The 72,089-nt window shown below is 35.0% G+C and overlaps 2 protein-coding genes across 2 annotated transcripts; both read left to right on the forward strand.

Annotated features, from left to right (window-relative positions):
* Window positions 1-1,142: 1,142 nt before the first annotated feature.
* Window positions 1,143-35,557, forward strand: LOC122029769 (CCR4-NOT transcription complex subunit 9-like). Its single transcript, XM_042588896.1, has 9 exons — window positions 1,143-1,372; window positions 1,990-2,061; window positions 2,888-2,977; window positions 4,946-4,988; window positions 24,433-24,539; window positions 24,677-24,772; window positions 25,233-25,423; window positions 25,598-25,667; window positions 35,286-35,557. The coding sequence occupies exons 1-9, from the start codon at window positions 1,202-1,204 to the stop codon at window positions 35,391-35,393; spliced, it is 948 nt and encodes a 315-aa protein (XP_042444830.1). The 5' UTR covers window positions 1,143-1,201; the 3' UTR covers window positions 35,394-35,557.
* A 2,812-nt stretch (window positions 35,558-38,369) lies between these two features.
* Window positions 38,370-39,711, forward strand: LOC122029129 (zinc finger BED domain-containing protein RICESLEEPER 2-like). The gene is made up of 3 exons (XM_042588079.1): window positions 38,370-38,563; window positions 38,622-39,610; window positions 39,695-39,711. The coding sequence occupies exons 1-3, from the start codon at window positions 38,370-38,372 to the stop codon at window positions 39,709-39,711; spliced, it is 1,200 nt and encodes a 399-aa protein (XP_042444013.1).
* Window positions 39,712-72,089: the final 32,378 nt, after the last annotated feature.

The following is a 72,089-nucleotide window of genomic DNA, read 5'->3' on the forward strand; positions in this document are numbered from 1 at the left end:
CTTACAAAGAAAGGTATAACTAGTAATTGTTTTCCGCATCATACTAGTTTTCTTTGTATAGTTATTTTTGGAAATACCAAACACAAGAGACATATGATTCTAGAGTTTTCAGATTTGTTTCGAAGTTGTGTTTCTTTTCTTTTATTTTTCGAATTTGTGATTCAATTGTTCTTTTTGGTTAAACCTAGAGTTATTTAAGGAAATTAAATATTAGCTTTTCTTAAAAGGTTTTGTTTAGGCAGTGGTGGTTGCTCTCATATCCAAGAAGACCATGTGCCTAGCCATGTAGTTTTGGAAGCCAATTTTGAAAATTAATATTTAATGAAATTAATAACATAGGTGGATTTGAATCAATAGTGTTAAGTTCCGTTTGCGATTCAAATCTAAACAATTAAGAACTGATAAGTTAAATTTGGAATCAATGATGTTAAGTTCCGTCTGCGATTCCTAATTTAACTACTAAAGAACATAATAGGTTATTTAAGGAAAGGTTCGACACTTATATAAAATTTTTGTATAATAAAATCGATATAATTTTCTAGGATTAACCAACAGAGGCACCACATGATCAGAGTTAATTCAATTTTCTCTCTGACCACTTTAACTTAATTACTATTTTCCTTTATTTATGTGACACTTTTATATTACATCCCATTATGATTATATTATTTTTAATCCTTCTAAGTAAATATAAGTACAATTATATTGTTTTTAATCCGTTTGAAGGAAAGTATATAGATTACTCATTTGAGGTTTTTTTTAGTTGAGTCGTATAATATTGTTATATAAATTTAAAATATAAATATTTATTCTGTATTAAATTCTCCATATCTTAATTAATTTTTTTGTTCCTTATATATATTTTTTTATATTTTCATTTTCAGATTATTTTATAAATATATTTCCTTATATATATTATTTATAAAAATAAATAATGTTTTTATTCTTTAATATTATTTTAAAAATGAGTTTGGACCCACAGATCTGGCCTGTAATCGTTGCCCGTGCCGATGCCGACGGCGGTGTAACGTCACGGGCCACGGCCCATAAGCCGGCCTTGGCACGCCATGTCAGCATCAATTCCTCTCGGTTTTGAACCAACGCTTTAAATGGAGAGAGAGGACGCCGATTCGTTTCTCGCTAAGTTCCTCTCTCCCCACTCGTAATCCCTACGCTTCCGTCCATCTTCGACGCTTCCATCATGAACCACCCATCGCCCGCTTTTGGCGTAGGTTCTGCCGCTCCGCCTCCCCCTCCGCCTGCCGCCCATTGTGGCGCAGCCGGTAGGGATTGGAGGACGTCGGTAGAGCAGTTCTTGTCGGATCTCACAGACCGGAACCTCCGTGAGAATGCGTTGCTGGAGCTGTCCAAGGTTTCACGCTCTTCACTTTTATTCTCTTGGTTGTCGTTTTTGTATTACGTCGATCTTGATTACTGGGAAGCTCCGAATTTTGTTCACAGAAATGTTGGAATGCAAAATGCCTGTCTACTTGTGGATGTATGTAAAAGATCTTGATTGGTATATCACCATAACAATGGGGATTGAGAAATCGGTTTTTAGGTATTGACTGCATATTTAGCATATAAATATCATAAGAAAGGTTGTTATTTTTACGGTTTAACTGGAAGAAGGTTTATATTTTCCGTTTTTTCTTTTACACCAGGAATAGCATTGCTCCTCCTGTTGACTATATCAGTAATCATGGATTTAGATCCCGTAAACTTTTCATCTTTGGTCATGCTTTACCCTTCGTTTCTGGTATAGAGTAAGTTGATTGATATTTTGCACATTAATCGATGAGCATATGATGGTTCCACTTTTTCCTCACGGACGTTTCTTCTTCTTGCAAGCGCTGTGGCATTTTGAATAACAAGTTAGACTTTTCTAATTTAGTCATGACAAATATTTCAAAGCTTTGGTTTTCTTCTTATGACCACTGTTTATTAAGAAGTATTGATGTAGCTATATGTGCAATTTTTGTTTGGCAGAAAAGAGACATATTTCATGATTTGGCACCTTTATTATGGCACTCTTTTGGATCTATTGCAGCACTTCTTCAGGTTAGTTTGTATGATGATATAGTTTTCTTGATATTTTTTCTACATTAGTTAGAGAAGGTGAGTTAAATAGATATGTGATAGCAGCAAGAAGATTTTTGCTACCAAAAACATTTTTGAGTGAAAATAGGTATTAAAAAAATTGAACAAGCTTCTTGAAGCCATTATCAATTTTCATGACTTCACTGAAAGGCCTACACTAATCCATCTAGAATGCAACATATCCGCATCAACTTTACCCACAAATGTAGATCTCTACAATTCCAAGTGAAGAAAAGTCTTTAGACATTGGTTCAACCATACTGAAGAAGCATCATAAATCCATGACTTCATGCCAGAAGTACTTTCTGTAGTGAACTATTGTCTTAGTTTCAAGGTTTCACAAAGATATGGCTATATGATATCAATAATTGATTATTATGCGTGCTAAAGAAAATTCTGACTTTTTTCTAGCACAACAAATTCTTGGAAAATATAATTTGTATGTTCTTATTTTAACAATATATTCTTGTAACGTAATATAATAAGCTTGGAATATTATATAGTGTGTAGTTATTTCACTGAAAAAAGTTGCTCCAATGATCTTTTCCTTCTTAAGATATGCCTCCATGCAGTGTGGATTTACTTTGATGTGATTATTGTACATTTGTCCATTTGACAGACTTGCATGTATCACTTTATCTGCTTTTGTCCTGAGACTTAAATAGCTAATAAGACTCCTTGCCTCTCCAATTACACCAAAAACAAAATAACACTTCTAGCTAGTTGGAAAAGAGTTGGTTAGTAACTTATACATATTATTGACTTTCCCATAACTTATTATTTGCAGGAGATAATTTCTATATACCCTTATCTTTCTCCTCCAACTTTATCATCAGCGGCATCAAATCGAGTTTGCAATGCTCTCGCCCTTCTTCAGGTTATAAGTTGCAACTGACTCTTTGTATTTTGTTGTTGTTCTTCATACTTAACTAAGGTTTTATTCTTCAATTGTATTCTATACCTTTAAAGATAAGAATTAGGGTCATCTTGTCTTTTATCTTTAGCTTTTATTTTATATTTGGCATTAATTGTAGTTTGTTGAAGGGGAGCCTTGGCACAACGGTAAAGTTGTTGCTTTATGACCAAAAGGTCACGAGTTCGAATCATATAAACAACCTTTTGTAAAAAGTAGGGTAAGACTACGTACAATGGATCCTTCCTCAGGACCTGCATAGCGGGAGCTTCGTGCACCGGGCTGCCCTTTTTTATTTCTATAGTTTGTGCTTTTTAGTAGCCATGACTGATCCCCAATCAAAATGAGTCGGCATTGATGGTGCTAGTAGCTTATCAAAGTGTTGTTTGTCCACATTGATTGGAAGGAGGAAAAGATAGAGGCAGAAAAGGAATAAAAGAGGAAGAAGGAGAGGATCAGGAGGAGGAGATGAGAGATTATTTCCCCTTCATTTTGATGAAGAGGTGGTGATGTAGTGCTATTGTTGTGTTTTGAAGAAAGAAGAAGAGTTATTATCCGCTTATTCAATGAAGAAGAACAAAAAGTTGTATATATGCTACTTGAGGCTCAATGAATGAATCAAAAACCTCTGTATCTCAAAGGAAGGAGGAAATATTTTGTTGTGTCTTAAAGACGAAGATGAGCGATGTCGTAGAGGAAGATTATGCCAAATAAGGAATTTTCAACATATTGTTGCTGTGTCGAGCTATGTGCTAGTTTCCCCAGCTAACAAAATGAGTTGCTTTGATTATGCCTACTGAAACAACATGATATTCAAGACCTTTCCTAAATTAAAATTGGTTCCTTATAGTCTAATTCCTAAATGAAAAATTAAGATACTTGTTAATAAATAATTCTACAATTGAGAATATTTTAACTAAGATTCATCCTTGTTAATTTTATTGAATGTGTGACAATTTCATTAATATTTATTTAAAATGTTTTTAATAATTAGTCTTTAGTAATATACTTTATTTATCATTGATGTTCATTATTATTTACTGTTATTCTTTGTCATTATTATTAATTATTATTTAATTAAGATTGTTTTATTTTTTCTTATTTACTAATCATTATTCAGTTATATTCATTTTAAAGGCAACTAAGAGGAGGTTCTAAGGGTAGATTTTGTGGGTAAAACTAGGTTAGCATGACAGATAAATGCCAACTACATCAAGCAGCTGCTCTTTGATGTGAAATAAAAATTGATAACCAAACCAGAATTTCAAACATTGATCCCAATTTAATTCGTCAAAGAGAAGACAATATGCAACTCTTCTTATTACATCTTGGCAATGATATTCTCCTGATGAACTTCAGTAAACTTGCTTTGGGATAGAAAACAACATGTTAGCAAAATAGTATGATAAAACTTTTATTGTTCTTGGTGATGAGTATAATTTCGTGGTTGCTTTGGTAAACTACTGCAATCAACTAGTTTCAACTTCATACTAGCTGACCCTACATAATCAGGATATACAAATTGTTGTATTGAGTTGTAGTGGAAGTTGATTCTATCGAGACTTTTTTAATAAAAGAAATGAAAGTCACCCATTTTTGTTCTTAATTTACTTAAGGTAGAATTCTAGGTACTTATTAAGAAATGTAATTTCTTTCTTACAAATTGTAATGATAATAATTCAGATTCTGATTTTTTGACTGAGCTGTTCATGATTCTGTTGATTTTTTCTGTGAGAAAATTTCAACTTTTTTCTATGAGCTTAAAATGTTCAACAAACACCAAGATTCTTAAAGTGATTAAAATTAATATATGTTGTTTTCTGGTTACTTATCACAGATTGATCCTCATAGATTGAAGAATGCATTTCCTACATTTTGTAATATAACTTGCCTTATCCAATTTTCTCATCCTACGGGTTGTTTTTTCTGCAGTCTGTTGCCTCACATTCTGAAACAAGAGTTCATTTCCTAGAGGGTAATTATCAATTATATTTGTTTCTAATACTCTATTCAAACATTCACTTCTATCTTCATCAAGGATCTACCATCTCTTTTATACCATTGAGACTAATGAAATGTTCAAATTTTACTGTGGTAATGGTAATATATAGTTCTGTTTTTTGTTACTTTTTTTAATATACTATTATGGTGCATCTATTTCAACCTTCAATTTTTTCTAACTTCTATTTAACATAGAATATCACTGGGAAATACTTTTATTTGCAACTTGTATTTCTCTTACATAATGTCTCGTGATTTATTTCTTGCAAAACTTTCAACAGAAGGTTCTAGATCATCATTGGCTCATTTTATTAAGAAGCATGTTTGGGTGTGATGCTGTACACATAAGATTTGTCTTTTGCATTTAGATTCTATCTTATCTGCATCGTCTCATCTAGGGACTGAATGCAAACCCAAATAGCTGGACTCATCACTTGGTGTTATAATGTTATATGAATCCTATTTACTCATTGAATGCATTAGTCATCTTCACAATTTTTGAATGCAAGTCTACTTTTATTTGCTCAAAGGGCTCAAAGGTAAGATGCACAAATGCAAGGAAGTTTCCTTATAATTCCATATGAAATTACTTTCATCTTCATCCAATTGTTTTATTATTTCCTGTGAGAGTTGTCTAATAGAAACATTGGTTCCAAGTGATTTTCTGTGCAAAGCATCCCTGTAGAAGGTATGGCCATTAAGAGCATGATTTTAATTTTTAACATTAAGGACATGTTGAGTGTAGATAATTTCAAAGCTAACATTCTCTTTAAGATTTCACAATGGTGTCATGAGAAAAGAATACAGGAATTCATTTCCTAACCGTAGTGCCAAAGAAGTGGTAGCTTTGGTGGAATACTCTTACTCTGGGATATATGAGATTTATGTCTACCTTTAGAAGACTGAATTGTCAATAGGTTGAGGCTGACTTATTATGAAACCTTATAGATTCAAGTTAAGTGCAGTTTAGTTAGTGAATATTTTTGCATTCCTTGCCTTATTAAAGGTGTTTGCATCAAGGTTTAAAATTTCGACCCGTACAGAGATTTCAGTCCCGGACTGGAACGATACGGTTTCGATATCGTTTCGTGCCGATACAGTTTCGATATCGTATCGTGCCATGCCGATACATTTTTGGTATTTTTTTATTTATATATAGTAATTATTAGATAAATATATTTATTGTGCATAATTTAAAAATAAATTATATATTGATTTTATATAAGTTTTCCATTATTAAACAACTTAATATTGTTATAAAAAATAATTAAATATAGTTTTCTTAAAAAAATAATTGATGTAAAAAAAAACTCGAATTAAAATTGATACATCATAATATCATAATATATTACCTTATTAAAAAGAGTGACGTGAATCAAGTGGAAGTAATGGTTCTTGTAATATTTTACTTAGATAATCTTTATAGTTCTCCAATGTTCAGATTAAATAATTATAATTATATAAATTAATACGAAATACTATTTTATATAGAATAATCATATAAATTAACTATTTGTTTATTTAGTTAATTAATAATTTAAATAATATATATTTAAAATAGTAAAAAAATTAGAATATCAATTAAACATTAAAACAATAAAAAAATAAAATAATTAAAAAATATATATAAGAATATAAATTTGATTTATTAGAATTTTTATAATTTTTTTTTATTTTTTTAGATTTTTTTTAGAATTTTTAAAATAGTAAAAACAATTTCAAAATATTATTTAATAAAATTTATTATTATTTTTTAAAATTTTAAATATATTTTTTATATTTTATTAGGATAATTTAATTAAGGTTTATGAAAGTCTCTTGAAACTATCACATTTAAAATATCACAATTAAGTGGGAGTGGGAATTGTTTGATTTATTTAAATGGTAATATTAATTTTGCACAGTCAGTCCCAGGCTCGACTCCGATGCTCGCGACTCGCCCGCGACGCCGCGACTCCCGCGACTTGCCCATGATGCCGACACCCGCAACTCGCCCTTGACGTTGCGACGCTTGCGACTTGCCTGCGATGTCGCGACGCCTCCGACTCTCTGCGGACGACACCTCTAGCGGCACCGGAGGCGTCCAGCGGCGCTGTCGGAAGCATCCGTGATGCTTTCAGCGCCACCAGAAACGTCACATCGCGATGCCTCCGGCCTCGTGACGCTTTAAGCTCCCCGCGACGCTTCTGGCAGCATCGGAAGCGTCTGGCAACGCTGCCCATGCTGTTGCGCTACGACGAGCTCGCGGACGCGACAAAATCTTCGCTATTTTTGGTGCCGGTTTCGATGAGCGGGTAGAATGGTAAGTTTGACTCGTTCCACTGGCACGGAACGAAATTTTGAATTGTGGTTTACATCAAGAAGAAGCTTTGTTGGTAATAAAAGAGGTGCATGTAGAAATTTATGGTAACCATACCATCACTATTATTTTGACTTCAAAGTCACAGAGTTAGACTAATTTTGTCCTACTTTGCATTCTGAGGTAGCATAATTTATTTATAAGCGTAAATCTTGTCAAAGGTTTGCTAAGGTGTCTTTACAACTGCTGATAGAAGTACCACATTTTGATAGTGTTCAACTTTTTTTATTAATGGTTATGAATATTCTTGGATTATTCCTATAGCAAAAATGGTAGAAGAAATTTTTAATCATAGGGGTTAATCATTTTGCAAGTAGGTAGTTCAGAGTCAACTAAGAAACAAATGAATAATTTCTTAAAGATGAAGGTTATAACTCCCTTTAGGCGATAATGAAACCTAATCAGTAGTGCCAAACTGGAAGTATTATTTAAAATATATTATTGGACTAAGGTATTGAAGAAGAGAGTGACAAACATAGACATGAGTTAGATATAAAAACTTACTAGTGTATTTAGTCACATAGAACCAAATTTTAAAATCTCATGTCATGTTAACACTAGTGTGCTTAGATGAATTCAAATAAATTCTATTCCTGATATTCTCATCTGCTTAGCAATTATTGAACTCATTTTAATTTAAATTTTAGAGCAATAAGCTATAAAATATTACAATCATCTCACTATGTTGCTCCTTCCTAATATCAATGTTAGCATTGTGCATTGGTTGAGAGCAAGGTTTAAAATATAGATTAATGTTTATGTTTTCATCCCTTGCCGAAATAATATGATTTTAGCATTTTTAGTTTGCTTACGTACAACATGTTTTGACACAAATAAATGTGTGTTGAGATGAATTTATATGAGACTTACTCTTTAATACCTTTAACTTAGTTTATTTTCTTCTAAAAGTAAAATTATTGCAAATAGCAAATCAATTGGATTAAAATTCATATTAATAGTTCATATACTTCAAAAGTAAATTTAGATGAGGTTGACTCATTTATTCATCTTTCACTTTGATTTTCTACTTTCAATATAATTTTATCAATTAGATAGTTGAATTAAACATATCTTCTTTTTTTAATACTTTTTTGTTGAGATAGATTTCTAAAAGTTTTACTTAGAATCTTCTTCCATTTAAACTATTTACTTTTAAATATAAAGTAGCTATTAGATAATCAATTGATAGAATTTTAGTGAAATAAGATGCCAAAGAATGACAAATATTGCTTGAATTTATTTTGATGTGTGTGGATGTATGTTGAGTAGGCATTATAAGATACTTATCAACATAATTAACATGGGCAATATAGGAGTTTTCAGATTTTAGGAATTTACTAAAGGCACTTTTTGACTGTTCCATTCGATATGACACAAAATTTCAAACCATGGATAAAAGTACTTCAACTCTATTAACATGAGAATCAAACTTTGAACGTGGATTTTGGGTGGAGGTAGTGAATTCAATATAAATTACCATGTGATCATATAACTAGTGAACTTAAAATGATACTGATCTAAATTTAAGAGGGAATTTAAATCTATTGAACGATATATAAAAGTAATCCGATTTCAACATGAGAATCAACTTTTGACTTGGATTTTGGGTGGAGGCAGTGAATTCAATAGAAATTACCATGTTATCTATATCATATAACTAGTGAACTTTACTTAAAATGAGACCCATCTAAATTTAAGAGGGAATTTAAATCTAATGAAATCAATATTAACACAGCATAATTTAAATAAGCTAGTGCTATTATATATAATCAAAATGTGAAGAGAGACATGAGAATTTAATGATGTGGTATCTAACAAATATTTATATAATTGTATTCTAAGTTCTAATCATTTCATGTTGGAGAGCTGTTTTAACAAGGTTAAACAAGCTAATAAATGGAACAAGGGGCATATGCACTTGTAATTATAGAAGTGAAGGAAATTCTAGCATATGACATAGGAACAATATAAGATGCTTTTCTTTTTAAGTTTATTTTTTATTTTTATTTTTGTATTTTTAAAATTTTTTTTTTTACTTTTTTACTTTTTTACTTTTTACTTTTTACTTTATATTTTTTACTAACAAGTGTAAACTTCATATTTATTTTTTTTTTGGCATTTTTGTGCCATTGACAATAAAATATCTTTTTTCTTTTAAGAATTATAACTTTACTATTTTAGTAGAGTCCATGTAGAAGTGGTAATGCCACTCCAAACAAACTCAATTAGGATAGCTCCTTATCCTAGTTACTAAGAAACAAGCACCTTGAAGTTCAGATGAATTGAGGCAGATTAACTCATAAGAGCTGAAGTATGATAAGAGACTACTTGAAACAAATTGTCAAGTCGTTAAATTTCACAAAGGATTATTAGAGGTGATATGAAAGAAAAATGACATAACTCCACAAATCCCAAGTAGAGTCAAAGGACCATCGAAGGTACTTGAAACAAAATATTATGTCTATATATCCCAAAAAGAGTCAAAGTATTATAAGAGCACAAAAGAACTCAAAGGCATTTGCAATCGGTAAAATTGTTGCAATTCCCAATAAATTTCATCTCAAATAGTTAGTTTCAATGAAAAAAGTCACAAAATTGATGTTATACATATCATTGTGTGATAACATTTTTAAAGCATGGTAAAATTGCAACAAAAATTGCCATTGCATTTTTATCACATATTATTTCATATCCATGTGGGAATGTTTTGATAGAATGCTATGACAAAATGATGTAATGAAATGTTGTGATGGTAATCTTATAGATTTAAGTTAATTTTATTGTCGTAGACATAATTTGCAATGGCTTAATAACAATCATAATATACTTTTAAATACAACATCACCACCAACAATACAATATTAATATTAATATTTATAGCATATCATTCACAATATGATCTATCATAAACATCAAACATCGTAAGTGCAAAAACCGCAAGAGATAAATATATATAAGGATTGTTGGTCCTAGACTCGACCATGGTTTGGAATCAACGGTTTGATAGGTCAGAACCATAATTGTTAAAAGCATTCGCTTGGCTGCGTCTAGGCGTAGCCAGGCGTGCCATTTGCACTTGGGTAGTGACCTTGGCACAATACTTGAACGAAGCACGCTTAAGCGTGAGCCTTTTGGAAGGTTAAGGCACGCTTAAGGTGTGTTTTCCCTCATTTTATTGAAGTTTTATTTTATTTTTTAAAGTCCAACCCATGCCTTTAAATTAATTAGGTATTTTTCTTGCTTAACTCTTCCTCTGTCTTAGAAATTAAATATCAACCTCCCTTAGTCCCTTGCAAACTTATTTCATTGATTTTCTCTTGCATGACTCTTCCCCTCCCCTAAAAAATCAGCATCAATCTCCCTCCCCTCCTTTCTCAAATGTAAACTCTTCTCTCGCCTACAACATCAACCTTGGTCTTTTAGATTTGACTACACTTTCTTGCTTTTCTCCTTTTGTTTCATCATGTCGGTATGTTTTTTTCCTCACCGATTTATGTTCATAAATTTTCTTATCGGTTTTGTTTTTTCTCTCACATAATCAAATTGTAAATTAGTTTAGAATTTACATTCTACTAATTTTTTATCGGCATAGCGCATGCAATAATTCCGTGTTCATCATCGCATGCACAACTGGGGAAAAAGGAAGCAATTTGGGCGACATACCTTTTTTCGTCAAATGAAGACTTAACCTGGAAGCATTGGAGAGACCACCGGGGAGAGATTAGTAGTGGTGAGCAACGATGAGGCGATTGTGCATGGCCCCGAGGTAATTGTGAGGCGAGGCAAATTATGCGGAAGGGGAGGAGGTAGCAGGAATCCCAGAATTTTGAGGAAAAGTAGGGTTTTATAAAAGTTTTAATTAAATTATATATTATATATATAATTTCTAATTAATTATTATATAAATTATAATTACATATTATATAAATTAATAATTAATTAAATAAACTGTTATTTAATTAATATAATTATAATATATAATTTTATTATTTTTATTAAACATATAAAAAAATTGAAGTTAATATATAGATAATTTATATAATATATAGTTATATAATTTAAAATAAATTTAAAATCAAACTTTAAATTATTTTTATAAATTAAAAATAGATTAAAATTTTATAAAATATTTAAAATAATTTTAAAAATTTATAAATAATTCTAAAAAATTTAATTGTTAAAAAAATAAAAAATATATAAATTTTTAAAATAAATTTGATTTTAGAATGCAATATAAACTATATATATATATAAACTATAATATTTAATATATATTATTTAGAATATTTATAAACTATAATTATATAAATAAACAAATAAACAAATAAATAATTTATATAATTATTATATATAAATTAGGATTTTGTGTAAATTTATATAATTCTTATAGATAATAATAAAATCTTATAATCGATTTGAGATTTGAAATCAATATTAACATATTTAGTTTTCTACTTTTAGATTATTACTTTCTAAACATATGAAACATATATTTTTATTGATATGAATATCTAATCTTTGTGTGTAGGAAATATTTTAGATTATTTATCCTTTATTTTGAAAGTTTTGAGAAAAGTATGTTGTCAAGGTATATAAAATTAATATACAATTTATTTTTTAATTATATATAATAAGCGCGCGCGCGCACACACACATAAAGTATCGAAACCGTACCGGCACAGCACGATACAGGACTGAAACTGTATCATTCTAGTATGAGACCGAAGCCTCGAGTCAAAATTTTAAACCTTTATTATAAGCAAATTTAACATGTGATAAACAATCTTCCCAACCTTTTAAATTCTTTTGAATGATAGCTCGCATTAAAGCAGACGAAGTTTGATTTACTATCTTAGTTTGTGCATCTATTTGTGGATGACAAGTTGTAGAGAACAAAAGCTTTATGACAAACTTTCTCCACAATGTCTTCCAAAATTAGCTTAGGAATTTTGCATCATAATATGAAACTATAGTTAGCTTAGGAACTTCATGAAGCCACACGATCTCCTTAAAGAATAAATCAACAATATAATTAGTATCATCTGATTTCTTGCGAGGAATAAAGTGAGTCATTTTAGAAAATCTATCTACAATTAGAAAAATATAATCCATATCAACCTAGGTAATGCTACAACAAAGTCCATGGAAATATCAACTCAAGGTTCATTAGGATTGGTAAAAATGTATACAATCCATGAGATAAATATCTATCTTTTGCTTGCCTATGTATGATACACTTCTCACAAAACTTGACTATATCTTGTTTTATGTGAGGTCAAAAGAAATGCTCAATCAAAATTTCTAGAGTTTTTCTTACTCTAAAATGTCCCATTAGTCCCCCACCATGAGCTTCTTCGATTAATAATTCCTTCAATAAGCAATTAGACACTCACAGCCTATTCACCCTAAAAAGAAATCTCTCATACCTATAAAACTTCCCAAATATAATATGTTCACAAACTTCAAACACATTTCCAAAGTTAGGATCATTAGAATATAAATCTTTAATGTATTTAAACCCTAACAATCTAGTGTTCAAAATAGAAAAGGTATAGGGTTTTAGGGTTTAGGGTCTACAACAATGTCTATACTTTGTTTATATTTGATCACATAAGGAAATGATTCAATGAACTCCATCCATTTTGAATGACATCTATTCGACTTATTTTGGCTCTTCAAATGTTTCAATGATTCATGATCGCTATGAATGACAAAACTTTTTGGGTCACAAGTAATGATGCCAATCTCTAAAGCCCTCACCAATGCATACATCTTCTTGTCATAAGTTGGATAGTTTAAAGCTACTCCGTTGAATTTCTCACTTAAATAAGAAAGGAGTGAATCTTCTTATATTAGCACAACTTCAATATCTGTTCTTTATGCATCACACTCAATTTCAAAAGTTTTAGCAAAGTTATTTAATGCAAGTAATGATGCAAAACTTAGCTTCTCCTTAAGTAAGTTGATAGATGAATCTTGTTCTCTATCCCAACGAAACCTAACATTTTTTTAACAACTTCAGTCAAGGGTGCAGCTAAAGTACTATAGTTCTTAATAAACCTCCTATAGAAACTACTATTCCCTTAGCACTGATAATATAACCAAGAAACTCAATCTGACTGGTGTAAAAAGAATTTTTTTGAAAGTTAGCATGCAACTTTTCATTTCAGAAAACAAGTAGAATTTTTGTAAATGATTAAGATCCTCATCTAAGTTTTTGCCATAAATCAAGATGTCATCAAAATATACTACAACAAAATCCCTAATATAAGCACACAAAATATGATTTATTAATCTCATGAAAGTACTAGGTGCATTAGTTAGATCAAATGACATGATTAACGATTCTTACAAACCATACTTAGTCTTAGAAATAGTTTTCCATTCATCTCTCTCATGTATGCAAATTTGATGATAACTAAACTTTAACTTAATTTTAGAGAAAATGCAAGAACCATGTAGTTCATATATCATATCATTTAATTAAGAATAAAATAATGATATTTTATTGTAATTTTATTGATAGTTTTGCAGTCAATGCACATTCTCCAAATTTCATCCTTCTTAAGCACAAGCAAAATAGGAACTGCAAGTACTCAAACTTTCTGAGACACACATTTTCTCATCAACTCTTCAACTTGCTTTTGAAGATCTTTTACCTATTTTGGTTTATTTTTATAGGCCGGCCAATTATGGATTGTTGCTCTTGGGATGAAATAAATCTGTTGCTCTCTTCCAATTAGTGGTGGCAATCCATTAAGAACTTTATCAGGAAATACATTATCAAATTCGTGCAAAAGAGATTTAACAACACTAAGCAAAATAGGGTTAGATTGCTAGTGTTAAAATAAGCCTCTTTATACAAAAGTACAATCATCCATTGTTGAGAATAAAAAACCCTTTGGTCCTTTTTTTCCTCTCTTGCTCTTGATTTTTTTTCAATCTTTTTTCCACTTTTATCATCCTCACTTTTTCTTTTCTCACACTCATTTTTTTCTTCTTTTGTCATTCTTTTTTTCCTTCTCAATCTTTTTTCTCTTGCATTTATTTCTTTTTCACTCTCATTTTTTATCCTCAATTGTTATTCATATACTTGCCTAGGAGTTAATGGTACAAGAGTTACAAGTTTACCATGCATCATAAAAGAATATTTATTTTTGAACCCATCATTCATGACCTTCCTATCAAATTGTCATGGTCTACCTAAAAATAAATGACCTGCATTCATTGGCATTGACACTACATACCAAAAGTATCTCATCATGATACCTACCAATGGAAAATGAAACCAACACTTGCTTATTAACCTTAACTTCCTTGCATTCATTCAACCATTGTAGTTTAGAAGGTCTAGGATGCTTAGTGGTAGGTAAACTTAATTTCTCAACCAAGACACTACAAGCAACATTAGTGCAACTTCCCTAATCTATAATCATACTACATACTTTGTCTTTAATGTGACAGTGGGTATGAAAGATGTTGTCTGGTTGTTCTTCATCTTCTTCATTAACTTGCAAATTTAGAGCACGCCTAGTGACGGGCTTCACCTTCAACTAGATACTTCTCTCTATCACTTTTATCAATGGTGGCAATGCATTATCATCTGATTCACTCTTAATTTCAATATTACCATTTTCTCTTAAAATCATAACTCTTTTGTTTGGACATTGTGATGCAATATCCCCCTTCCTAATCATTTAAAATATTTAATTTCTCTATTTCTCAAAGATTGGATACGTTCTTTTCCTTTGACCAAAGTACAACTTGCATCCTTATTCTTAGAAAATTCGGTCTTACCGTTAGATGTAACTTTATCATTTCTTTTGCTCCAGTTAGATTTTTAAGTGGATGAACTAGAACTCTATCCATGCTTGGTTGAATCCTTCCTTTTGAGTTGTCTTTTAACCTTCATGGACATATGTTCCAAATTCTCAAGCTCCACATAATGTTGCAACTCTACTACATTTGCAATTTCTAGATTCAAGCCTTATAGAAATCGTGCCATAGTTGCTTCTCAGTCCTCCTCTACATTGGCTCAAATCATGTCAATCTCCATCTCTTTGTGATATTTCTCCACACTCTTGGACCTTGGGTTAGACCTTGTAGCTGCTGTTGCAAATCTCGATAGTAATACGATGGAATGAACTTCTTTCTCATAATAAATTTCATCTCCTCCTAAGTGTCAACTGGTCTCTCTCAATTTTCCCCCTACTTAGAACAATTTGATCCCACCAAATAATAACATAATCAATAAACTTAACAACAAGAAGTTTTATCTTCTCTTCAGAGTAGTTGTGGCAATCAAACTCTAATTCCATTTTCTTTTCCCACTCCAAATATGCTTCTAGATCACTTGTGGCTTGAAATAAAGGAATCTTCATCTTGATATTTCCGAAGTTTCTATCAATATGATCATGTGACCTTCCTCTTTGACCATCAACTGTACCATGACCAAATCTGTCACTTAAAGCATTATCACCATCCACATTATCATTCTCATCATGGCTATGTTGTCCAGCTAGCTTCGACATAAAAACTCTAGTAAGTTGACTCTGTAATCTAGTAATGTCGGCATCTTTGCTCTCTAATCTATCTAAGATCTGAGCAAATTTGATCTTCATGCGTTCCAAGTGTCGTCTCAAGGTACGTTTTTCAAGTAATTCTCTAAGCCTTACTTCTTCTCCATTTTTCGCCATTGAAGCAATCTATTGTTTCTTAATCACTCAACTCATTTAGGTCAGCTCTTTAAGGAACATATAATTGAGGCTAATCCTGCTAAGTGTTCGTTGACTAATTGAAATTTTTAAATGCAAAGAATAATGATTAGAATAAGGATAGGAATTGAAAGAAGAAAATATAATTGATATCTAGGCAGATGCCAGAATTGAATCTAGGCAAAATTTTAGATAAATGCAGAATTGAAAGATAAAGATACTTGAAAGTAGTGCTTAACGAAATCTGTCTAAATTTACTCTAGGCAGGTGTCAGAATTGAATCTAGGCAAATGCCAAAATTGAATCTAGGTTGAACTTTAAAGGAACTATGGGATTGAAAGTTAAAAACATTTGAAATAAATACTGAAAGGAAATTTGTTAGAATTTAATCTAGGCAGGTGTAAAAATTGAATCTAGGCAAATGCCAAAATCGAATCTAGGCTGACCTTTAAAAGGAACTATTGAATTGAAAGTTCAAAATAGTTGAAATAAATATTGAAAGGAAATTTGCTAGGCAGAATATAAAGGAAATACAAAATTGAAAGATAAGATAAAGAATAGTAGAAGGAAATGCAAGTATAGAAATAACAAAATAAGTCTATTTCTACTCCCTCTTTTGTTGCTTTTCTTTTTTCATTTTTTTCTTCTAAATTTTGGCCTCCCCTTCTATTTATTTCCTTTTCTCTCTCTTTTTGCCGAAAATCACTTTTTTTCTCTCTTTTCTTTCTTTCTTTCGTGTTCTTGGATAGCAACATAGCAAATAAGACTTGCTAATTATTGGAATAATAACAAGAAGTATCAAAAGATGAACAAAATGGATAAAGATTAAAGTGCAAAATGAAAAAGTCTCATGAACCCACATTTAATTGAAGGAAAAAACGAAGAAAGTCAAAATCAATAAGATGGATAAAAAGAACCTCGACCAATGCTTAAGAAAACACGAACCTTAGTATAGGAGATGGAAGATGGCACAACCTTAGGATTGAGGTTGATAAGCCTTTGGAACTTCATAAGGGGATGTCTTGATAAGTTTTAGTTCAATAGAACCAACAAGTGAGAGCCCCACTATGCTTTAGATTGAAACAAGCCAAAATTTACATGTGTGGCCGCCACCTCCTTTTATGTATAACTATAGGGTGACCTAAAAAGCCAAAAGGAAGCCAATTTAGAAGAGGCCTATGTAGACTACATATCTAGTTTGGGTTTAAGTCACCATTACAATCCAAATAAAAGGTAGAAATTGAGCCTACAATTTAAAATTCCTACTACATAGGTATGAAATTTAAGAGATTAATTAAGCTCATCTAAGACTTGAATTAGGTTGACTAAGCACTTGCTCTTGGTCAAACCTGCTTCAATTGTAGCTATGCCTTAACATCATCAATTATCACATTAAGTGCTTCCTTTATCTTTTTAGCCTTAAATTTTATAATTGGGCTGATGCATAATGGATCATCAATAACATTTAGAGTGTGATGCTCCTTTTCTTCCATGACTTAGCTTTGATCCCCATCATTAGCTGGTTGAGTCGCAACTTGATCTCCATCTTTAACTCCACACTGTTGGCTGAAATTAAGGAAGACAAGATACTAATGTTGGCTGGAACTATGGTTTAAAGTGCCGTGCCGAGACGGTCGAAACGGGCGAAACATCTCGTTCCGCTTGGCGACCGACACCAGCACGACCCCGACACCAGACTCACGATAGCTGCGACGTGTTGCTGACCCCGTGGCTACAACGGAGGGGTCAGCATGACCCCGACACTAGACCCACGACAATTGCGACGTGTTACGTGACCTCGTGGCCGCAACGGAGGGGTCGGTCGACCTCGCAACGACATCAGAGGGGTCGCATAACCCTTTCGCTACCGCCACAGAGACGTGCGATCCTGTGGCCGCTGCAGAGGGATCACACAACCACCGTGGTCGCACCGGAGGAGTCACGCGAACCCCGCGGCCATGGCTGAGGGGTTGTGCAACCCCGTGGCACCGCTGAAGTAATGCGAGCTCGCGAGTGGTGTAGGATTTCGGATTTTTTTTAATTAAACTTAGGTTAATTATTTTAATCAACTCCTATTTGTGATGGAGATAATCTAAATAGGCTTTATTAAACCCTCATAAATTTTTATTTATTATTATCTATTTTCATATCTTTTCCTTTTTTTAAAGATTAATTTTTATATTGTTTTATTTAAAAAAAGGACAGCCTGGTGCACGAAGTTCTTGCTATGCAGGGTCTCGGGGAAGGATCCATTGTACGCAGCCTTACCTTGTTTTTTTTGCAGGAGACTGTTTTCAGGATTCGAACCCATGACCTTTTGATCACAAAGCAACAACTTTACCATTGCGCTAAAGCTTCCCTTCATTTTTTTATATTGTTTATTTTGTTTATTTTTAAAATATTTATGTTAAATATTTTATTTTTTAATTAATATATTTTTATTTAAAAAATACCGAAACTATATCGGCACAACACGATACGGTACCGAAACTGTATCGTTCCGGTTTAGGAGCGAAATCTCGACACGGGTCGAAATTTTAAACCTTGGCTGGAACTAAGGAAGGGAATAAAAGATTGTTCTTCCTTACTGGAAATAAAAAGGAAATGGTCGATGGAATATGGAAGAGGGGAGAGAGAACTTTTCCCTCTTCGCCGACAGCCTTGGCTAACTCTGGTGGGCTTCGGCTGCTGCTAATATTGGTGGCTGGAATTGGTGGAGGGGAGGAAAGGAAAAATCTTCTACTGCTGCTGCTGCTACTGGAAGAGGGAAAGACAAACTGTTTACTCTTGTTGCTGAAAAACAAAAAGAGAGAAGAGGGTTGTATGTCGAACAATGGAAAGAAGGATGCTAGTAGAAAAGGTAAAAAGGTTGAACTGCTGTTGGAATAGATGAAGGAGTATAAGGAGAGGGAACACATACAATATCTCATTCTTTTGGTTTATTTTCTTCCTCCTTTAACCTCCAATCTATCACTGACGCGATAAATTGGAGTGTGATAGAATAATAGAATCCTATTCCTAGGAAAGAACCAAACGTCCCCTGAGATTTTGATCCTTGGTGCCGAATGGTATCAAGTTTTGATGATTTACCGAAATGATATGTTACCGTTTCGCCATACATGGTACTAGATTTCAAATCATGAACTAAATAGTCTTCAGCATGTTACATTACCAAAAAGTACAAAGAAAGAACAAAAAAACATTTCTACAACATGATACATTTAATTAGAACCACCCTTTTGAGTAGTCATTTATGGTTAGGACTAGAACACCATTCAATGATATAGCATAAAAAACTCTTTATTGCATGCAAATTCAAACATGAAAATTGCCTATTTGGGATGGGGCATGAAAAAAAAAAAAAAGAAATTTGGTATATGATATTATAGGATCAAGGAGAGGGTAGGGATGAATACTTGATCAAACTTTCGACAAGACAAAATTAGTGGTATTGGAAACAACAATAATGAATATGAAATTATTGCAATTAATTCAGAAATAGAGAGTGGTCTCCTTAGTAAGCAACTAAAGCTGGAGAGATCTTTCATACATTTCCCTCTTACAAGACAATTTTGAGCACTAGGGAACCTTATATGGCAACACAATTATAAGAAGAAATATTGGAAGCTTTAAGCACTTAGGGAATCAAGAGAGTAAACTTTTCCTACATGCTTTTCCGAGCTACCTTGACCCCATATATATAAATAAACAAACCAATAGCTTTCTTCTCTCTTTGATATCAGCTTTCTAGGTTAGCAATCGACTAGTCAAGCCTCATCGGTTGAATTTTTGTGAGTAATTTGATGATTAGTTGTAACTTTTCTAGCATCAATAGTAAATTAGGTTAGAAAAAAATGTCCCTCGTAATTTACCTGTCTGTATTTTGTCATGGGATCGACGATACTGGGCCGCTTGCGGTGAGCGATATAACTTTTGCTTCAATATTAAATTAAGTTAGCAATAGTCAATTGATGCCTAGCAATTGATTACCCCCAAAATTAGAATGATTTGAAATATTATGTCTGATTTTGTTTGGTGCCTAGTCGTCCTCCAATTGATTGATATTAACTGTCAATAGAATGGTATGCCATTTCCAGTTGCTTCTAGCTTGAATTCATGCTTACCTTTGTTCTTTTAAAGTACTAGTGTAAGGAACTAGGGTGCTAAACACGCTTAAGCGCAACGGAAAACTTCTAGTTCCTCCAGAAGATCCATGCGAAGGGAAAGACATGTTACAATCTATACTAAGTTTATATCATGATAGTATACCTTTGATGCATGCACACGAACTCCAGACAGCTTGGATCTTAGCACGATCACACGTTCGCGCCTCTATGGTATCCACATGAATAAGCGTTCGTTTGTCTTACAAACTCGCAAAGTGGAGAAGGCAACCACCTAAGGTTGTGCTAGCAACCTTGATAAGAGGTCTCGAACTAGAGGAGAAGAGAAGAGGAAGGAGAATGAAGTACACCAAAATGAGAGAAAAAAATGCTTAAGTATTTTCATCCAATGAAAATACTTAATGAGCATTAATTCAATTAATGAGCATTGATGAATATTTACATTCCATTAAGGGCCACATTTGAACCTCTTCATTTTGAATTCAATTTCGAAAATTGAATGATTCATTGAGTTTCGAAATTCAATAAATTAATCTCCATTAATCCTCTTAGTGAATGAATTTACTTGAGTCTAACTCAAGTCTAATCTACTTGAGTCTAACTCAAGTCCAATTCAATCGAGTCTTACTCAATTGATCTCATGCAATTTCAAATATAATGAATCACTATTTCATTAATTCGTATTGACTCCTTGAGTCTAGTTTGAATTGGACTTAATCTAATAATTAGATCCAATTGAGTCTACCTCAATAAATCCAATTTAGATTAGACTTAATCCAATGATTCACCATATGAACCCATCTCTAAATATACTTGTTCTTTGTGTGTTACCCAATAGGTTCTCGTAACGTTGGCAATGTATCCAAATCAACATTTAGATACATAAGCAATGAGTGACATCTAGCAAGGCATAATTGGTACCCAAGTGACGTGAAAGTCGAGATATGACTTAACCTGTTCGTGGCTATTATCTTGTATGATTTGATCCCTCTATCCTTAATATCTAGATTGATCAATGAGGCATAGACCATGTCATCCTCTTATCAACCTTTTGTGTTTCTTGATCTCTAAGTAGACAGACACATTCAATCAAATAAGCTCAATATCTCATATTGATTCATTTGCGCATGACCATGCTTTCTTATATCCTACTAAGCAAGGGGCCCACAGATATCGCTTCCGTCATATGGAAGGGATAAATCCCATCTACATCACTCACATCCCTCCGTATAATTCATTGCATACCCAATGATCCACTTTATTGTCCACCTTGTTACAGGTGACATTTGCCGATATCAAAGTACACAACTCCTTATGTAGGGAATCATAGTGACTTCAGGTCTAAGGATTATTCATACCAATAGTCACATGAGAATGTTTATGACACTCATATGACGATCCATGAAACATTCTCATGACGGATCATTCAGTAAATATTTCTAATATATACCCATGTGTCAACCTGATATCTCATATCCATGACTTATGAGATCAAGTCATCCGTTGACCTATATGCTAGTCTCAACGCATTAATATTGTCCTTGTATATTAATGCTTGATTAGGAATAGTTAAGTGTACTGTTCCATGTATATCTACAATATCTCACTATCAATTTAACCAATTGATATGCTGTAGATAAGAATCTATTATCAAAGGATATTATTATACTTATTCAATTTGCACTGAACTGAAATAAATATAGTAACCAACTTTGCCTTTTATTAATAATGAAATATGATACAAAATAAGCCCTTTACAATCATCTCATAATTTGTACTGGGGCTAATACTAACAACTAGCACTTCCATGTTGACTTGACCTTGGTGTTAGGAGGTTTTCGAGACCTCCGGGACTTTCTCCTTGCCAAGAAGCTCCTCACTTCTGTGACTTCCTCATGTTTGTTGGCTGGTCCTTGTCGTCAAGACTTCATGCACCTACCTGCCTAGCGTCAGGTCTTAGTGATTCATTGGAACTTTCTTTGCTCCGATCCTCGAGTTTCTGGAACTTCTTTTGCCTAGCATTCGTTCAGGGACTTCCTTGGCATAATGTCCGATCCTAGTGATCCCCATTAGAAACTTTCTACCTTGTCTATACACTAGACATTCATGTGAGACAAATAACATGTCTAATGTAAACATTGGCCAAATATCAACACCATGTGCATGATTGCACCAACAAATATGTGATCTCCAGTTTGGCCGTTGTGATGGTGGAAGGCTTGGGTTTATGGCCTCATTGTTTAGCTTTTGGTAGCTGAAACATGTATGGTTGTAGGAGTTTTAATTGTGTCATCAGGACAAGTATAGAATAACCTAAACAGAGTAGTTCCACCGAGTTAGATTCAAATCTGCCAAATTCAAGATTTAATTTGGTAGTGAAAACAGTTTTGCCAAAGTGAGTGCAGTTCATCCGAAGGTTGTGCATGTGTGGCCATGTGTATAAAGGTGTATTTGGGATCATTGATAAAGGAGTTAATTAGAGATGCAAGATGGAATTAGAAGAAATGGGCATTTACCAAAGTGGCAATAGGAAACTTCAACAGGAATAAAGTGGGAACTATACTGCAACAGAAACTCAAGGTATAGAGCTCTTCCAATATTAAAAGAGTGAAAGTAGATAGAAAAAAAAAAGAGAAAAATCTTTCTTTGTACTTTGAGATAACCAATTGTGGGAACAACATTTTAATCCATCTTGTATATGTTTAGCTAATGAAAAGCTTAACATGTGTCTAAATAGTTTAGCTAATAGTTGAAACCATGAAGGACATGTTAGATCCACTTGGACATCCTGGCAATATGGAGCATTGTTATTGAACAGACTTATTTTAAGGTCTAAAAGGAGAGTTGGGATACATGAAAAGAGACTTTAGAAGCATTCGAGACTTGCGACACTGTTCTACAGTTCTGGGCAACAACAATCATCTCTTCGAACAAATGGTCACCACTTCAAAAAACAATCATCATTCTAGACTAGATTACCCAATTCCCTTTGGCCCCATTTTGCTCAAGCAGCTGCACGAAGTCTTGCAGAGTAGCTTTCCCATAGCCCTCACTACCTGTTAAGCCCAAACAATCAAACTTCCACACAATAAGACTTGTGTACAAAGAGTAAATAACCCTTCTATCTCACCTTATAGATTGAAATATATTCCTAGGTGAAGAAGTGCTACTAGCAGAGCTCAAACCTTTAATTGAGATTTTCTATCTCCTTGATTATTTTTAGCATGTTTTCGCAAGTGGTTATAATGCCCGACGACAACCAAATATCTTTTAAATTATGGTTTGAACGGTCACGAAAAGTAGTCTGCAGAATGAACTTAGTTAACCTAAATAAAGATCAGGCTAACCTACATACAGAATTTGACTGTTATGATCCAACAATTCAATATTAGGCCAATCTGATAAGTGCTTTGGTTGCCACAGCCAACCTTAGGTTGACATACTTTGAAATAAAAAGTTAGCTCTGCAAATTCTACCACTTAGGTTGACCTAACAAAAGGCCTAGGTTGACCTACCTGGTCAATTTCAAAAAAACGATTTGTCTTCTAGGATGTGCTTCTTAGATTGACCTACCTTCAAATATATATGTTAACCTATCAACTAGTTAGGTTAGCCTACCTTCAATCGAGAGGGTAGATATCTAGGATGCCTCTTCTAGATCACCCCAACAAACCTGTAGTTCACCCTAGAACCCTAAGACATAATTCTAAAGCTATCTAAATCCTTCTTGTTCCTCTTTCCATTTAGCATTGCATGTGTTCAACTTGAAAGCTAATGAGACTGATCCAAACACATTACTAAATTACTAAGTATAAATAGACTCAATTAGCTATGCTTTGTAGGTAACAAATCTTTCATAGACTATCATTTATCTGAACATTTGTCTATCCAAAATGATGCCATACATGAGTTATCTACAGCTGATCTTCAAAGTTGATAACTTACATCAAGGTAGAAGTTCCACATAGTCCCGTGTTTGTCCTATGAATGATTTAATCACACATTGAATGTATTTAAGAAAGATAAGTAAAGATGTCTACAAGTCTATGACAATGATATTAGTTCAAACCATCAAACTTATGTTTGTTAAACTCAAAAGTGATGTGAAGTCTATTCATAATTAGTTATACCCCATCAAAAAGCCATCACTCTTTTTCATATTTTAGTTTAACTTTAGTTAGATATTGTCTTATGACTCATGTTTGTCCACTCATTTTGCAGCACATATACCTTTGTACTTGTATCCCTTTTTGAATACAACTAGTAAAACAAGGCCATTCGAGTATCTAAGGTTGACCAGCTTGGGAGTTATCGGTGCTCTTGTGAAGGTACCTTCTATTTTCACTCCACCTATGTTGTCTGTTTCAGACCAAGATTTTATTTGATAGCCTTGAATTTTTTGCATTATATTTACAATTGTATTTACTTGAGAAAGTTATGAACTCATTAATTATCTCAATTGCAGGTAGATGAAACTGAGGTCATTGGATTTCTTCTCCGAACTGAGATAATTCCATTGTGTCTGCGCACAATGGAGATGGGTAGTGAACTCTCAAAAACCGTATGTGATCCAAGTTATAACCTATTCTTATTGAAGAAATGTGACAAATTTCTGTTACCTCTGCATGTTTTTGTTACATTGCTTTTTTTTTTTCTTTTTTAATAAGGGAATGTTATGTTTCCACTTCGTGTACATGAACTATATGAATACTAAAAAAACATTGACATATTGGAACTAAACACTGTACTTATTTGTTATTTTTTAACTTGTATTTTATCAAACAATACCATTCAATTTTATTAATAGTTTTATCTTGTGTACATGTTTCTGTAGAACGCGTGTATTGAACTTATGTGCAGACATGTCCATGGATAAATGTGTTGTTCTATGTCTTCTATTATGAATTTTATTACGAAGATGCAAGATTTTCAGTATTTAGTTGGTAACTTGTAATGTGCTTATCTAAATTGGAAGTATTTGTGAAATCTCATTTCAATTTGGTAACTTGTCCTTTCTGTAGGTTGCAACTTTTATTGTCCAGAAGATATTGTTGGATGATGTGGGGCTTAGCTACATTTGTGCGACTTCAGAACGATTTTACGCTGTAGGCCAAGTCCTTGGATCCATGGTCACATCACTTGCTGAAAGACCATCAGTGAGATTACTGAAGCATATAATTCGTTGTTACCTCAGGCTTTCAGAGCACCAAAGGTATGCTTTGTTAGGCATGCTTTTTAGCTGGTAGAAAGGTGCTATTGGATGTCCAAGATTAAAACCTCTTTTCTTCAATAAGTTTGTGATGCTTATTGATAGTTTTATCCCAGTTGATAATTTGTCTAAAATGTCACACATGCTAATCAAACAACTTAATTTGTTCATTCGCAGGGCATGTGAAAGGTTGATCAATTATCTTCCTGATATTCTAAAAGATGGTTCAATTAACAGTTATCTTCATGTAAGTGTTGTTGCTACTTCTCTTTCTTTTTCTTTATGAAAATAATAAAGATAATTGGTGACCTAAGCTCGCCAAAAATGTATTTATAAGTGATATATTTCCACAAATACAAGATTGACTTTCTAAATCCACAAATTAGAAAAGAAAGGAATTCGAGAAATAGAATACTTATACAAGAAAGTCCTAGCCTCAAAACATGGAATGTCAAGGGAATGGTGGAGACCGCTATCAACCAATAAGTATAAACCACCACCTATCCCTGTATAACCAGATAATTTCTCTTAATAGGATTGCACACTTGTATGTAACCAACCTATGCAAATTATGCAATAAAGCATTATATGAACATTGACAGAGATGCACACTCCACCCAACATTGTATACTGGGCATCCAACATTTGAGCGAGGAACTTGGGTTTGTTATACGTGAACCTTTCTGAACTTTGACAAGAAATCAGTGTCATTTGCAAATTGAAGTATGTTTAGAATTTTCAAAGGGTTTCTAATGGGTGTAATGCCTCCATTGCTCCATTTGCTTTACCATAAATAAGCTTTCTCTGTGAGAAGAATGAACAAACCAGAAAGAGGATAGTTCTGCCCGAGTCCCTTCTGTTTTAAAACCAAGCTTCATGCTTACCATGTACTAGCACAACAATGTGATTTGTTATTGCCTTTTTGCTCTATCCACCTCAGCCCCCCTCTAGTTTAAGCACCAGAATTAGATGTTTACACTGAACCTATATCTTGCTCTTGTGACACTTACCAGAGAATCTCAGAAGCATACGTGGTAATCTTTTGCATCTTTTCCTTACAAGAAGGCAAACTGGAAATTGCTAATTTGCTTTTTTGTTATGTGTTGTAAGCTCTTTGCCAACACTTCAGATGCAATCAATGTTCTAGAGTCATGTGTTTAAAATCTTGCAGTGTGATAGGTCCATCTTTTGGGTGTCGAGGGTAAATATTATTAATTATGTCCATTTTTTTCCAAGAAACAATAGAATGAACTTGGATTTCTTAACACGCAGGATGGTTTTACAAAGAAAATTAATGGCTAGCAGTTCTAGCTTATTAGACATTTATACAATACCTTCAGCAGCAGTAACATGGATATAGTAATCAGCTAAATGATGATTCCAATAGATGGCTAGCAAGAAACTATAAAAGGTGCTACCAATTGAGTTCCCTTCCAATTGGTCTACTAGCTGCATTACAGTATAGTAAAGCTTAGCATGAATTTTCAATCTACCATCGTAGCAATAAAGGCCCCTTGGGTCTGTTTTCATCACCCCCATTACTTCATTAACTGAAAAGTTATTTGTATCTCCTTTTAGCTAGCTCTAGAATTCCATTCCTAAAGCAAATCATCCCACTTCTTAGAACATATCAAATAGAACGGTCATTCATTCTTATTGTTATTTCATACCTAGGGATCCATAAAATGTACAACCATCTTTGAATTAGTGTTCCCAATGTTTGGATATTGTTTGATGCCCACTGAGATCTAACTGACACTGACAGCTGAAAGAGGTGTGACTGATTGTTGAGCCTTCCATGAATAACATTTCAGCCCATCTAGGTGTTGAGTAACCAAAGAATAGATGCTCTATCAAACATAAATGATAATCTGAGAACAGAAGATAAATAACGTAGTGCAATGATCCTCTTTTCTGGTTGAGTTTCACTTTTGTATTCACTTTACTTTGCAAAACTAGTTATGCAAGAATTTGAAATTTCTACTAGCTAAAGAGTGCTGAACAAAACCATTAGATCTTGTCAAATAGCTGTCACAGCCTGTACAAATTTGACAAGCTGTGAACAGATTTCACATATTTCACAGCTTGTATAGCTGTGTCAAACAGCTGTGAATTCACAACTTGTACAGAAATAAAACAACTGTGAGCTCAAAGTAGGAAATCAAGAGATTTAGTTACAAAGATATTAATTTCTTACATACAGAATAATTAGTTTCCTACTCTCTCTTCTATTGTAATGTTATATATAATGGATAATTCCCATTCTAAATGTAATACAATTTTTGAGTAATATCATTTCTATCCACATTTTTCACATGGTATCAGAGTTTTAGTCTTCATTGCTAATTCTCTTTTCTACATTTCATCATGGCTGATTCTCAAACAACCATTTCTAACAACCCTAGCCAAGCTATTGTGTTTGATGATGGTAGTTCAGTCCAAAAAATTAGTGATCTGCAGAAGATTCGGGCCTCCAATCGACTCAATGGGAAGAACTACTTGAAATGGTCTCAAGTTGTTCATACGTACTTCAAAGGCAAAGGGAAACTTAGCCATATCCTTCGGACAAGACCTGCTATCGAATCCAATTTTTGAGGCATGGGATGAAGAAGATTATGATTATGTCTTGGTTATGGGATTCCATGGAACCATCCATCAGTGATACATGTATGTTTTTCTCTACTGCTCATGAAATTTGGGATTGCATTACCCCCACTTACTTAAAAGCTCGTAATGCTGTCCAAGTTTATCAACTCAAAGTCAAAGCAGGTGCTAATAAGCAAGGAGATAAATCAGTCACTGAATATTCCACGGTTTTGTAAAATTTGTGGCAAGAACTCGATTATTACCAAGTAATTGAGATGTACTGTGCTTCAGATGCTGCTGTTTTGAAGAATTTTATTGAAAAAGAGCATGTATATGATTTTTTGGCCGGTTTAAATCCTGAATTTGATTAGGTTCGGATCCAAATCATTGGCAAAGATTGTATATCGTCCCTAACAGAGGTGATCTCTCTACTCCGGGGTGAGGAAAGTCGACGAAGTGTGATGCTTGAGCGCCAACCCTAGATTAGCCCTTGCTGCCAAAATTGACTCGCAGGAGAATGATAAGTACGACGTGACTTCGATTAAAGACAATAAAGTCCATCTTTAGTGCAACTACGGTAAGAAACCTTGCCACACCAAAGAGATATGTTGGAAACTACATGGTAAACCGCCAAGTCGAGAATGGGGAAGCCGTGGGAGGCAACACAAATCTCAAGTACACTTGATTGAGCAATCTCATATTAAAGACAACTCAATCCTTGGCAGATTCAACAGTGTAGAAATTGAGAAACTTTGAGGATTGTTGGGTTCCTTTGATAAACCGTTTGGCGCATGCTCTTTGACTTCCTTAGGTGCCCCCTCACTCTCTTCTTGTATGAATTCCTCAAACAATTTGTTTGATAACTCATGGACAATAGACTCTGGTGCCACAGACCACCCTCAATTTCCAAAATTTTCACACTTATAACCCCAGCCCAAGTAACAGAAAAATTATAGTAGCCAATAAATCTTTAGCCACTGTTACTGGTTTTGGAAATGCTCATCTTACTCCTAACTTTATCCTCAAAACATCCTCCATGTACCAAAATTGTCTGCCAATCTTGTTTCCGTTCAAAAATTAACTACTGAACTTCACTGTCATATCATTTTTTCCCCTTATTGTCTTTTCCAAGATCAGGACTCGGGGAGGAGGATTGGACTTGCTAAGGAACATAGTGGTCTTTACTACCTTGAATCCACTAAGAAGAAGAATTTGTCTCCTTTCACAGTTCTTCCAATAAGGACAATATTTGGTTGCATCATAAACGCTTGGTCATCCCTCATTTAGAGTTTTAAAGGTCATGTTTCCTCATCTTTTTCAAGAATTGGATGTTTCTGAATTTCACTGTGATGTTTGCGAATTGACAAAACATTCTCGTGTACGCTTTCCTATTAGCAATAAAATAAGTTCTACTCCCTTTCATTTAATTCATAGTGACATATGGGGTTCTAATAATTCCCAATGTTTCTAGGGCTCGATGGATTGTTTCCTTAATTGATGATTGTACTCGGGTTACATGGGTGCTTCTCCTCAAACAAAAATATGATGTTAATATTATTATTCCTAATTTTCACTCAATGATTCAAAATCAATTTGGAGTAAAAATCAAAAGCGTTAGAACTAATAACGTTAGAGATTACTTCAACCAAGCTTTGTCCTCCTATTTCTAATCCCAGGGGATTATTCATGATTCATCTTGTGTTTATGCACCCCAATAAAATGAAATAGTAGAAAGGAAAAATGGACACTTACTCAATACTACTCGTGCTATACTTTTCCACAACAATGTCCCTAAATCCTATTGGAGAGAGGCTATCCTTAATGCCACATACATAATAAACAGACTTCCTTCACATGTCCTAGATAACAAGAGTCCCATGCAACTCCTCAATAGGTTTCATCCTCATTTCTGAACCACAAATGGACTTACTTCTAAGTTTTTTTGGATGCACTGCTTTTATTCATATCCACAGTCCACTTCGAGGTAAATAAATTCTTGTGCCATCAAATGTGTCTTCCTTGGATATTCATCCATTGAAAAAGGGTATAAGTGTTACCACCCTTCATCTCAAAAGTTTTACATCTCGGCTGATGTTACCTTCTTTGAACATACTCCGTTCTTCTCCAAGTTCTATCCTCAGGGGGAGATTTCAATGACAAAAGATAACACTTGTGAGTCATTTGAACCCATTAACCCTCTTGATCTTTCTCATTCTCAAGTTCGTATCGAATCACTTTCTATTCCATCTAGTGAGTCTCCTCCTAGTGATACTCCAAGTATCCCTTAAGTGTATTCAAGGAGAAAGATCACTCCATAATCGATACAAGTCCAAGAACCTTAACCACAAACCTTCAACCCTGATACTGGGATTATGTTAAGTTCTGACTCACCTTTACAATGTACTAAATCCACTGACCTAACAAATAACTTTGACCTTCCCATTGCTGCTAGAAAAGGTGCTAAAGAATGCACCAAACACCCTCTCTATCCTTTATCTTACTTTTCTCTTAAACATCTATCACCAGCTCACAAAAAAATTCATTGTGAGTCTAAATACCATGACTATTCCTAATACTGTTTCTGAGGCATCGTCAAAAAGGGAATGGAGGGATGCCATAAGGGAGGAAATGGATGCATTAGAAAAGAATAAGATATGGGAGGTTGTTGAGAAGCCAAAGGGGAAGAACATTATTGATTGTATGTGGATTTTCACATTAAAATATAAAGCAGATGGATCTCTTGAGAGATATAAAGCTAGGTTAGTGGTAAAAGGCTATACTCAGACTTATAGGGTAGATTATTAAAAGACCTTTGCTTCGGTTGCAATGCACACTTCAAGGCAACTCTTGGTGGTAATTTGGTGACATGGAGGAGCAAGAAATCAAATGTGATGGCAAGATCATCTGCAGAATCAGAATTTAGAGCTATTACTCAAGGATTATGAGAATTACATTGGTTGAAGATTATTCTAGATGATTTGAAAATTAAATGGGAATACCCCATGAAACTCTATTGTGACAATAAGTCAGCTATAAATATTGCTCATAATCCCATTCAACATGATATGACTAAGCATATTGAAATTGATAGACATTTCATCAAGGAAAAATTGGAAGAAGGATTAGTGTGTATGTCATAAGTCTCGTCAGAATTACAATTAGTTGATGTGTTAACAAAGAGACTAACAGTTCTAGATTTCACGATCTCATAGTCAAGTTAGGAATGGAAAACATCTATTCCTTAGCTTAAGGGGGGAGTGTTAAACAGTTGTCACAGCCTATATAGATTTGCTAAGCTATGAAAAAATTTCATAGATTGTATAGCTGTGTCAAACAACTGTGAATAGATTTCATAGTTTGCACAGAAATAAAATAGCTATAAGCATAAAGTAGGAATTTAGTTAGAATGATATTAATTTCTTACATATAGAATAATTAATTTCCTATTCTCTCTTCTATTGTAATGCTATATATAATGGGTAATTCCCATTTTGAATGTAATAAAATTTTTGAGTAATATCAATTCTATTTATATTTTTCACAGATCTATGTGCGCGCGCGTGCATGCCAAAGCTTCATTAATAACATCCCTTCAGCATTCCATGTAGTGTAATGATCCTCCTTTAACTCCGTACATGATGAACCAATCATGGCCGGTCCCAACTCTGGATAAAGGAGAAGGGTTGCGTTAGGTTGCCGACCAACGTTAAAACTAAGGCAAATATTCAATGAATGAATCCATTAAATTATTGTGTTGTTCCAAGGAAGGAACGCATTACAGGTCCAATTTGTAATGTCTCGGAAAGGACCATTACATCTCCGGAGCTCGGGTGTAGTGATAAATATGCCAGTGTTCTAGTTGCAGATTCGAGTGTAACATATTGGTAAGGATCGCTACATCTCTATTAGAACTTGGATGTCATCTTAAATATGCAAGGGTTCTCATATAGGTTGGATAAGAACAAATACTATCGAAAAATTATATAGTCTAATATTTAGAACATGGAACATAGACCCTCAATGGAGATAGTAGATGTGATGATTAGGAGAAAAATTTGTATTTTGTGTATACAAGAGATAAAATAGGTAGGTGAGAAGACAAAGATAATAAAGAACTCGAATTTTAAGTTATGATACACGAAAGAGTAAATAAGAAATAGAGTGGGTATTGTTGTAGATAGTTTATTAAAGGATAAAGTTGTTGGAATAATTAGAAACGGGATAGAATTATAGCTCTCAAGATAGCAGTGGTGAAATAAACTATGAACATAATTAATATATATGCATCTCAATTAGGATTAGCAGAAGATACCAAATCAAGGTTTTGGGATGACTTAAATGAAGTATTATAAAATATTCCACCAAATAAAATGATTTTAATAGAAGGCGATATAAATGGGTATGTCGGAGTGAAAAATGAGGAATATGAGAGGGTACATGGAGTTACATTGAAAGGCAAACTATATTAGATTTTGTGATAGCATATGATCTTATATTACCTAATACATTTTTTAAGAAAAAAACACTTGGTCATGTTTAAAAAATAGGAATAATAAATTGTAAATTGAATTTATTATGATTAGAAAGAAGGATAGAAAAATTTATAAAGATTGTAAGGTCATCCTTAAAGAAATTTTAACTATCCAACATATGTTAATAGTGTTTGATATACGCCTCAAGCATAGTATCAATAAAAAGAAAATATATAAGGCCCGTAGAATTAAGTGATGAAAGTCAAAGGATGGAAAACAAAACATATTTAAGAAAAATGTAGTAGTACAAGTATTAGGTGAAATATATGGTCACTTTAATATGACATGAGATAAGATAGTATCAAAGTTAAAAATAATAGCTAAGAGTGTACATGGTGAGTCAAAGGGACATACACCATGTAATCTTTGTGATGGAATGATAAAGTACAAGCGAAAGTGAAGGAAAAATGAACAACTTATAAGGAATTGTATTTTTGTACGGACGAGAAAATTTTAAAAAAATATACAATGGTTAAGAAAGAGACTAAGAAAGTAGTGAATGAAGAAAAAAATGAAAATTTTAAATGATTATATCAAAAATTGAATATAAAAGAAGGAAAAAAAGACATTTATATAATAGTCAAAGTGAGAAGAAAGAAGACGAGATTTTATCCAAATAAAATATATTAAACATGAATATAATAAAGTACTAATAAATGATGGAGAAATAAAAGATGAGTGGAAAGAGTATTTTCATCAACTTTTTTATAAAAGTTTAGCTGACCAACTTAACTTAGGCAATTTATTGTAAAATTCAAATTTCAGAAGTACAACAAACTTTAAATGAGATGTACAATGAAAAAGTTGTTGGATCAGATGATATTCCGATAGAGGTATGAAATTGTCTAGGTAAATAATGTATTAGAAACAAAATTATTTAATATGATATTGAAAATGAAAAAAATATTTGATCAATGGCGAGTAAGAACTCTAGTTTCCTTATATAAGAACAAGTGAGACGTACAAAATTGTGTAAACTATATGAGTATTAACTAATGAATCATACCATAAAATTTTAGGAAAGAGTAATAGAATAAAAATTAAGGAGAAATCAATTTGGTGCTTGGAAGGTCGATAATAGAAGTTATAGATCTTCTTAGGTAAATAATTGAAAAGTATCGGGAATAAAAATAAGATCTACACATTGTTGAATGAGAAAAAGTTTATGATAGTCACGAGAAATTATATGGAGATTTTTTAAAGAAGAGAGGTGTTAACGTAACCTATATTGAACTAATTTAGGATATGTATGAGTAAAACTTAACTGAAGAATTTTCAATAAAAATAGGATTATATCAAGGATTAACTTTAAACCCCTATCTTTTTATATTAATTATGAACGAACTCACTAAATACATTTAATGCATTGTACCGTTTGTAAATATTATTTTGGTAAATGAGATACGTGAAGGAGTAACTACTAAACTAGAATTTTGGCAGACAATATTATAAGTGAAAGGTTTTATGCTTAGTAGAGTAAAGACAGAACATATAGAATTTAAGTTTAGCAATATTAGACATAATGAGACAATTGTTAAGATAGGAGATGACGAGTTATACTCAGGATTATTTTTGTAAAATGGAGGGATTGAGAGAAATGTCGTACATAGAATACAAACAGGATGGTTGAAATGAAGGAGAGTGTTAGATTTTTTATGCGATTATAAAGTACCTACTTCTAAAACTTAAAGGAAAGTTATATAAAATAATGATCAGACCTGCTATGTTATATGCTAAATGTTAAACTATGATTCTAGCATATAAGTAGAAAATGAGAGTTGTATAGATGAGGATGTTAAAGTAGATGTGTGGATATACGAGAATGGACAGAATAAGAAATGAGAGTATTAGAGAAAGTTAGAGTTGATCTATTGAGGAAAAAACTCAGAGACATGTTTAAAATAATACAGACATGTACTGAAACAACCAATAAATATTTCAGTTAGGTGATTGAAATTATAATAAATATCTACATCAAATAATGAAGGGGAACACCAAAAAAAGACTTGGTTAGTAATAATAAAATAAAATAAAATTTATTTTAAGCATAGTTGATGATATAGTAGGGGATAAAGTCCAATGACGTAAAATGATCCATATAATTGATCCTATGTATTGGAATAAGACTTGTTTGTTATTGTTGTATGGACAATTTGCTCTACACTTCTAATTAGCTCCAACATATCTTGGCTATTGGTGGGTTTGTTGAAAGTTAGCCCCATTGCAGGCTGAGAAAAACAAAGAAAACATCTTTAAAGTGAACCCCTTTAAGAATTGCTGAATAAAGAAATAGCAAGTTATCTTTTATTACCTCCCAAACTCCTTTTAGAATTTTATTTGAGCTTGCCTAGTTATAGTATTGATGGTCAGTTTACTTCAGTAAAAAGGAGCGAAATTGGAGGGAAAGGAAAGAGAACAAGAACTATTCCACTGTTCACTAAGATGGCCTGTGAGGTAGCATGTAGTGATAATTGAAAGAAGCACTTTGTTAATAATAATAAGAAGAAATATTTGTTAAACGAATCATCCAACTTCAGCCATTGCATTTCAAATAACCATTCATCTGTGAATAACTCTTTAGACAACTCAAATCTATAAGCAACTTCCGTTCAGTCTTTAATTTGATCCTGTTCATTTTGCATAATTTTAGTTTCCTTGTTAGCATGTTAGACATTTGAATACTCTGGATTTATATTTATTCATTTTTTGGTAGTAAACATGTCGTTAAATCTTTTGAGTGCCTGTAGGATGATCCTGGAACTCGACATTGGCTTCAACAACTACTACACAATGTTAACACAGCAAACCGAGCAACTAATCATCAGGGACGACTTGATCACATTATTGGAAGTTAGGATGTTAAGGATGGACGAATTTGATTCAGTTATAGTTATCCCCGTTTTTTTTTTTTTCTTTTGCAAATTAGCATTTTAGGTATGATACATAATTTATCTCGTCATATTTTTTGTAACCTCTATTTTTTTTTCCCTTGCTGGATGGTGCAAATATTAACCATTTCTTGGAGATAAGTTAAGGATAAAATTGTAATTAATCCTGAAATTATTGAAATTAAGTGGACATGAGTTTTGTGCTCTTAAATGCTATGCCAAATGACTATTTTTTAATTAAAATTAAAATATCAATAAATGAATTAAAGGTTGTTGTATATATATGTATATAAACTCAACAGCTAAAGTTAACCTCTAAATTCAACCTTTAAACTTTAAAAGATAAAATCGTAAATAATATATTCGTAAGTTTTAAAAAAAATAATAAAATAAAATAAAAATGCTGCTCTTTATCGCAGACGTAAGTTTGTAGCTTGTATATATATATTTCGTTTGTAATAGTATTTTTTTCTTTTTTTTTAATTTTTTAGTATATATATATATATATATATATATAGAAAATGATATTTTCCATTCATGATTTTTTTTTTTTAAAAAAATATTTATGAAAGATAAAATATATATCATCAAGAAAAGGTATAATTGAACATGTGTCCAAAGATAACCATTTATTTTTGATGAAGTATCATATCCTAGTATTTGTCTAAGGTATGAAAGTCATATACATGTATACGCACTCTCACCGTACCAATCTCAAAAAGCAATAACGATCAAAACAAAAGCTCAAATACCAACCGTTCGCTTAATCAAAGCTAGTTAGACCATGTTAGACCATGAAACTCAAATACCTACCAACCAACCAAGCAATCATACTGGGACCTTTTCAATGCTCGCTCTGTCATTGTACACTTTGTTGGTGCTGGATGTACCAATTAATCAAAGCTAGTTTTGATAATGATAAAGAGTTCAAAGTTAAACTATGTTGTTTTCTATTAAGCTTACTTGAGTGTGCAGATAAGTCCTAGTTGAGGCTAGGTAAAGACTTTGTAGAAGATAAGGGATTGAGTACGAAGTCCTGGTCGAGTGGATTGGGCAGAAGACTTGGCAGATCGAGGACATCGGGCGGAATTCCTGGGGTTGTGAACATCAGGCGAAAGTTTAGGCAGGTTGAGGATCGGGCATCTAGCGGAAGTCACGGAAGTCAAGATGAGACGTTGAGCAAAATTCTAAATAGGTATTTGATAAAAGATAAACTCTCTTGAGAGGAGTAGGTGAGGACGCGTTCCTCGTTGAGGAAACAATATGTATCGGTCCAATCTAGAGTGTCATAGAAAATCTAAAAGTTAGGCTCGGATAGTCCGTGACTATCAAATAATATTGATTTATATTATTCTATTTTTCTTTGTTAACTTTGTGATGCAGAAAACATAAAGGCTGAAAGTGCTAATCCAAGCGCTTGGATGGATTTAGGAACCTCAGGTTGATACATGCGCCTGAAAGGTATTTAGGTGCCTCTATCATCTCGGTGCGCAAGAGAGGGAGGTGAGGTTGTTAGAATTAGGGGTGGGCATAATTTGGTTTAAATTGGAAAAACCGACCGAACCAAAAAATATCGAGTTTTTTGGTTCAGTTTTTTCGGGTTTTCGGCCGATTTCGGTTTAATTTGTTTGAAATTCGATTATTCGGTTCGGTTTGTAGTTTTAGTTCCCAAAAAACCGAGTAAACTGAACCTACCAGTTTTGGGCCTTTTTTATCAATAGTCCATTGGGCCGGTGATAAGTATTTTAATTAAAATAGGATATTAGGGTTTTTACTTGCTAAGTTGTCGTTTGTCACTCGTCGCTTTCTTCCCTACCAGCAGCCGTCGCACGTCGCCTTCTTCCTTACCAGTGGCCGTCTCCCATCGCTTTCTTCCTTACTAGTAGGTTCATCCGTCGCATTCTTTCTTGCCACTTACCAGTAGGAAGCTTGATTTTTTTTTGTAAGAGACTTAGAGTTCTCCACTTCTCCATTCTCTGCTTGACTGTTTCATTGCCACATCTATCCAGGTACTTTAAATTTCAATAATTAGCACTTTGTTTCTTTTGTTATTAACTTGTTGTTTTGTTTCATTCTATTGTTTTATTTTTTTTCCTTTTGATTTATACCAAAGAAAATTCTTAATTTTTAATAGATGGCAGAAAAAGAAGGTGTGATCGATGAAAGCAAGGGTTCAAATGATAACACACTTAATTCTTCACTGTGGATTCGATTGATGCTGGGAAAAAAATGAAAATCTATAAGAACTAGATCTTTAGTCTAGGAACATTTTGAGAAATTTAATGATTCTAATGGGGCACCTAGAGCAAAATGTAATTATTGTGGTGCAAGTTATGCTGCTGATTCCAATTTAAATGGTACTTCGTCTTTGGGTGCTCATTTGAAACGGTGTAAAAAATATCTATGTAATGTGGAAACTAAACAAGGTAAAATAGCCTTTAAAATATTTCAAAAGATCAGATAACAATCAACACTTGGAGATTTGATCAAGAAGCTAGAAGGAAAGCTTTGGCCAAGATGATAATTGTTGATGAATTACCTTTTAGGTTTGTGGAAATGGAAGGGTTTAGACACTTTATAAATGTGACACAACCATTATTTAGAATTTCGTTTCGTAGGACAATTACAAGAGATTGCTTTGAATTTTTTTTGGAAGAAAAGAAAAATCTTAGGCTTTTCTTTAAGGAGGCATGTCAAAGAGTTTGTCTCACAATAGATACATGGACTTCAATACAGAGAATTAATTATATGTGTCTTACTGCCCATTTTATTGACAAAAACTGGAAATTGCAAAAGAGAATATTGAATTTTTCTCCAATACACAACCATAAAGGTGATGATATGACAATTATGATCACTAAATGTTTGCTTGATTGAGGTTTGGATAAAGTGTCCACTATCACATTCGATAATGCTAGTTCTAATGATACTACATTGAAAGAGATGTCAAAGCAATTTAGTAAATGGGGAACTAATTTGATGGATGGTCAACACCTTCATGTGAGGTGTATGGCTCATATAGTCAACCTCATTGTTCAAGATGGCTTGAAAGAAGTTGGAGATTCTGTGAGACGAGTTAGACAAGCTATAAGATATATTAGACAATCTCCTGCAAGGCTAAAAAAAATTCAAAGACGGTTGTGAAATTGAAAAGATAACAAGTAAAAAGTCTTTGTGTTTGGATGTTGTTACTAGGTGGAATTCTACCTACTTAATATTAAGAACTGCATTGGAATTTGAAAATACTTTTATAAGTTATGGTATTCATGATCCTGGACTGTTGGAACATCTTCTTACCCATGTTTGTGAAGATGGAAAGGATGTAGGTGCATTGACAAGTGGTGATTGGGAAAATGTGAGAAAAATGGAGAAGTTTCTTGAACCTTTTTATAATCTTACCTTGAGAGTTTCAAGTTCACTATATGTCACTTCAAATGTCCATTTTCATGAAATAGTTGAGCTTGCTTGTGTTTTAAAGTTGTTGGCAGATAATGATGACATTTCTTTGGCTATGATGGCAAAAAGGATGAAAGCTAAATTTGATAAATATTGCAGTGCTCCGGAAAAAATGAATAAGATGATTTTTATTGCTTGTGTACTTGATCCTCATTTCAAATTTGATTATGTGGCTTTTGTGCTTTTGAGAATGTATGGACAAGAGAAAGGAGAGAAAATAAGAGATGAAGTAAAGTTGTATATGACTACTTTATTTGAAGAATATAGGAAGGTCACTTCAAAAATCTCTCAAGGATCATCCACTAGCAGAGTTGAGCCATCAGTTATAAACATTGAAAGTCTTCACAAAAGAACACTAATACAACAAGAATACTTAAGGCATAAGGCTGAAAGTGGAAATATGGATGCTAAGACTGAGCTAGATAGGTATCTTGATGATGATGTTGAGGTTGCAAATGAACATTTTGATATTTTGCTTTGGTGGAAAGTTAACTCTTCCAAATTTCCTACTTTAGCTGAGATGGCTCATGATGTGTTAGCGATTCCTATTTCTACTGTGGCATCGGAAAGTATTTTTAGCACAGGGAGAAGTGTTCTTGATTCATTTAGAAGTTCATTAACTCCTCGATTAGTGCAAGCTCTCATTTGTCTTCAAGATTGGTTCAAAAAAGAAACTTCACCCATTAAAGTAGAAGAAGACTTGGATTATCTTGAAGAGATTGAATCTGGTAAGAATTTTGTGTCTATTTTTCTGTTTTATTTATGTTACAATTATTTTGTTATTTAATGTAATAATTTTCTTATTTTTTTAGATTTGAATAGTGTTTGATTGGGTTCTTGCATAACTGAAAAGTCTAAAATATAATCATTCCAATGAAATGTTGTAAGTTAAATTTACATATTTACTTATTGTTACAAGATTGTGACTTATCCTTGGTAGTTGTAAACTTATAATGAATTTATTATTTTTCTTCAATAGGATTTTTGAAGATGAGGATGAGAAAGATATTATCCATTAGTTACAGTAAGTTTACATATTTAATTTATTATATTCATAATCACTTTCTAATTGTCATGTTTTTAATTTTTTTTTGCCAAATAGGATTTTGGAGCTGAAAACTTTCAAGTTTCAGCTAATTTTGAAGTTTAGAAATGTTTATGATTGTATATTGAAAGATTATCAGGATTGTATTGACCGAGAAAAAAATTGAAACTTGAGGTTTGAAATTTCTAATGCTAATTTGATATTTGTGGACTGTGGTGGTGACATGGATTCATTGGATTGGATCGTTCACAAGTCACAATTTCATGTTGTAGATGGTAAAAGGTGGCTTATCTATTGTTTGTTACTTATGCCTGCTGGTTATCAATCGGGTCTATATTCAATCAGATAATTATTTTATAAATTATTATTTTCCTTTGTCTCTAAACTAATATTTATAGTTCCACAAAACTAATTTAATTCGTTATATAAACCGCATATAACCAGCCGTACAAATTGAACCGTATTACACCAAAAATCAGACCGAACCGTAATAAAATGGTTTAGTTTTGGATTAGAAAATTTCAAAACCCAAACCGAAAAAATTAAACCGTAGTAGAGTAAAACTGCACCAAATCGGCCGATGCCCACCCCCAGTTAGAATGTATATTAAAAGTCTAGTTTTTTGTAAACATTTATTTTGAAATAAAAATCACATTGGTCAAATGTCTACATTTATGCTAAGTGTAGTTGTCTGTTTAATTTATATTATAGATAACATGGTGTGAGGAGACATACAGAAGATCATATTATCAGTTCCTTATAAATTTTAAGTAGTTGCTCACAACCAAGATGAAATGGGACAAACCATTGAAATGGTTGTAGTGTAATTATGTATTAGTTTATCTTGACAAATAAATTACACTTGTACACTATGAGTGTATTGAGCAGAACCATTTGAGCTAGTTTCTTTTTATACTGACTATATAAAAGAACAAAACCTCAGTTATTATGGAAGTGCATACTCTTAATCATGATATAATAACAAGCACGTATACTTAATATTTATTTCTTTAATGCTCATAAAGATTGTCATGTAAACCCTGTAGGTGGACTTAGTCTGACATGACAATAAGGTTGAGTGGTACTACTCTTGGAGCTAGATATTAATTAAGTGAGTTGTTAGTAACTCATTTAATTAGTGGGCATTCGATATCTTAAACATAGGGAGACTAACGTACCATGATAAGAAGGAGCCCATATTGTAATATGGGATTGATGCGGTAGTGCAATAATAACTCTTTAGTGGTATGAGTTATTTATTGATGAGCTTGAGTTGGGTGTTCGGGGCGAACACGGGAAGCTCAAGCTCATCGGGAGATTAAAGCCAATTCCTTCTCTAGGTCCCTATTGCAAGGAAATTAATGGTGATCTCATAGCGCATTGTCACTCTACACTACGATTTCACCATCAACGAGATTAAACTAGGAAATGAAATAGCAAAGCATTAAATGAACCTAACCTAGTAAATGAAAGACGATGCAAATAAGAAAACCTAATCGAACTTAAACTATGATTGCAAGGAAATTAAAGACAACATAAAGTAAGCAACTAAAGAAATTAAGCATAGAACGTAATATAACATTATCTAATTGCAATTAAATGAAGACATAAAAATAAGAGAACCATCCAAAATTCAATTAACAAAGCATTGCAAGAATATAAGCTAAGAAAATGCTAAACTAGGATGACAAAGATGGTTGAGGCATTTCAACAAACACTTGGTGAGCATTAAGTAAACTAAGCAACGCACGTGCAAATCTAAAACAAGGGAGAACAACTTAATACAAGCATTTATCAACAAACTAAAAGAAACATCAATTACACCAAATTAACAACCATACAAACCAAAGTATCAACAATTGGAGAATCAGCTTGCTGTTCAGAATCTGATGAAGGAGGAATTTGGAGCTTGTTTTGTTCGGACTTGGTGGAACGAAGAGCTGCTGTGGATGGCCGACCAGATCTGTTGGAGAAGAGCTGCTCGGAATGATGTGGAATGGTCAAACTTCTCCTCTTCTAACCCCCCCTGCAGTCACACAAAACGCCAGCTCCAAAACCCCCGAAACTGATCAACAGCAATCAAGAACCGACTGTGCTTGCTTCAACAATGGTGATGATGAACGGAAGCTTCCACCGAAGAACCCCCTCAATGGAAGATGAACGACTGTGAGAATGGAATGTCTCGCTGCTACTCCTTTTGAAACCCTAGCTTTTGCAACCTGCGCCGGTGAGAGCAACAAGGAAGCTACGGTAAGGGATCTCACGGGAGAACCCCTCTGTTAGGATGTATACTAAAAACCTAGCTTTTGGTATAAACATTTATCTAGAAATAAGAATCACATTGGACAAATATCTACATTTATGATAAATGTAGTTGTTCAATTAATTTATATTGTAAATAACATGGCGTGTGGTGTCACACATAGAAGATCATGTTATCGGTTCCTTATAAATTATAAACAGTAGCTCACGACCAAGATGGAAAGGAACAAATCATTGGAAGGTCGTAGTGTAATTAGGTATTAGTTTATCTTAACTATATAATTACACTAATACACTTATAGTGTATTGAGTAGGACCACAGAGGTCGTTCCTTTTATACTGACTTTACGAAGGATCAAAGACCTCAATTATTATGGAAGTGTGTGCTCTTAATCCTAATATAATAACAAGCACATATATTTGATATTTATTTCTTTAATTTATCAATGGGTGAGATTTAGTTCGATAAATCAATAAGCCCGATAAGTTGGAAAATGATATCACTTATAGTGTGAGTTGTTGATTATAGAAGGAAACTGTGTCCTAGTGATCTAGGTTGAGAATGTCCCTAAGAGGAGCTCATAAGGATTGTCATGTTAAACCCTGCAAGTGGAATTAGTCCAACATGATGATGAAGTTGAGTGGTACTACTCTGGGAGCTAGATATTAATTAAATGAGTTGTCAGTAACTCACTTAATTAGTGGACATTCGTAATCTTAAACACAGGGAGACTAACACACTTATGATAAGAAGGAGCCCATAATGTAATTTGGGATTGGTGCGGTAGTGCGGTAATAACTCTCTAGTGGAATGAGTTATTATCAATGAACTTAAGTTGTGTGTTCGGGGCGAGCATGGATACTCAAGCTCATCGGAAGGCCAAAACTAATTTCTCCTCTAGATCCCTGTTGTAGCCTCAATAAAGCCTTAAGTCCATCCAAAGAAAAGCCTATCTTGGTGTCCAAGAAGGGGCCGGTTCATTGCTTGGTGACCAAGCAATGGCCGGCAACATATTCTCTAGAAGTGGTCGGCCCTTGCCTTGGGCAAGGGGCCGACCGCAATATTTAAATTAGGAAGGTTGTTTTTGAATTTTTAAATTTCCTCAGATATTTACAATTTGTAAAAAGAGAGATTTTAAAAATTTATAAAATTTTCCTAATTTAAATTAGGCCACAAGGTTTTAAAAGAGAGTTGTAAAATTTATAAAACTTTCTTTTAAAAAGAAATATTATTAGAGATGTTTTAAATTTTAAAACTGGATTTTAAATTTTAAAACTTTCCTTTTGATATCCACATTGAAAAAAAGAGAGTTTGTAAAATTTTATTAGAAGTTTTCTTCTTTTAAATTTTATAAAAAAATTTTCTTTCTTTCCCTTTTAATAAGTGGCCGGCCACCTTACTTGGTGCCCAAGCAAGGGGCCGGTCAAATAATTAAACATCAACAAATAGTTATTTAATTAATAAATCAATCTAGGATTGATTAATTAAAAGGAAAGAAAAAGAAAAAATTAAAAGGAAATAGAAATGAGTCTAATTTTTTAAAACTGTTTCCATAATATTTTTGTTGGAAACCAATATAAAAAGGGGGGAAGGGGAGGCATTGAAAAACATAACAATTGATATTGTGTTGTCGGAGATCATCAAGTGGCTGACCCCTCTCCCTCTCTTCCCTTTGCTCTCTTTTGCTCATTTGTGGTGGTGGTGGCCGAATTCTAGAGAAGGAGGAGAAGCTTTCCGGGTGGTGTTCGTCTTGGAGGATCGTCAACCACACGACGTCTAAGAGGAGGCGAGGGATACAACAGAAGATCTCGAGATTTTTAGCATACAAGGAAGAGGTATAACTAGTATTTAATTTCCGCATCATACTAGTTAATTTTCTTTGTATAAATACCAAATACAAGAGGCATTCGATTCTTATTTTTCGAATTTAATTTCGATATTGTGTTCTTTTTATTTTTTCCTTGTGATTTGATTGTTCCTTTTGGTTAACCTAGAGTTATATAAGGAAATTAAATATTAACTTTCCTTAAAAGGCTTTGTCTAATCGGTGGTGGTTGCTCCCATATCCAAGAAGGCCAAGTGCCTCGCCATGCAGTACTGGAAGCTAATTTTGGAAACTAATATTTAATTGAATTTATAACCTAGGTGATTTGGATCAAACGTGTTAAGTTCCGCAGGAGATCCAAATCTAAACCTAAAAGAACATATAAATTAAACTTGGAATCAAACGTGTTAAGTTTTGCAGGAGATACAAGTTTAACTTAAAAGAACACATGGTAGCTAGGAAAGGTTCAGATCATCACGTACAAAATTTTTGTACAGTGGAGCCATTGGGTTTTCCGAGTAGCAACCAACAATTTGTATCAGAGCTAGGGTTTTGCCTCTGTGTATTTGGTATTAGTTTAATTATGCACATGTCATACATAATTTAGGCAGGATAATAGTAGGATGTGCTAACTTTGTGGATGCAGGATCCAACTATTATGGCTTATAGATATTGTGTGTGTGATTGGACCCTTGGACATGTCAAGGGCATTTTATTGTGTGTGCATGATTGTATTATAAAATACAGCAGGAGCTGTATTTAGTTTTATTAGGATTTTATTTTTTGATCTAGATACATGTACTTTCTTTCGAGGAATATAGGATCGAAAAATATAAAATTCTATTTATGTCGCGGATCGAATCTTGCAAGGCGTGGAACCTTTTGAGGATCAGAGGCGCAGCGGAACAAGGAGCAAGATAGATGCGACAACTAGACCCGGTGGAGGTGGCCAAAGATGGCAGCAGCTAGGGTTGGTGACACACGGAGGACAACAATAGATAAAAGCCATAATAGTTGAAAATTAGTTTTTCTATTTATTGCTTTTTATGCTGTGCTGTGTATGCTTGTTAGTATGCATGTTAAGTAGGTTAGCATAGTCAAAATTCCTCACTTTAAATAACTAAGTGGGAGGGGGATTTATTTTAAATAAATTCCACGGTCTCCATTACTGGTTTATAAGTGATGCAATAAGCTTGCGCGTTGGCTCTAAGTGCCTTCCTCCATATCGGATGAGCTTGTTTACGGATCACTAGATTAAACTTCCATTTTAGATGACTATAGGAAGTTAATTAAGAGCGTGTGATCTTCCCCATCAGAAGGGGCACAATTTTATTAATGGACTTAGTGTCAAGTAATGGTATACACTTAGGCACGTCTAATAGTATCCTCCCCATCGGAGTCACTGCTATTATTTGTGTGACCGAAGAAAACCAACTATTAATTTGTCAAATAAATAGGTTGACAAGATAATAAAATTAAAAACCCTCTTACAAATGTTTGATTTTGTATACGTCCATACTATCGTGGCATACAAAATTCACGGTGTTTGAGGTAATTTTATTTGTCATAAAGATTTATTGACAAGATAATTAATGGGTAAACCCCTCCTCTTACAAATGTTTAATTTTGTATACGACCACACTATCGTGACATGCAAAATTCACGGTGTTTGAGGTGTTGGTGAATTTAAATAATATTGTTTGAGGAATCAATGTTATTTTAAATTCAAAAGTTTTGACCAAATATTTGATTAAAGACAGATCAACTATTAATTTTATTCGTCATAAAGTAAAGTTGACGAGATAATAAAATTAATGGATAAAATCTCCTCTTTGATTTTGTATACGTCCACACTATTGTGGCATACAAAATTCATGGGGATTTTAAGGAGTTGATCTTGACCAAATATTTTTGTGATTCTTAGGATTTAAAATGTTTGTCAATCCCCTAGTTGTTATACTATAGAAAAGACTTAGTAGTCTCAATTGTAATGATTGGAAATAGGACTTGGACATTAAGGTAGACTGTCTTCTTAGAACTAAGAACAATATAGGTGTATTTAATTCATTAGTTGAAACATGTTTAGTGGTGTTATCTACCAGAACCTGGAGTGAAGATACAGATGCCATTAATCATGTCCGCAATTCATTGCAGGGTTCCAGGAAACCTGACAACTAAATGAAAATAAAATCACCGTCCACATGGGCACTGCTGTAAAAGTGGTAGCTGTTGTAGTGGGAGATGTTTATCTTTTGATAAGAATAAAACATGGATTTTTGAGTAATTGTCTTTACGTACCAAGTTTAGAAAGAACTAGTTTTCAGTTTCTAAACTATTTAAAGAACTTGATATTCTACCTCTTTTAATAACAAAGTTATTATCAAGAAAAGAGGGAAGTTATCTGTTCTGGAACGTTGGTTGGCAATTTATAAATCCAATAACTCCTACGATGCAACAAATGAAAATTAGTAACACATCTTCTAACTATAAGAGAAAGAACCTTCAAAATGAACCAAACATATCTTTGGCATCTAAGGCTAGGTTATATTAACTTGAGTAGGATTCAAAGGATAATAATCGATGAACTCTTGGGTTCATTGGTAGAGGAAAATTTTCCAACCTGCGAGTCTTACTCGGAAGGAAAAATAACCAAGAAGCTTTTAAGTCTAAGGGGTTTGAAGCAAAAGATATATAGGAATAGGTTCATTCTGATTTGTGAAGACTTTTGACTATCCAGGCAAGAGGTTGTTTCAAATATTTCATCTATTTTATAGACAACTATTTGAGATACAGATACATTTACTTGATGTGCCACAAGTCTAAGTGCTTTGATTAGTTCAAAGAGTACGAGGCTGATGTGGAGAAACGTCAAAGTAAAAGTATCAAGACACTACAGTGAGATCGTAGTGGCAAGTACCTCTTGGGAGAATTTAGGAGTTACTTATCAGAAGTAGGGATTCAATCCCAACTAACTGCACCTGGTACACCCCTACAGAATGGTGTAGAAAAAGGAAGGTATAGGACTCTTATGGAATAAGTAGATTGATGATGAGTTATTTGGAAAATTACCAAATTCAATTTAAGGATATACTCTAGAAACGGAAGTGAACATAGTACCTTCAAAAGTCAGAACTCTTTACTCATATAGAATTGCTGAATAGGCATAAGCCTATTTTGAAGTATATTCGGATTCGGGTAGTCCAGCACATATGCTGAAGAGAGACAATGATAAGTTGGATAGGAATTCACTTGTTTGTAGGTTATCCTAGAGAAATGAAAGAAGGTTTATAGTCTTAAATATCAGAAGGTCATTATTAGCATCAATGACCGATTTTTAGAAAAGGACTATGTAATAAACCACGTGCCCATAAGTAAATTTGTTCTTAAGGAAATAATAAAGGAAATGTCTAATCTAGTACCAACTGTACAAGGTGAAATATCACAAGAAACTGCAACACGTATCATAAATGATACACAATTACAGACAGTGCCTCATCGTAGTGGGAGGGTTGTCAAGCAACCTAAGAGATTCATGTTTTGGGAGAGTCTTTCGACTTGATCCCAAAATAAATATGAGCCTGATCCCGGACATATGATGAAGCACTCCAAGATAAAGATGCAGCATCTTGGCAAAGAGTAATGAATAATAGAATTAGAATATATGTATTCTAATAAAATCTGGAAGCTTGTAGAACCACCAGATGATGTAAAATCCATTGGGTGTTAAACAAGTCTACAATAGAAAAGGAAGGGCAGACGGGAAAGTGTATACTTTCAAAGCAAGACTTGTTAAAAAAAGGGAAACCTTTTATCGGTAGTCATGCTAAAGTCTATCCAGTTTCTTTTTGGCAAGTGGATGTCAAGACAGCTTTCCTTAATGGAAGTCTTGAAGAAAGCATCCATATAAAGCAGCCAGAAGGGTTCATTACAAAGGGTAAAGAGCATCTTGTGTGCAAGCTCAATCAGTCTATGGACTGAGGCAAAGCTTCAAGGTCTTGGAACATCCGGTTTATCAAAGTAATCCAGACCTATGGATTTATTTAGTAACCGGATAAGTCTTGTGTATACAAAAAGTGTGATGGAAACGTGGTGGTATTTCTTGTACTATACGTAGATAACATTTTTGGTAGTTGGAAACAATATCAGAATGTTGTCAGAAGTAAGGGTATGGTTGTCCAAACAATTCGACGTGAAGGACTTGGGAGAATGAATATATTCTTGGGATCAAAGTAATAAGAGATCGCAAGAAAAGAATATTGTACTTATCCCAAGCTTCATATATCGAAAAAAAATCCTTGTTCGTTTTAAGCATGCAAAACTCCAAGAAAGGTTTCTTACCTTTTTAGCATGGAGTAACTTTATCTAAAGAAATATCTCCATAGACATCAATGGAGATAGAGGAAATGAAGGCAGTTCTTTATGCTTCGGCTGTCGGAAGCCTAAAGTATGCTATGCACGAGATCAGAAATCTGTTTTGCCAAGGGCATAGTTAGCAGATATCAAAGTAACCCTAGACAAGGACATTGGACTGCAGTAAAGCATATATTGAAGTACCTTAGAGGCACTAGAGATTATATGCTAGCTTACAAGGTAGTTAATTTGGTCCCTTTGGGTTGCACAGATTTTGACTTCCAATCGGATAGGGACAATAGTAAGTCAACCTCGGGGTTTTGTGTTTATTTTAGGAGGTAAAGTCATAACTATCGAAGAGTGATAAGCATAGGTGCTTTTCGGACTCCACTATAGAAGCTGAGTATATGGCAGCCTCTGAGGTAGCCATAGAAGCTGTATGACTCAGATACTTCAAGATAAACTTAGACATGATTTCTAGTTTGCCCAAAATTATTATAATAATAGTGGTGCAGTAGCAAACTCGAAGAAACCATATGTCTATAAGGCAAGTAAACATAATAGAGCGCAAGTACCACCCAATACGAGAAATCGTATAAATGAGGAGAAGTTGTTGCCGCCTAGATTGCATCAGGTGATGACCTATAGATCCTTTCACTAAGGTCCTTAAGGCAAGAGCTTTTGATGGGCATGTTGAAGGGTTGGGAATAAGATGTATGACAGCTTAGTCTTTTAGTATAAGTGGGAGATTGTTAGGATGTATACTAAAAGCCTAACTTTTGGTATAAACATTTATCTAGAAATAAGAATCACATTGGTCAAATGTCTACATTTATGATAAATGTAGTCGTTCAATTAATTTATATTGTAGATAACATGGTCTGTGGTGTCACACACAGAAGATCATGTCATCGGTTCCTTATAAATTATAAACAGTAGTAGCTCACGACCAAGATGGAAAGGAACAAACCATTGGAAGGTCGTAGTGTAATTAGGTATTAGTTTATCTTAACTATATAATTACACTAATACACTTAGAGTGTATTGAGTAGGACCATTAGAGGTCGTTCCTTTTATACTGACTTTATGAAGGAACAAATACCTCAATTATTATGGAAGTGTGTGCTCTTAATCCTAATATAATAACAAGCACATATATTTGATATTTATTTCTTTAATTTATCAATGGGTGAGATTTAGTTCGATAAATCAATAAGCCCGATAAGTTGGGAAATGATATCACTTATAGTGTGTGTTGTTGATTATAGAAGGAAACTGTGTCCTAGTGATCTAGGTTGAGAATGCTCCCAAGAGGAGCTCATAAGGATTATCATGTTAAACCCTGCAGGTGGACTTAGTCCAACATGACGATGAAGTTGAGTGGTACTACTCTTGGAGCTAGATATTAATTAAATGAGTTGTCAGTAACTCACTTAATTAGTGGACATTCGTAATCTTAAACACAGGGAGACTAACACACTCATGATAAGAAGGAGCCCATAATGTAATTTGGGATTGGTGCGGTAGTGCGGTAATAACTCTCTAGTGGAATGAGTTATTATCAATGAACTTGAGTTGTGTGTTCGGGGCGAGCACGGGATACTCAAGCTCATCAGAAGGCCAAAATCAATTTCTCCTCTAGGTCCCTATTGTAGTCTCAATAAAGCCTCAAGTCCATCCAAAGAAAAGCCTATCTTGGTGTCTAAGAAGGGGGCCGGTTCATTGCTTGGTGACCAAGCAATGGCCGACCACATATTCTCTAGAAGTGGTCGGCCCTTGCCTTGGGCAAGAGGGCCGACTGCAATATTTAAATTAGGAAGGTTGTTTTTGAATTTTTAAATTTCCTCAGATATTTACAATTTGTAAAAAGAGAGATTTTAAAAATTTATAAAATTTTCCTAATTTAAATTAGACCACAAGGTTTTAAAAGAGAGTTGTAAAATTTATAAAACTTTCTTTTAAAATGAAATATTATTAGAGATGTTTTAAATTTTAAAACTTGGTTTTAAATTTTAAAACTTTCCTTTTAATATCCACATTGAAAAAAAGAGAGTTTGTAAAATTTTATTAGAAGTTTTCTTCTTTTAAATTTTATAAAAAATTTTTCTTTCTTTCCCTTTTAATAAGTGATCAGCCACCTTGCTTAGTGCCCAAGCAAGGGGCCGGTCAAATAATTAAACATCAACAAATAGTTGTTTAATTAATAAATCAATCTAGGATTGATTAATTAAAAGGAAAGAAAAAGAAAAAATTAAAAGGAAATAGGAATGAGTCTAATTTTTTAAAACTCTTTCATAATTTTTCCGTTGGGAAACCAATATAAAAAGGGGGGAAGGGGAGGCCTTGAAAAACATAACAATTGATATTGTGTTGTCGGAGATCATCAAGTGACCGGCCCCTCTCCCTCTCTTCCCTTTGCTCTCTTTTGCTCCTTTGTGGTGGTGGTGGCCGAATTCTAGAGAAGGAGGAGAAGCTTTCCGGGTGGTGTTCGTCTTGGAGGATCATCGCCCACACGACGTCTAAGAGGAGGCGAGGGATACGGCAGAAGATCTCGAGGTTTTTAGCATACAAGGAAGAGGTATAACTAGTATTTAATTTCCGCATCATACTAGTTAATTTTCTTTGTATAAATACCAAATACAAGAGGCATTCGATTCTTGTTTTTCGAATTTAATTTCGATGTTGTGTTCTTTTTCTTTTTTCCTTGTGATTTGATTGTTCCTTTTGGTTAACCTAGAGTTATATAAGGAAATTAAATATTAACATTCCTTAAAAGGCTTTGTCTAGTCGGTGGTGGTTGCTCCCATATCCAAGAAGGCCAAGTGCCTGGCCATGCAGTACTGGAAGCCAATTTTGGAAACTAATATGTAATTGAATTTATAACCTAGGTGATTTGGATCAGACGTGTTAAGTTCCGCAGGAGATCCAAATATAAACCTAAAAGAACATATAAGTTAAACTTGGAATCAAACGTGTTAAGTTCCGCAGGAGATACAAGTTTAACTTAAAAGAACACATGGTAGCTAGGAAAGGTTCAGATCACGTACAAAATTTTTGTACAGTGAAGCCATTGGGTTTTCCGAGTAGCAACCAACACCCTCCGGTAAGATGAAGATGATTGGAGGATGCCGTCGCCGACACTAGCAGCCGCCGGAACTTATTGCCCGCCCGTGTGCTTGGGAGAAAGAAGAGGAAGGTTGGATTGTGGAGATCCGGCCAGCGGCGGTGGAGTGGAGGTGGACCGCCGCCCGTTAATGGAGAAGAAAGGCAGTGGTGATGGCGTGCCCTAACTCTGCCTCGAGGGAGAAAAACGAACAGATCTCTTCTCTCGGTTATGTGCCATGTGGGTGAGGAAGAGGAATTTCTTAACGGGTTCGAATTTTGGATCTTGCATTTAAGGTTAAAGGAAAAATCCGGATCCAATATGAGAGTAAGGATTGAAATTGGGCTTTTATAATTGGGCTTGAGGATTGGATTTGAAGAGTAGGCTTTTGTGACTGGGCTTGAAGAGTGGAGCGCTACTTCAATTCCCTACAAAAATCATGAAATAATAGCAAAATTAGGAAAGAGTATAAAAAACTCATAAATATATCCTAACTCATGAATCATAATATTAAGCAAGAGTTAAGTGGATGAGAGGATAAAAATGCTAAGTATGAGAGCTAAAATATTGCATAAAAATGCTAATTATCACTGACCCTTGCTCTTTCTCTTCTCTCCTTTTGTTTTCTCTCTTGGAGGCCGGCGGCATCAATTGTGAGAGATCTCTTGGTGGCCGGTTGCTTGAAGGAGAAGATGAAGTGAAGGAAGCTCTCTTGTCTAGCATTCCTTGGAGTTTAGTTGGTGGCCAGATCTTGGAAGCAAAGGAAGAAGCTTGGGTTGATTTCCTCTTGGAAGATCGTCGCCCACACGACGTCCGAGAGGAGAGAAATACAATAGAAGATCAAGAGGTCTATAAGCTACGAAAGGTATATCTAGTTATTAGTTTCCGCATCATAACTAGTTTATCCTTTTGTATAGATCTTGAAAAATCAAACACAAGAGGTTATCAATTTTAAATTATCGATTTTATTTTTCGATTTCATGTTTCGATAATGTGTTTCTATTGAGGTCTCTATAGTTAAACCTAGTTTACTGTAAGAAGTTAAATATCCAATTTCTTTGTGAGGCTTTGTCTAGGAAGTGGTGGATGATCCCATACCCAAGAAGGCCTAGTGCCTCGCCATGTTTAACCTGGAAGCCGATCATCGAAATAGATATTTGATAACTTTTGTAATATGGTTTAACTTAGGAAGATCACATCAATTAAACTTGGAGTAAAAATGTTAAGTATCGTTTCCATTCTAAGTTTAACTTCTGAAGGATAATTTGGATTAATAATGTTAAGCATCATTTGCAATCCAAATTTAACTTCAGTAGAGCACATGAGTAGCTAGGAAAGTTCTATTCTTGTACAAATTTTTGTACAGGGGAACTTGGACGGTATTCCGACTAGCAACCAACAATTAGTATCAGAGCTAGGTTATAACCTCTGTGTGTTTGGTTTTAGTCTAATTATGCACATGTCATATATATTTTTGGCTGGATAATAGTAGGATGTACAAATAGATTAACTCTGTGGTTGCAGGCTCCAACTATTATGACCTATTATGATTGTGTGTGATTGGACCCTCAGACATGTCGAGGGCATTTTATGTGTGTGCATGATTGTACTTATTAAATACAGTAGGAGCTGTATTAGTTTTAGGATTTTACATTTTGTTCGATTTAGACTTGATGTACATTCCTTTGTGGAATATAGGATTGATATATGTAAAATTTTATTTTTGTCGTGAATCGTATCCTTGCGAGGCGTGGTGCTATTTGAGGACCAGAGGCGCAACAGAAAAGGAAGCGACGACATGAGCCCTAGGGCTGGCGGCTAGTTTGACGACTGCTAGGGCTGGCAGCACACGGAGGACAGTGATGGAAGAGGCCATAATAGTTGGAAAATTATTTTTCGATATTTATTGCTTTTATTTGCTGTGATGTGTGTGCGTGCATGTTAAAATCCTCATCTTAAATAACTAAGTGGGAGAGGGATTTATAAATAAATTCCACGGTCTCCATTATTGGTTTGTAAGTGATGCAAACAAACTTGCGCGTTGGCTCTGGGAGCCTTCCTCCACATCGGATGAGTTTGTTTGAGGATCACTAGATCAAACTTTCTTTATGGATGGTTATAGGAAATTATTTAGGAGTGTGTGATCTTCTCCAATTGAAGGGGCACAATCCTATTTAATGGACTAAGTATCAAGTAATGGTATACACTTAGTCGCATTTAATAGTATCCTCCCCATTGGAGTCACTGCTATTATTTGTGTGACCAAAGATATATCAACTATTAATTTTATTTGTCATAAAGTTAGGTTAACAAGAATAAAATTAATGGGTAAAACCTCCTCTTACAAATGTTTGAATTTGTATACGTCCACACTATCGTGACATACAAAATTCACGGTATTTTGAGGTGTTGGTGAATTTAAATAATATTATTTGAGGACTCAATATTATTCTAAATTCTAAAGTATTGACCAAAACCTATTTTGTGATTTTAGGACGACTTTCAACCCACTAGCTATTATTCTGAAAGAGAACAAACTTACTGGTCCCAAATACATAGATTGGAAAAGAAACCTGGACATTGTCTTAACTGCTGAAGGCTATAAGTTTGTACTGTTAGAGGTCTGCCATAATGAGCCTAATAGTGATTCTAGTGAAGAGGAGATTGAGTATTATAAGAAATGGGTCAAGACGGATGAGATGGCGTGGTGTTACATTTTAGCATCTATGTCAAATGTGTTGCAACATCAGCATCAGTCCATGCCTACAGCCTATAACATGATGTACAATCTCAAGGAACTCTTCGGACACCAGAATCGAACTGCTAAGCAAGAGGCTATGAGAAGCTTAATGACAGCCACCATGAAAGAGGGGACACCCGAAAGGGATGATATCCTCAAAATGATGACTTACTTGAACGAGATACAAATCCTTGGAGTTGAAATCGATGGGGAAACCCAGGTCGATATTATTCTCTAATCGCTACCCAAAAGTTTTGAGCAGTTCTGCCTAAACTACAATATAAATAAAAAGATTTATTCATTAGCGGAACTACTGACAGAACTTCAGGCAGAAAAGGGCTATTTCGTCATAATTCTCAAATTTACTTTGCTGAAAATGTTTCTACTTCTAGGTTGAAAGGCAAGAAGAAGAAGAAGAAACAAGCTGGCTCAGCAAAGAAAGTGAATCGATCTCTAGGTATTGGACTAAAAGCAGGAGTGAAGAAGCCGAAGGGCAAGTGCTTCATTTGCAAGTAGTCTGGACATTGGAAGGCGGACTGTCCATGTAGGAAAGAGAACAATAAAGGTATATCTTATTCTCTAGTAGTTGAAACATGTTTAGCGATGTTATCTACCAGTACCTGGTGTGTAGATACAGGAGCCATTGATCATGTCTGCTATACATTGCATGAGTTCCAGGAAACCCGACGACTATAATAGGGAGAGATAACCGTCTACATGGGCAATGCTACGAAAGTGGCAGCTGTTGTAGTGGGAGACGTCTACTTATCATTTGATAGGAATAGAACTTTGATTTTGAGAAATTGTCTATATATACCAAGTTTTAGAAAGAATTTAATTTTGATTTCTAAACTGTTTTGGATAGATATACTGTTTCTTTTGATGACAAAGTGGTTGTCAAGAAAAATAGGATAATTATCTGTTCTGGTACATTAGTTGGCAATTTGTATACTCTAAATCCGATAACTCCCACAAAGAAACTAATGGAAATTAATAACACATCCTCTAATTCTAATAAGAGAAAGGAACCTTCAAATATGAACCAAACATATCTTTGGCATCTAAGACTTGGTCATATTAACTTGAGTAGGATTCAAAGGCTAATAGCTGATGGACTCTTGGGTGCATTAGTGTTGGAAAACTTTCTAACTTGCGAATCTTTCTTTGAAGGAAAAATGACCAAGAGACCTTTTAAAACCAAGGGGTAAGAGCAAAAGATGTGTTGAAATTGGTTCATTCTGATTTATGTGGACCTATGACTATCCAGGCGAGAGGTGGTTTCAAATATTTCATCTCTTTCATAGACGACTATTCGAGATATGAGTACATTTACTTGTTGCGTCACAAGTCTGAGTGTTTTGATAAGTTCAAAGAGTATAAGGCTGATGTGGAGAAACGTCACGATAAAAGTATCAAGACACTACGGTCTGATCGTGGTGTCGAGTACTTCTTAGGAGAGTTTAGGAATTACTTATCAGAGGTTGGAATTCAATCCCAATTGTCTGCACCTGGTACACCCCAACAGAATGGTGTGGCAGAACGAAGGAATACGACTCTTATGGAAATGGTTAGATCGATGATGGATTATTCAAAATTACCAAATTCGTTTTGGGTATATGCTTTAGAAATGATAGTGTACATTTTGAACTGGTACCTTCTAAATCAGTACCCTCTACTCCCACAGAATTGTGAAATGGGCATATGCCTAGTTTGAGTCATATTCGGATATGGGATAGTCCAACATATGTGCTGAAGGGAGATGCTGATAAGTTGGAATCTCGTACACAAGTTCACCTATTTATAAGTTATCCTAAAGGAGTGAAAGGTGGTTTATTTTATAGTCCTAAAGATCAAAATGTCATTATTAGCACGAATGCCCAATTTTTAGAAGAGGACTATGTAATAAACCACAAGCCCATGAGTGAAATTGTTCTAAAAGAAATGAGAGAGGACACGTCTACTTTAGTACCAACAGTACAAGATGAAATATCACAAGAGACTATAACACGTATCACAAATGATACACAACTACAGACAGTGCCTCGTTGTAGTGGGAGGGTTGTGAGGCAACCTGAAAGATTTATGTTTTTAGGAGAATCTTCGGACTTGATCCCAGGTAAACATGAACCTGATCCCCGTACATATGATGAAGCGCTCCAAGATGAAGATGTAGCATCTTGGAAAAAAGTAATGAATTCAGAAATAGAATCTATGTATTCTAACAAAGTCTGGGAGCTAGTAGAACCATCAAATAGTGTAAAAGCTATTGGATGTAAATGGATCTACAAAAGGAAAAGAGGGACATACGGGAAGGTGGAAACCTTCAAAGCAAGGCTTGTTGCAAAGGGGTATACTCAGAAAGAGGGAATCGATTATGAGAAAACCTTTTCGCCAGTAGTTATGCTTAAGTCTATCCGGATACTCTTATGTATTGCTGCTCATATGGATTATAAGGTTTGGCAAATGGATGTCGAGACAGTTTTCCTTAACAGAAGTCTTGAAGAAAACATCCATATGAAGCAACCAGAGAGGTTTATTGCAAAGGGCAAAGAACATCTAGTATGTAAGCTCAATCGAACTATTTATGGACTAAAGCAAGCTACAAGATCTTGGAACATCCGGTTTAATGAAGTAATCCAATCCTATGCATTTATTCAGTGTCCAGATGAGTCTTTTGTATACAAGAAGTGTGATGGAAACGTGGTGGTATTTCTTGTATTATATGTAGATGATATTTTGTTAGTTGGCAACAATATCAAAGTGTTATCGGAAATAAGGGTATGGTTGTCCAAGCAATTTGATATGAAGGACATGGGAAAATGTGCACATATTCTTGGTATCAAAGTAATAAGGGATCACAAGAAAAGAATGTTATGCATATCCTAAGCTTCATATATGGATACTATCCTAGCTCGTTTTAGTATGCAAGACTCCAAGAAAGGTTTTCTACCTTTTAGGCATGGAGTATCTTTATCTAAAGAGATGTCTCCTAAGACATCCAAAGAGATAGAAGAGATGAAGGCAGCCTAATGTATGCTATGTTATGCACAAGACCAGATATCTGTTTTACCATGGGCTTAGTTAGCAGATATCAAAGTAACCCAGGACCGGGACATTGTATTACTATAAGGCAAATAATTTGCTCCCTGTAGGTTACATGGATTTTGACTTCCAATCAGATAGGGACAATAGTAAGTCGACCTCAGGGTTTTGTGTTTACTTTAGGAGGTGAAGCCATAACAATGGAGGAGTGTTGAGAATATATGGTTTTTGGACTCCACTATGGAAGCTGAGTATGTGGTAGCTGTTGGGAATTTCGGGCCTCAAAAACCGCTTTTTCGCGTTACGGAAACCCCGATTCCCATGCCACCGGATCCGTGCGAAGTAAAATAAAACAAAAACGTTACGTGTACGAGTTTCTAATTTATATTTACACTAAATCTACAAAGGAAAAAAGGATTTACCCTCGATGCGATGCCCTTCGCAATCCCGCTCGTCCAACGGTTCGTCAGATCTCGAGATCGTCAAGTGTACGATCCTCTAGAAGTATCCACACGAACAAACTAGGTGGAGAAAACCAAACAAAGGTGTGCTAGCACCTTAGATGGTTCAGTTAAGGAGGAGGAGAGGGAGAGCAAGAAGAGAGGAAGAAGGAGGAATGAATGCCTTGAATAAAAAATCAACTCCATTCCTCCAATATAAGTGGTCGGCCACATTAAGGAGTGTAACCTCCTTTCTCATTTAATGTGGCCATTAAAGAGGAGATTTGTAACCTCCATGAGATGGCACACACATGTGCTAAACATGATGATGTGGCATATCATCATTAGGTCACTTAATGCCAACTCACAAATACGGTGGCAAATAGTCAAGTCAAACTTGACTCTTCCTCTTCCTCTCAAGTCAAGTCAAACTTGACATTATAACTCTCATGGTTGATCAAATCCAACCATTTGATTCAAGCCAATTTAATATAATGGATCTAATTCATTTAATTAAATTGATTCAATGAGTCATAATCTAAATTATACTCATTGAACACATGAATCAAATTGAGTCCAACTCAATTAGTTCAATTAGGATTACTCTTAATCCAATTTGATTCATCACATGAATCTAATCCTCTTGGTTCATCATATGAACCTAATCTCCATCTAATTGTCCTTTGTGTGTGACCCTATAGGTTCTTATAACATTGGCAATGCTCCTAAACCAATTTAGAAGCATAAGTAATGAGCGGTATCTAGCAACACATCATTACTACCCAAGTTATAAGAATGTTGAGATCCAACATCACCTTGTGACTACTAATTGTGACTCCTCACAATATATGACATTGCCCTTCTATCCTAGATATCTAGATTGATCAATGTGAGGCATAGACCGTGTCATCCTCTAATCAATCTAAATCTTGAATCCCAAGTAGACTCACTCGATCAAATGAGCTCAATATCTCATATTGACTCATTTGGGCATGACCATGCACTTAATGGTCTCACTCTATCAAGAATATCAATGTCACTCCCGTCATATAGGAGGGATAGATCCCATCTACATCACTCACATCCCTTTGCATAATTTGTTACATACCCAGTAATCGCCTTTATAGTACATCCAGTTACGGGTGACGTTTGACGAAATCAAAGTACATAACTCCTTATGTAGGGAACCACGGTGACTTCAGGTCTAAAGACTAGTAGTCATACTAATAGCCACATGAGAAAGTATATGACACTCATATAACGATCCATAATACTTTCTCATGGTGGGTCATTCAGTACACATTCTCCAATGCATACCCATGTGCCAACTTGATATCTCCATATCCATGACTTGTGAGATCAAGTCATCGAGTTGACCTACATGCTAGTCTCGACGCATTAACATTGTCCCTGAATGTTAATACTCGACTAGGAATGATTAAGAGTAGTGTTCCCTATATCATCTCACTATCGATTCAACCAATCGATTGATATAGGTAAGAACCTTCTACTCAAGGACGCTATTATACTTAGTTATTTGGCACTAATACAAGTAAGTATAATAACCAAAACAAATGCCTTTATTTATATACAAGAATATGATACAACGAGTCCATACAACAATTATCAAATGATTGGCTCTAGGGCTCTAACTAACAATCTCCCACTATCACTAGTGCCAATCAGTGTAAGCTCTAAGCCCCAATGACCTAGTGTGACCATCATGCTTTCTCAGTGCCAAAGCCTTGGTCAAGGGATCTGTGATGTTAGCCTCTGTAGGTACTCTGTAAATCTTCACATCTCCTCTCTTGATAATCTCTCGAATGAGATGGAAGCGCCGTAGTATGTGTTTGGTCCGCTGGTGTGAGCGAGGTTCCTTTGCCTGTGCTATAGCTCCATTGTTGTCACAATAGAGCTCAATAGGGTTAGCGATGCTAGGAACCTCCCCAAGTTCAGTGATGAAATTGCAGATCCAAACTGCCTCCTTTGCTGCTTCTAATGCAACAATATACTCGGCCTCTGTCGTAGAATCAGCTACTGTGTCCTACTTCGAACTCTTCCAGCTCATAGCACCACCATTTATGGAAAACACGAACCCTGACTGCGATCGATAATCATCCTGGTTGGTCTGGAAGCTGGCATCACTGTAACCCTTTATAGCTAGCTCATCATCGCCTCCATATATCAAGAAATATTCTTTAGTCTTTCTCAAGTACTTAAGAATATTCTTGACCGCTATCCAGTGACTTTCACCTGGATCTGACTGGTATCTGCTTGTCAAGCTCAAAGCATACGAGACATTAGGACGAGTACATAGCATGACATACATGATAGATCCTATAGCTAAGGCATAAGGGATCTGATCCATGTGGTCTCTCTCCTCTCTAGAAGAGGGACCTTGAGTCTTCGAAAGACTCATGCTATGTGACATCGGCAGAAATCCCTTCTTGGAGTTCTGCATGGCAAACTGTAGGAGTACCTTGTCAATATATGTACTCTGACTTAGGCCAAGCAACCTTTTAGATCTATCTCTATAGATCTGTATGCCTAGAATGTGGGATGCTTCACCTAAGTCCTTCATTGAGAAACAAGTCCCTAGCCAAGTCTTGACAGACTGTAGCAAAGGGATGTCCTTCCCAATGAGCAGTATGTCATCCACATACAATATGAGGAAGACAACTATGCCCCCTACAACCTTCTTGTAGACACAAGGTTCATCTTCATTCTTGATGAAACCAAACTGTTTGATTGCATCATCAAATCGAAGATTCCAGCTCCGAGAAGCTTGCTTTAGTCCATAAATGGACCTATGCAGCTTGCATACTCTGCTAGTATGCTGTGGATCTACAAAATCCTCAGGTTGTGTCATGTACACATCCTCGAGTAGGTTTCCATTCAGAAACGCGGTTTTGACATCCATCTGCCATATCTCATAGTCATGGTATGCTGCAATAGCAAGCATGATCCGAATGGATTTAAACATCGCTATTGGAGAAAAGGTTTCATCATAGTCAATACCATGAATCTGCTTGAAACCTTTAGCTACCAAGCGACCCTTATAGATAAGTCCATCCATGTCATTCTTTCTCTTAAAGACCCACTTACACCCAATGGGTTTTACCCCTTCTGGTGGATCAACCAAAGTCCATACTTGGTTGGTGTACATGGATTCCATCTCAGATCTCATGGCCTCTAACCATTTCTCGGAATCTGGTCTCATCACAGCTTCCTGATAGGTGGTTGGCTCATCCTCTATGAGCACAACGTCATCATGGTCAGACAAGAGAAATGAGTATCTCTCAGGCTGACGACGTACCCTATTAGACCTACGAAAAGGTATGTTTACTTGAACTGGTTGTTGTTCCTCAACTCCTTGTGGAACAACATCATCCACAACACTTTGTGATTTCAGTTCAACTTCCATCGAGGCTTCAGTGCTATGGTCCACATCTTGAACTTCTTCAAGATCGAACGTACTCCCACTAGTCTTTCTAGAAACAAAGTCCCTTTCTAGAAAGACCCCAGTTTTTGCCACAACTACCTTGTGCTTGTTGGTGCAATTGACCTCCAAGATTTTAATGTTAGACAAATATGTTTAAGTATGCTTAAGTATGTATGGAGCTTGATCTAGGGAAGTCCTAGTTGTAGGCTAGGCAAGGGAAGTCCTAGTCGGAGGCTAGGCAACTTGCCGAGCCGAGCCGAACTTTTGGATGTTTGAGTTTGGCTCGTTTATAATCGAGCCGAGCTTGAGCTTTATTTAACGAATATATTCATGGCTCACGAGCTTATTCGAGCTTTTATCGAGCCTAAACGAGCTTAATAAATATAAATTATAAATTTAAATATTCATTAAAAACTAAATTATATATTTTTAAAAAATTATAATATTCTTGTTAAAATTTATAATTTTATTCTAATAAATAAATTTAATATATTTGTCTATATTTTTCATGAGTAGAGTGTAAAATCTATAAATTCAATATCAAAACTATTATTTATTTTATTTAAAAGTTGATTCATGAGCTTAACGAACATGTTCACGAGCTAACGAGCTGAATATTGTGAAGCTTGAGCTTGATTCGTTTATCTTAACGAGCCTCATTAAACGAGCTCAAACGAGCTTTTATCGAATCGAGCTTCGAATAGCTCATGAGCGGCTTGGCTCATTTACACCCCTATAGGCAAGGAGGGAAATCTTGGTATATCGTGGAAGCCAGGTGGATAGGTCTGGAGGACTTGATCCCTGGGTAGCCGAATACTGAGTCCTAGTTGTAGGCTAGGTAAGGGAAATCTCGGTATGTCGTGGAAGCCAGGTGGATAGGTCTGGAGGACTTGATCCCTGGGTAGCCGAATACTGAGTCTTGGTGAGTGAAGCCAAGTGGAGAAAATCCTAGGGGGTGATAACCTTAGGTAACGAGAAGTCTTGGAGGAGTGAACTCCAAGCAAGGTTGATCGGACGCGCGGTCGACCAGACCAGCGGATCTCGGTAAATCTAGGTTTAGGTTTACCATTGTTTTCTGTATTACTATTATTGCTGTTGGCTAATATGGTATTGTAGGAAAAGTCTTAGTGGATCAGGCAATCAGACACTGAGCAAACAAAAGACCAAACATGTCTGGAGGATCATGTTTGGCAGGTAAGTTGAGGTATGCAACTGGAAGAGCGACAGTGAGGTCGGGTTCCTAAAGGGAATAACCTAAGGTCGCTGATCCAACTAAAGAAACCGGGAAGGTTTCCAAGTTGAGATCAAGACAGTCCTAACTGTCATACTCATGCATTATATATTACTGTGCTAACCTTTGTGTTGCAGGGATACTTTGCTGCTTGTGTGGTTTGGGATCGGTAGCCGAGCGCAGGATCGATCGACCGAACCAAGATGACTCTGGCACGCAGCTTTAATCAAATGATCAGATGTAGAAGGAAAATATGAACCACATTCCAACAGGGAGATCGACCGAATCATCAATATTAAAGGCGCAGAAATGCGCATCACGAAATCTCGATGAGCAGAGAGCCTGCTCATCAAGGATCAGATCGGTCGAAACCATTGAAGTCCAATCAATGCCAGAGATCCAAGCAAGCGACTCCAGGAGGAGGTTGCCGGTTTGATCGTCAACCTCCAAGATCTCTTAAAATTGTGGCTCGGAGGCGATGAAAACTTTCGATAAAAATTCGCTCACTGAACAACTCTCGGCCTTCATCGACTCACTACAGCATCCTAAAGTGTCAACCTAAGCTCCATCTACAATTTTGTTGTCGGTATATTTTAATTAAAGCTTGCATTGTAATTTCTTTTAAAGCAAGATAGTAGTGTGTTACTATCTTGCTCCATTGTACGATTCATTTCTTTCCGAGAATTTTGGAAAGAAGGATTATAGTGCCTTGCTCACCGGTGTGATCATGGACCGCGAGCCTTCGAGTAGGAGTCGAGCTAGACTCTGAACGAAGTAAATAACCTTGTCTCATTTATTATTTCCGCTGCACGACTTTGATATAAAGGAAAAGAAATAGTTTTTAAAAGGAGCGATATTCACCCCCCCTCTATCACTTCAAACGATCTATCAGTGTTGACTGGGAATGTATAAGTAATATCCCTTAGTTTCCTTGGGATATTCAATGAAATAGCACTTATCAGATTTGGGTCCCAGTTTGTCTGAGACTTGACGTCTAACGTATGCCTCACAACCCCAAATCCTCATAAAAGACACCTGGGTATCTCTCCCAGTCCATATCCTATATGGTGTCTTTATCACGGCCTTGGATGGAACTTGATTGAGTATAAAAGCTGCCGTGTCTAGAGCATAACCCCAAAGGTATGTCGGAAGATCTGTGTGACTCATCATAGATTGCACCATATCTAATAGGGTACGATTCCTCCTCGATACACCATTCCACCGTGGTGTTCCAGAGGAGTGAGTTGGATAGATCCCACACCGCTAGATAGTCACGAAACTTATGGCTAAGGTATTCTCCACCTCGATCGGATCAAGTATCTTAATATCTTGCTAGCGTCGGTACATCATTCCTTGAATTCTTTGAATTTTCAAAGGATTCTGACTTATGTGTCATCATATACATAACCATACCTATTGAAGTCATTAGTAAATGTGATGAAGTATACCTCTAGCAATGACATTGAAAGGGCCACATACATCACTATGTATAAGTCCTAACAAATCACGCGCTCTTTCACAGTACCCACTAAAGGGAGTCTTGGTCATCTTGCCTAGTAGGCATGACTCGCATGTCTCATAAGATTCAAAATAAAATGAGTCGAGCAAACCATCCTTATAGAGATAAGATAAGCGTTGTCGCTTATATGACCTAAGCGACAAGCGAGATAGGTTTGGTTCATGTCATTTGACTTGAACCTCTTGGTATTTATGTTATAGATAGGGCTTTCAAGGTCTAGAATGTAGAGTCCGTTCATCAGGTGCACTACAATAGAACATATCTTTTAAATAAACCAACAACATTTGTCCTTTATTATAAAGAGAAACCTTTCTTGTCCAAACAAGAAATTGAAATTATGTTCTTAGTTAATGCAGGACATAACAACAATCATCCAACGCCCGTGCGGTAGAACAATACGACCAAGACAACAAGAAGCGTGCTCCATTGCCTACGTCCACCCTCGCCATTGTCATCAGCTCGATACAATAGCACATTAGTCAAAATGAGAAGCACATCTGATCTAATACCCATGATGAAGAAATAGATAGATTGACTATAACATATATACGAAGTGAAGTCTCACTTCACTTCTTCTTAAGATCCTCAAGTATACTGCAGTTCCTCTTCAATGCCTTGATCCCCGGAGTGAAGTAGGTAGCATCCTAGCACCCTCCTTTAGGCTTCAATGCCTTGCCTTTCCCTGGCTTGAGACTTTCCTGCCTTTGGGCTTGCCCTTCCATGTTTCGAACCATCGAATAGAGTTGGGCTTAACCTTCTAGGTTGAGCAGCAACATTGCTAGCAGCCGGACGGTTGGCTTGTCAATTTCGCTCATGTTATAATTTAGAATGAATTGACTATAGCTATCTCGCAAGGATCAAGATCGTGACGAACCAGCTCTTGAAGTGGGAACCCTAACCTCTATAGGTTCTCTATACCCAAATATCTTGAGCACATATGGACCACGGAGCCCCGTCGACATCTTGCACTGAAATAGTGCCTTAGAGATCTCGAATCTGCTCCGCTTCCTTGATATAGTTGACGAAGATGTTCAACCATATTGTAGGCATCAACCTCGTGTTGCAAGCTCGAGAGTTCATGGTCGAGCATTGAGAGACACATCTAATGCCATCTTGATGTTTCTTATAAACATCTTCCAAGTTGGCGGGGCAAGGGAGGAGCCTGCCTCTGCAGTCGCCTTCCTTTCCGAGGTGAGAATATTCTCGTATGTACAGTGGATCGAAGTTTCATGGAGCTTGTCCTTCTCAGGGATGTAGGGAGAAAGAGTTCATCGCCATGGCAATCTACGTAAATAAAAGCAGAAAGTAAATTTCATATTCTTTTTATCATTTAATTAGGGTTTTAATTAAATGATGCTCCCACTGAATTCTATAACTCATGTGGGACAAGATCCACATCATACTAACCCTTGAGTTAGCTTTGGCTAAATAGCCCAAGACTTAGTATGATTGGTAGGTAACGATTTACCAATTACATTTTTATGCAACTCTTGTTTATAGGACAAGACCCGCATTTATATTAAAACTCGAGTTAGCTTTGGCTAATACGCCCAAGATTTAATATAAACATGATTTTGTCCTATCTTCCAATCATTGGATAATGCCTACAGTTAAACTCGATTTAACTAGTTGTACTCAATCAAATTGAGTCTCTACTCACCCATGCGTTAATAGGCGTGACCAAGATTGTCCCTCCGTACCCTACCAAGATAATATGTGTTGCTCTGTTTTGGCAGATTCAACAATACATGTGATCGAGGTAGTGATAGGTATCATGGCATGGTAGGCATTTTAGAGTTGATGCAATTGAGATCTAATCTAATCGTAGGGTACATCTTGTACACGATTTAGATCTAATCTAATCGTTAAGGCGCTAATTAACTACTTAACTAGCATGCATCAAATACACTCACACAAGCAATTAATTATACTATTTGTGATTAGTCATGGCCCTACTATGATCTTCTCAAGCCAATGAGAAGATCGGATGGTCAACCTAGGGTCAACAGCTTCTCAAGCTCCTCCCTTTGACCACCTTGTGTTGCTCGCGCCCTCCTCGTAACTCCGTCTCGAGTGGACCTTCCACCGCTACAATTTTGTACATTACAATTTTGAAACTCGAGTTACATTCGAGTCTAAACTAATTTACAACAAGAATAAAAGAGAGGCACGACGTGCAGGTCGCGTATCAAGTATACAGTACACACAACACAAATGATGGCGCGCAGGCCGTAATATGAATTACAACACAAATATTCTAATAAAATTGGGTCTTTTTGGGCCATGACCATCACAAATTATACATAATTCTAAATTATGTAATTTCCATAATTTTTTGTAATTTTAATACTATTTTTTTATAATTTTTATGAGTAAAAATTCCCGATGGTTTCGATTAACGGTTTTCGGGCGCAATCACGGAACGAATCCCCTTGCGGGGTCAGGGGCAGCGCCCCTACCCATGATATAACCATTGCGAGTATTCCTAAGTGATCCTACAGTGCCTTAGTCTGCTGTCCCAAAATGATTTGGGGCGAAACTTGTCATTTTGGAAAAATCTTCTCGGTAGTCGAAGCCTACAAGTGTCTAAACACTTGTGCTTCACTTCTATGAGAAAAATACTCATAAAAACCATAAAAAACCTAAATTTATAGAAAGTTACAGAACCTACATTTTTCATAAAATGCAAAAAACCAGTACGCTTCAAGACTCGGCTTTGATACCATGGGAATTTGCAAGAAAGCCACGCGCAAGGCTGCACCGATTCCCATGCCACCGGATCCGTGCGAAGTAAAATAAAACAAAAACGTTACGTGTACGAGTTTCTAATTTAGATTTACACTAAATCTACAAAGGAAAAAAGGATTTACCCTCGATGCGATGCCCTTCGCAATCCCGCTTGTCCAACGGTTCGCCGGATCTCGAGATCGTCAAGTGTACGATCCTCTAGAAGTATCCACACGAACAAACTAGGTGGAGAAGACCAAACAAAGGTGTGCTAGCACCTTAGATGGTTCAGTTAAGGAGGAGGAGAGGGAGAGCAAGAAGAGAGGAAGAAGGAGGAATGAATGCCTTGAATGAAAAATCAACTCAATTCCTCCAATATAAGTGGCCGGCCACATTAAGGAGTGTAACCTCCTTTCTCATTTAATGTGGCCATTAAAGAGGAGATTTGTAACCTCCATGAGGTGGCACACACATGTGCTAAACATGATGATGTGGCATATCATCATTAGGTCACTTAATGCCAACTCACAAATGAGGTGGCAAATAGTCAAGTCAAACTTGACTCTTCCTTTTCCTATCAAGTCAAGTCAAACTTGACATTATAACTCTCATGGTTGATCAAATCCAACCATTTGATTCAAGCTAATTTAATATAATGGATCTAATTCATTTAATTAAATTGATTCAATGAGTCATAATCTAAATTAGACTCATTGAACACATGAATCAAATTGAGTCCAACTCAATTAGTTCAATTAGGATTACTCTTAATCCAATTTGATTCATCACATGAATCTAATCCTCTTGGTTCATCATATGAACCTAATCTCCATCTAGTTGTCCTTTGTGTGTGACCCTATAGGTTCTTATAACGTTGGCAATGCTCCTAAACCAATTTAGAAGCATAAGTAATGAGCGGTATCTAGCAACACATCATTACTACCCAAGTTATAAGAATGTTGAGATCCAACATCACCTTGTGACTACTAATTGTGACTCCTCATAATATATGACATTGTCCTTCTATCCTAGACATCTAGATTGATCAATGTGAGGCATAGACCATGTCATCCTCTAATCAATCTAAATCTTGAATCCCAAGTAGACTCACTCGATCAAATGAGCTCAATATCTCATATTGACTCATTTGGGCATGACCATGCACTTAATGGTCTCACTCTATCAAGAATATCAATGTCACTCCCGTCATATAGGAGGGATAGATCCCATCTACATCACTCACATCCCTTTGCATAATTTGTTACATACCCAGTAATCGCCTTTATAGTACATCCAGTTACGGGTGACGTTTGACGAAATCAAAGTATATAACTCCTTATGTAGGGAACCACGGTGACTTCAGGTCTAAAGACTAGTAGTCATACTAATAGCCACATGAGAAAGTATATGACACTCATATAATGATCCATGATACTTTCTCATGGTGGGTCATTCAGTATACATTCTCCAATGCATACCCATGTGTCAACTTGATATCTCCATATCCATGACTTGTGAGATCAAGTCATCGAGTTGACCTACATGCTAGTCTCGACGCATTAACATTGTCCCTGAATGTTAATACTCGACTAGGAATAATTAAGAGTAGTGTTCCCTATATCATCTCACTATCGATTCGACCAATCGATTGATATAGGTAAGAACCTTCTACTCAAGGACGCAATTATATTTAGTTATTTAGCACTAATACAAGTAAGTATAATAACCAAAACAAATTCCTTTATTTATATACAAGAATATGATACAACGAATCCATACAACAATCATCAAATGATTGACTCTAGGGCTCTAACTAACAGTAGCCATAGAAGCTGTATGGCCCAGAAACTTCATGATGGACTTAGATGTGATTCCTGGTTTGACCAAAATTATTACAGATTATTGTGATAATAGTGGTGCAGTAGCAAACTCGAAGGAACCACGAGCTCATAAGGCAAGTAAACACATTGAGCGCAAGTACCACCTAATACGAGACATTGTATAAATGAGGAGAAGTTGTTGTCTCCTAGATTGCATGAGTAGATAACCTGGATCCTTTCACTAAGGCCCTTCCGGCGAATGCTTTTGATCGACACGTTGAGGGGATGAGAATCAGATGTATGGCAGCGTTTATGGCAGCATAGTCTTTTAGTATAAGTAGGAGATTGTTAGAATGTATACTAAAAGTCTAGCTTTTGTAAATATTTATTTAGAAATAAGAATCACATTGGTCAAATATATACATTTATGCTAAGTGTAGTTGCCCGTTTAATTTATATTGTAGATAACATGGTGTGAGGAGATACATAGAAGATCATGTTATTAGTTCCTTATAAATTATAAGTAGTTGCTCACAACCAAGATGGAATGGGACAAACCATTGGAATAGTTGTAGTGTAATTAAGTATTAGCTTATCTTGACTAATAAATTACACTAGTACACTATGAGTGTATTGAGCAGGACCATTTGAGATAGTTTCTTTTTATACTGACTATATAAAAGAAAAAAACTTCTGTTATTATGGAAGTGCGTATTCTTAATCATGATATAATAACAAGCACACATACTTAATGTTTATTTCTTTAATTTATTAAAGGGTATGATTTAGTTCGTTAAATCAATAGGCCCGATAAGTTGGGAAATGATATTATTTATATGGTGTATTGTTGATTATAGAATGAAACTATGTCCTAGTAATCTAGGTTGATGATGCCCCCTTGAGGAGCTCATAAGGATTGTCATGTAAACCTAGCAGGTGGACTTAGTCTGACATGAAAATAAGGTTGAGTGGTACTACTCTTAGAGCTAGATATTAATTAAGTGAGTTGTTAGTAACTCATTTAATTAGTGGACATTCAATATCTAAAACACAGGGAGACTAACGTACTCATGATAAGAAGGAGCCCATATTATAATATGGGATTGGTGCGGTAGTGCAATAATAACTCTTTAGTGGTATGAGTTATTATTGATGAACTGGAGTTGGATGTTCGTGGCGAACACGGGAAGCTCAAACTCATCGGGAGACCAAAGCCAATTCCTTCTCTAGGTCCCTATTGTAGCCTCTTATATAAAGCCTTATATCCACCCAAAGCCTAGCTTCTTAAGGCTCAAGCTAGGTCCGGCCAAGCGTTGCTTGGAGACCAAGCAAGGGGCCGGCCAAGCTAAGCTTGGAGCCTAAACTAGGGTCGGCCAAGCCTTGTTTGGTGCCCAAGCAAGGGACCGGCCACACCATGATTAAGAAGGAAGTTTTATTTTTTGTAAAATCTTTCCTTTTATAGAGATCCAAAAAAAGAATTTAAAAGGATGATTTTAATAAAAAACTTTCCTTTTTTTGATCGGTCATAAAAGGAAATAAAAGGGAGTTTTTATTTTGTTAAAAACTTTCCTTTTATGTTGGTTTTAAAAGAGAGTTTTAAATTTTAAAATCTTTACTTTTATAGATTTCTACAAAAGAATAAAAGAGAGATTTGAAATCTTTCCTTATTTGTAGTTATCTATATTGTGAAAGAAAAATTTTAATTTTTTTTTATAAAACTTTCCTTTCTTGAAACCATGTTTTATTTTAAATCTTATCTTTTATAGATATCCATAAAAGGATTTAAAAGAGAGAGATTTTAATTTATAAAACATTCCTTTTATAACTATCCACAAAAGGGATTTTAAAAGAGAGATTTTAATTTTGTTTAAAATCTTTCCTTGCTTGGAGCACATGTTAGTTAGAGCCCTAGAGCCAATCATTTGATGATTGTATTATGGACTTGTTGTATCATATTCTTATATAAATAAAGGTATTTGTTTTTGGTTACTATACTTACTTGTATTGGTGCCAAATAAACTAAGTATAATAGCGTCCTTGAGTAGAAGGTTCTCACCTATATCAATCGGTTAGTTGAACCGATAGTGAGATGATATAGGAAACACTACTCTTAATCATTCCTAGTCGAGTATTAACATTCAGGGACAATGTTAATGCAATAAGACTAGCATGTAGGTCAACTCGATGACTTGATCTAACAAGTCATGGATATAGAGATATCAAGTTGACACATGAGTATGCATTGGAGAATGTATACTGAATGACCCGCCATGAGAAAGTATCATGGATCATTATATAAGTGTCATATACTTTCTCATGTGGCTATTAGTATGACTACTAGTCCTTAGACCTGAAGTCACTATGGTTCCCTACATAAGGAGTTATGTACTTTGGTTTCGCAAAGCGTCACTAGAATAGTGGACTATAAAGGCGATGGGTATGTACCAATTATGTAGAGGGATGTGAGTGATATAGATGGGATCTATCCCTCCTAAATGACCGGAGAGACATCGATATTCTTGATAGAGTGAGACCAGTAAGTCATGCCCAAATGAGTCAATATGAGATATTGAGCTCATTTGATTTAGTGAGTCTACTTGGAGTTCAAGATTTAGATTGATTAGAGGTTGACACGGTCTATGCCTCACATTGATCAATCTAGATGTCTAGGATAGAAGGACAGTTGTCATATATTGTGAGGAGTCACAATTAGTAGTCACAAGGTGATGTTGGATCTCAACATTCTTGTAACTTGGGTAGTAATGATGTGTTGCTAGATATAGCTCATTACTTATGCTCCTAAATGGGTTTAGGGGCATTGCCAATGTTATAAGAACCTATAGGGTCACACACTAAGGATAATTAGATGGAGATTAGGTTCATATGATGAACTAAGAGGATTAGATTCATTTGATGAATCAAATTGGATTAAGAGTAATCCTAATTGGGCTAATTGAGTTGGACTCAAGTTGATTCATGTGTTCAATGAGTCTAATTTAGATTATGACTCATTGAATCAATTTAATTAAATGAATTAGATTCATTATATTAAATTGGCTTGAACTAAATGGTTGGATTAGATCAACCATGAGAGAGATTAAGTCAAGTTTGACTTGACTTGAGAAGAAGATGAAGAGTCAAGTTTGACTTGATTTTATGCCACCTCATTGGTGAGTTAGCATTGAGTGGCCAATGATGATATGCCACATCATCATGTCTAGCACATGTGTGTGCCGCATCATGGAGGTTACAAGCCTCCTTTCCATTTAATGTGGCCGGCCACATTAATTGAAAAGGGGTTACAATTGTGGCCGGCCACACAAAATGAAGAGAAAATTCATTTTTCTCATTCAAGGCTATTCACTTCTTCTTCCTCCTTGAGCTCTCTCTTCTTGCTCTCCCTCTCCTATCTTTGCCAAACACCCTAGGTGCTAGCACACCTTGTTTGGTCCTTCTCCATCTAGTGTGTTCGTGTGGATACGTGTAGAGGATTGTCTACGTTGACAATCTTGAGATCCGGCAAGCCGTTGGACTAGCGGGATAACGAAGGGCATCGCATCGAGGGTAATACTCTTATCTAAAGTAGATCTAGAGTTTGTAAACTCGTACTCGTATTTTATTTTATTTTTCTTTGCACGGATCTGGTGGCTGGGGCTTTCG

The sequence above is a fragment of the Zingiber officinale genome, chromosome 10B (assembly GCF_018446385.1).
Source record: "Zingiber officinale cultivar Zhangliang chromosome 10B, Zo_v1.1, whole genome shotgun sequence".
NCBI lineage: Eukaryota > Viridiplantae > Streptophyta > Magnoliopsida > Zingiberales > Zingiberaceae > Zingiber > Zingiber officinale.

What these genes read in the sequence shown, in the direction of transcription:
- LOC122029769 (XM_042588896.1), top strand. Translation starts at nt 1,202, where the DNA reads ATGAACCACCCATCGCCCGCTTTTGGCGTAGGTTCTGCCGCTCCGCCT. An exon ending in ATGCTCTCGCCCTTCTTCAG is followed by an intron (nt 2,978 to 4,945) that starts GTTATAAGTTGC and finishes TTTTTTCTGCAG; the next exon opens with TCTGTTGCCTCACATTCTGA. An exon ending in GTAGTGAACTCTCAAAAACC is followed by an intron (nt 24,773 to 25,232) that starts GTATGTGATCCA and finishes TCCTTTCTGTAG; the next exon opens with GTTGCAACTTTTATTGTCCA.
- LOC122029129 (XM_042588079.1), top strand. Translation starts at nt 38,370, where the DNA reads ATGTCAAAGCAATTTAGTAAATGGGGAACTAATTTGATGGATGGTCAA. An exon ending in CTAAAAAAAATTCAAAGACG is followed by an intron (nt 38,564 to 38,621) that starts GTTGTGAAATTG and finishes TGTTGTTACTAG; the next exon opens with GTGGAATTCTACCTACTTAA.